Below are 72,089 nucleotides of genomic sequence, written 5' to 3' on the forward strand. Positions count from 1 at the left end.
GTCTGGAGAGCTGTTGTCATCCTATTATATAGATAAGAATAATGTATGTATTGTAGAAATGTCCCCTATCATGTTCCCTATTTTGTTTTTTTTGTCCACATTATGGTCCCCATCTTGTACATTATAACAAAGGTGCACTTTTTTTTAATATACACATTGGGACCATACGAATAATGACACTACAGCTACAGAGGTGACCGTCTGATAGTCCAGCTCGACTACCCATCTCTACTGAAGACCCTTACAGCTTTTGAAAGTTGGGTGTAGGACATCATCTCTGGTATAGGGTCCCACAGTTGCACCCCATCACCTTGAGCAGGACTCTTATAAGAGACAATGCCTTGAGACCACAGGTTGGCACGAAGTCTCTCACTTCGTCACTAAGGATGATTTCATTCTTCAGGGCTGGAGTGGTCTTTGTGGTGGGATGCAGGTCTGGAGAGCTGTTGTCATCCTATTATATAGATAAGAATAATGTATGTATTGTAGAAATGTCCCCTATCATGTTCCCTATTTTGTTTTTTTTGTCCACATTATGGTCCCCATCTTGTACATTATAACAAAGGTGCACTTTTTTTTAATATACACATTGGGACCAGACGAATAATGACACTTCAGCTACAGAGGTGACCGTCTGATAGCCCAGCTCGACTACCCATCTCTACTGAAGACCCTTACAGCTTTTTGAAAGTTGGGTGGAGGACATCATCTCTGGTATAGGGTCCCACAGTTGCACCCCATCACCTTGAGCAGGACTCTTATAAGAGTCAATGCCTTGAGACCACAGGTTGGCACGAAGTCCCTCACTTCGTTACTAAGGATAATTTCATTCTTCAGGGCTGGGATGGTCTTTGTGGTGGGATGCAGGTCTGGAGAGCTGTTGTCATCCTATTATATAGATAAGAATAATGTATGTATTGTAGAAATGTCCCCTATCATGTTCCCTATTTTGTTTTTTTTGTCCACATTATGGTCCCCATCTTGTACATTATAACAAAGGTGCACTTTTTTTTAATATACACATTGGGACCATACGAATAATGACATTTCAGCTACAGAGGTGACCGTCTGATAGCCCAGCTCGACTACCCATCTCTACTGAAGACCCTTACAGCTTTTTGAAAGTTGGGTGGAGGACATCATCTCTGGTATAGGGTCCCACAGTTGCACCCCATCACCTTGAGCAGGACTCTTATAAGAGTCAATGCCTTGAGACCACAGGTTGGCACGAAGTCCCTCACTTCGTTACTAAGGATAATTTCATTCTTCAGGGCTGGGATGGTCTTTGTGGTGGGATGCAGGTCTGGAGAGCTGTTGTCATCCTATTATATAGATAAGAATAATGTATGTATTGTAGAAATGTCCCCTATCATGTTCCCTATTTTGTTTTTTTTGTCCACATTATGGTCCCCATCTTGTACATTATAACAAAGGTGCACTTTTTTTTAATATACACATTGGGACCATACGAATAATGACACTACAGCTACAGAGGTGACCGTCTGATAGTCCAGCTCGACTACCCATCTCTACTGAAGACCCTTACAGCTTTTGAAAGTTGGGTGTAGGACATCATCTCTGGTATAGGGTCCCACAGTTGCACCCCATCACCTTGAGCAGGACTCTTATAAGAGACAATGCCTTGAGACCACAGGTTGGCACGAAGTCTCTCACTTCGTCACTAAGGATGATTTCATTCTTCAGGGCTGGAGTGGTCTTTGTGGTGGGATGCAGGTCTGGAGAGCTGTTGTCATCCTATTATATAGATAAGAATAATGTATGTATTGTAGAAATGTCCCCTATCATGTTCCCTATTTTGTTTTTTTTGTCCACATTATGGTCCCCATCTTGTACATTATAACAAAGGTGCACTTTTTTTTAATATACACATTGGGACCAGACGAATAATGACACTTCAGCTACAGAGGTGACCGTCTGATAGCCCAGCTCGACTACCCATCTCTACTGAAGACCCTTACAGCTTTTTGAAAGTTGGGTGGAGGACATCATCTCTGGTATAGGGTCCCACAGTTGCACCCCATCACCTTGAGCAGGACTCTTATAAGAGTCAATGCCTTGAGACCACAGGTTGGCACGAAGTCCCTCACTTCGTTACTAAGGATAATTTCATTCTTCAGGGCTGGGATGGTCTTTGTGGTGGGATGCAGGTCTGGAGAGCTGTTGTCATCCTATTATATAGATAAGAATAATGTATGTATTGTAGAAATGTCCCCTATCATGTTCCCTATTTTGTTTTTTTTGTCCACATTATGGTCCCCATCTTGTACATTATAACAAAGGTGCACTTTTTTTTAATATACACATTGGGACCATACGAATAATGACACTACAGCTACAGAGGTGACCGTCTGATAGCCCAGCTCGACTACCCATCTCTACTGAAGACCCTTACAGCTTTTGAAAGTTGGGTGTAGGACATCATCTCTGGTATAGGGTCCCACAGTTGCACCCCATCACCTTGAGCAGGACTCTTATAAGAGACAATGCCTTGAGACCACAGGTTGGCACGAAGTCTCTCACTTCGTCACTAAGGATGATTTCATTCTTCAGGGCTGGAGTGGTCTTTGTGGTGGGATGCAGGTCTGGAGAGCTGTTGTCATCCTATTATATAGATAAGAATAATGTATGTATTGTAGAAATGTCCCCTATCATGTTCCCTATTTTGTTTTTTTTGTCCACATTATGGTCCCCATCTTGTACATTATAACAAAGGTGCACCTTTTTTTAATATACACATTGTGACCATACGAATAATGACACTACAGCTACAGAGGTGACCGTCTGATAGCCCAGCTCGACTACCCATCTCTACTGAAGACCCTTACAGCTTTTTGAAAGTTAGGTGGAGGACATCATCTCTGGTATAGGGTCCCACAGTTGCACACCATCACCTTGAGCAGGACTCTTATAAGAGTCAATGCCTTGAGACCACAGGTTGGCACGAAGTCCCTCACTTCGTTACTAAGGATAATTTCATTCTTCAGGGCTGGGATGGTCTTTGTGGTGGGATGCAGGCCTGGAGAGCTGTTGTCATCCTATTATATAGAGAAGAATAATGTATGTATTGTAGAAATGTCCCCTATCATGTTCCCTATTTTGTTTTTTTTGTCCACATTATGGTCCCCATCTTGTACATTATAACAAAGGTGCACTTTTTTTTAATATACACATTGGGACCATACGAATAATGACACTTCAGCTACAGAGGTGACCGTCTGATAGCCCAGCTCGACTACCCATCTCTACTGAAGACCCTTACAGCTTTTTGAAAGTTGGGTGGAGGACATCATCTCTGGTATAGGGTCCCACAGTTGCACCCCATCACCTTGAGCAGAACTCTTATAAGAGTCAATGCCTTGAGACCACAGGTTGGCACGAAGTCCCTCACTTCGTTACTAAGGATAATTTCATTCTTCAGGGCTGGGATGGTCTTTGTGGTGGGATGCAGGTCTGGAGAGCTGTTGTCATCCTATTATATAAATAAGAATAATGTATGTATTGTAGAAATGTCCCCTATCATGTTCCCTATTTTGTTTTTTTTGTCCACATTATGGTCCCCATCTTGTACATTATAACAAAGGTGCACTTTTTTTAATATACACATTGGGACCATACGAATAATGACACTTCAGCTACAGAGGTGACCGTCTGATAGCCCAGCTCGACTACCCATCTCTACTGAAGACCCTTACAGCTTTTTGAAAGTTGGGTGGAGGACATCATCTCTGGTATAGGGTCCCACAGTTGCACCCCATCACCTTGAGCAGGACTCTTATAAGAGTCAATGCCTTGAGACCACAGGTTGGCACGAAGTCCCTCACTTCGTTACTAAGGATAATTTCATTCTTCAGGGCTGGGATGGTCTTTGTGGTGGGATGCAGGTCTGGAGAGCTGTTGTCATCCTATTATATAGATAAGAATAATGTATGTATTGTAGAAATGTCCCCTATCATGTTCCCTATTTTGTTTTTTTTGTCCACATTATGGTCCCCATCTTGTACATTATAACAAAGGTGCACTTTTTTTTAATATACACATTGGGACCATACGAATAATGACACTTCAGCTACAGAGGTGACCGTCTGATAGCCCAGCTCGACTACCCATCTCTACTGAAGACCCTTACAGCTTTTTGAAAGTTGGGTGGAGGACATCATCTCTGGTATAGGGTCCCACAGTTGCACCCCATCACCTTGAGCAGGACTCTTATAAGAGTCAATGCCTTGAGACCACAGGTTGGCACGAAGTCCCTCACTTCGTTACTAAGGATAATTTGATTCTTCAGGGCTGGGATGGTCTTTGTGGTGGGATGCAGGTCTGGAGAGCTGTTGTCATCCTATTATATAGAAAAGAATAATGTATGTATTGTAGAAATGTCCCCTATCATGTTCCCTATTTTGTTATTTTGTCCACATTATGGTCCCCATTATGTACATTATAACAAAGGTGCACTTTTTTTAATATACACATTAAGACCATACAAATAATGACACTACAGCTGCAGAGGTGACCGTCTGATAGCCCAGCTCGACTACCCATCTCTACTGAAGACCCTTACAGCTTTTGAAAGTTGGGTGTAGGACATCATCTCTGGTATAGGGTCCCACAGTTGCACCCCATCACCTTGAGCAGGACTCTTATAAGAGACAATGCCTTGAGACCACAGGTTGGCACGAAGTCTCTCACTTCGTCACTAAGGATGATTTCATTCTTCAGGGCTGGAGTGGTCTTTGTGGTGGGATGCAGGTCTGGAGAGCTGTTGTCATCCTATTATATAGATAAGAATAATGTATGTATTGTAGAAATGTCCCCTATCATGTTCCCTATTTTGTTTTTTTTGTCCACATTATGGTCCCCATCTTGTACATTATAACAAAGGTGCACCTTTTTTTAATATACACATTGGAACCATACGAATAATGACACTACAGCTACAGAGGTGACCGTCTGATAGCCCAGCTCGACTACCCATCTCTACTGAAGACCCTTACAGCTTTTTGAAAGTTAGGTGGAGGACATCATCTCTGGTATAGGGTCCCACAGTTGCACCCCATCACCTTGAGCAGGACTCTTATAAGAGTCAATGCCTTGAGACCACAGGTTGGCACGAAGTCCCTCACTTCGTTACTAAGGATAATTTCATTCTTCAGGGCTGGGATGGTCTTTGTGGTGGGATGCAGGTCTGGAGAGCTGTTGTCATCCTATTATATAGATAAGAATAATGTATGTATTGTAGAAATGTCCCCTATCATGTTCCCTATTTTGTTTTTTTTGTCCACATTATGGTCCCCATCTTGTACATTATAACAAAGGTGCACTTTTTTTTAATATACACATTGGGACCATACGAATAATGACACTTCAGCTACAGAGGTGACCGTCTGATAGCCCAGCTCGACTACCCATCTCTACTGAAGACCCTTACAGCTTTTTGAAAGTTGGGTGGAGGACATCATCTCTGGTATAGGGTCCCACAGTTGCACCCCATCACCTTGAGCAGGACTCTTATAAGAGTCAATGCCTTGAGACCACAGGTTGGCAAGAAGTCCCTCACTTCGTTACTAAGGATAATTTCATTCTTCAGGGCTGGGATGGTCTTTGTGGTGGGATGCAGGTCTGGAGAGCTGTTGTCATCCTATTATATAGATAAGAATAATGTATGTATTGTAGAAATGTCCCCTATCATGTTCCCTATTTTGTTTTTTTTGTCAACATTATGGTCCCCATCTTGTACATTATAACAAAGGTGCACTTTTTTTTAATATACACATTGGGACCATACGAATAATGACACTACAGCTACAGAGGTGACCGTCTGATAGCCCAGCTCGACTACCCATCTCTACTGAAGACCCTTACAGCTTTTTGAAAGTTGGGTGGAGGACATCATCTCTGGTATAGGGTCCCACAGTTGCACCCCATCACCTTGAGCAGGACTCTTATAAGAGTCAATGCCTTGAGACCACAGGTTGGCACGAAGTCCCTCACTTCGTTACTAAGGATAATTTCATTCTTCAGGGCTGGGATGGTCTTTGTGGTGGGATGCAGGTCTGGAGAGCTGTTGTCATCCTATTATATAGATAAGAATAATGTATGTATTGTAGAAATGTCCCCTATCATGTTCCCTATTTTGTTATTTTGTCCACATTATGGTCCCCATCATGTACATTATAACAAAGGTGCACTTTTTTTTAATATACACATTAAGACCATACAAATAATGACACTACAGCTGCAGAGGTGACCGTCTGATAGCCCAGCTCGACTACCCATCTCTACTGAAGACCCTTACAGCTTTTGAAAGTTGGGTGTAGGACATCATCTCTGGTATAGGGTCCCACAGTTGCACCCCATCACCTTGAGCAGGACTCTTATAAGAGACAATGCCTTGAGACCACAGGTTGGCACGAAGTCTCTCACTTCGTCACTAAGGATGATTTCATTCTTCAGGGCTGGAGTGGTCTTTGTGGTGGGATGCAGGTCTGGAGAGCTGTTGTCATCCTATTATATAGATAGGAATAATGTATGTATTGTAGAAATGTCCCCTATCATGTTCCCTATTTTGTTTTTTTTGTCCACATTATGGTCCCCATCTTGTACATTATAACAAAGGTGCACCTTTTTTTAATATACACATTGGGACCATACGAATAATGACACTACAGCTACAGAGGTGACCGTCTGATAGCCCAGCTCGACTACCCATCTCTACTGAAGACCCTTACAGCTTTTTGAAAGTTAGGTGGAGGACATCATCTCTGGTATAGGGTCCCACAGTTGCACCCCATCACCTTGAGCAGGACTCTTATAAGAGTCAATGCATTGAGACCACAGGTTGGCACGAAGTCCCTCACTTCGTTACTAAGGATAATTTCATTCTTCAGGGCTGGGATGGTCTTTGTGGTGGGATGCAGGTCTGGAGAGCTGTTGTCATCCTATTATATAGATAAGAATAATGTATGTATTGTAGAAATGTCCCCTATCATGTTCCCTATTTTGTTTTTTTTGTCCACATTATGGTCCCCATCTTGTACATTATAACAAAGGTGCACTTTTTTTTAATATACACATTGGGACCATACGAATAATGACACTACAGCTACAGAGGTGACCGTCTGATAGCCCAGCTCGACTACCCATCTCTACTGAAGACCCTTACAGCTTTTTGAAAGTTGGGTGGAGGACATCATCTCTGGTATAGGGTCCCACAGTTGCACCCCATCACCTTGAGCAGGACTCTTATAAGAGTCAATGCCTTGAGACCACAGGTTGGCAAGAAGTCCCTCACTTCGTTACTAAGGATAATTTCATTCTTCAGGGCTGGGATGGTCTTTGTGGTGGGATGCAGGTCTGGAGAGCTGTTGTCATCCTATTATATAGATAAGAATAATGTATGTATTGTAGAAATGTCCCCTATCATGTTCCCTATTTTGTTTTTTTTGTCCACATTATGGTCCCCATCTTGTACATTATAACAAAGGTGCACTTTTTTTTAATATACACATTGGGACCATACGAATAATGACACTACAGCTACAGAGGTGACCGTCTGATAGCCCAGCTCGACTACCCATCTCTACTGAAGACCCTTACAGCTTTTTGAAAGTTGGGTGGAGGACATCATCTCTGGTATAGGGTCCCACAGTTGCACCCCATCACCTTGAGCAGGACTCTTATAAGAGTCAATGCCTTGAGACCACAGGTTGGCACGAAGTCCCTCACTTCGTTACTAAGGATAATTTCATTCTTCAGGGCTGGGATGGTCTTTGTGGTGGGATGCAGGTCTGGAGAGCTGTTGTCATCCTATTATATAGATAAGAATAATGTATGTATTGTAGAAATGTCCCCTATCGTGTTCCCTATTTTGTTATTTTGTCCACATTATGGTCCCCATCATGTACATTATAACAAAGGTGCACTTTTTTTTAATATACACATTAAGACCATACAAATAATGACACTACAGCTGCAGAGGTGACCGTCTGATAGCCCAGCTCGACTACCCATCTCTACTGAAGACCCTTACAGCTTTTGAAAGTTGGGTGTAGGACATCATCTCTGGTATAGGGTCCCACAGTTGCACCCCATCACCTTGAGCAGGACTCTTATAAGAGACAATGCCTTGAGACCACAGGTTGGCACGAAGTCTCTCACTTCGTCACTAAGGATGATTTCATTCTTCAGGGCTGGAGTGGTCTTTGTGGTGGGATGCAGGTCTGGAGAGCTGTTGTCATCCTATTATATAGATAGGAATAATGTATGTATTGTAGAAATGTCCCCTATCATGTTCCCTATTTTGTTTTTTTTGTCCACATTATGGTCCCCATCTTGTACATTATAACAAAGGTGCACCTTTTTTTAATATACACATTGGGACCATACGAATAATGACACTACAGCTACAGAGGTGACCGTCTGATAGCCCAGCTCGACTACCCATCTCTACTGAAGACCCTTACAGCTTTTTGAAAGTTAGGTGGAGGACATCATCTCTGGTATAGGGTCCCACAGTTGCACCCCATCACCTTGAGCAGGACTCTTATAAGAGTCAATGCATTGAGACCACAGGTTGGCACGAAGTCCCTCACTTCGTTACTAAGGATAATTTCATTCTTCAGGGCTGGGATGGTCTTTGTGGTGGGATGCAGGTCTGGAGAGCTGTTGTCATCCTATTATATAGATAAGAATAATGTATGTATTGTAGAAATGTCCCCTATCATGTTCCCTATTTTGTTTTTTTTGTCCACATTATGGTCCCCATCTTGTACATTATAACAAAGGTGCACTTTTTTTTAATATACACATTGGGACCATACGAATAATGACACTACAGCTACAGAGGTGACCGTCTGATAGCCCAGCTCGACTACCCATCTCTACTGAAGACCCTTACAGCTTTTTGAAAGTTGGGTGGAGGACATCATCTCTGGTATAGGGTCCCACAGTTGCACCCCATCACCTTGAGCAGGACTCTTATAAGAGTCAGTGCCTTGAGACCACAGGTTGGCACGAAGTCCCTCACTTCGTTACTAAGGATAATTTCATTCTTCAGGGCTGGGATGGTCTTTGTGGTGGGATGCAGGTCTGGAGAGCTGTTGTCATCCTATTATATAAATAAGAATAATGTATGTATTGTAGAAATGTCCCCTATCATGTTCCCTATTTTGTTTTTTTTGTCCACATTATGGTCCCCATCTTGTACATTATAACAAAGGTGCACTTTTTTTAATATACACATTGGGACCATACGAATAATGACACTTCAGCTACAGAGGTGACCGTCTGATAGCCCAGCTCGACTACCCATCTCTACTGAAGACCCTTACAGCTTTTTGAAAGTTGGGTGGAGGACATCATCTCTGGTATAGGGTCCCACAGTTGCACCCCATCACCTTGAGCAGGACTCTTATAAGAGTCAATGCCTTGAGACCACAGGTTGGGAAGAAGTCCCTCACTTCGTTACTAAGGATAATTTCATTCTTCAGGGCTGGGATGGTCTTTGTGGTGGGATGCAGGTCTGGAGAGCTGTTGTCATCCTATTATATAGATAAGAATAATGTATGTATTGTAGAAATGTCCCCTATCATGTTCCCTATTTTGTTTTTTTTGTCCACATTATGGTCCCCATCTTGTACATTATAACAAAGGTGCACCTTTTTTTAATATACACATTGGGACCATACGAATAATGACACTACAGCTACAGAGGTGACCGTCTGATAGCCCAGCTCGACTACCCATCTCTACTGAAGACCCTTACAGCTTTTTGAAAGTTAGGTGGAGGACATCATCTCTGGTATAGGGTCCCACAGTTGCACCCCATCACCTTGAGCAGGACTCTTATAAGAGTCAATGCCTTGAGACCACAGGTTGGCACGAAGTCCCTCACTTCGTTACTAAGGATAATTTCATTCTTCAGGGCTGGGATGGTCTTTGTGGTGGGATGCAGGTCTGGAGAGCTGTTGTCATCCTATTATATAGATAAGAATAATGTATGTATTGTAGAAATGTCCCCTATCATGTTCCCTATTTTGTTTTTTTTGTCCACATTATGGTCCCCATCTTGTACATTATAACAAAGGTGCACTTTTTTTTAATATACACATTGGGACCATACGAATAATTACACTACAGCTACAGAGGTGACCGTCTGATAGCCCAGCTCGACTACCCATCTCTACTGAAGACCCTTACAGCTTTTTGAAAGTTGGGTGGAGGACATCATCTCTGGTATAGGGTCCCACAGTTGCACCCCATCACCTTGAGCAGGACTCTTATAAGAGTCAATGCCTTGAGACCACAGGTTGGCACGAAGTCCCTCACTTCGTTACTAAGGATAATTTCATTCTTCAGGGCTGGGATGGTCTTTGTGGTGGGATGCAGGTCTGGAGAGCTGTTGTCATCCTATTATATAAATAAGAATAATGTATGTATTGTAGAAATGTCCCCTATCATGTTCCCTATTTTGTTTTTTTTGTCCACATTATGGTCCCCATCTTGTACATTATAACAAAGGTGCACTTTTTTTTAATATACACATTGGGACCATACGAATAATGACACTTCAGCTACAGAGGTGACCGTCTGATAGCCCAGCTCGACTACCCATCTCTACTGAAGACCCTTACAGCTTTTTGAAAGTTGGGTGGAGGACATCATCTCTGGTATAGGGTCCCACAGTTGCACCCCATCACCTTGAGCAGGACTCTTATAAGAGTCAATGCCTTGAGACCACAGGTTGGCAAGAAGTCCCTCACTTCGTTACTAAGGATAATTTCATTCTTCAGGGCTGGGATGGTCTTTGTGGTGGGATGCAGGTCTGGAGAGCTGTTGTCATCCTATTATATAGATAAGAATAATGTATGTATTGTAGAAATGTCCTCTATCATGTTCCCTATTTTGTTTTTTTTGTCCACATTATGGTCCCCATCTTGTACATTATAACAAAGGTGCACTTTTTTTTAATATACACATTGGGACCATACGAATAATGACACTACAGCTACAGAGGTGACCGTCTGATAGCCCAGCTCGACTACCCATCTCTACTGAAGACCCTTACAGCTTTTTGAAAGTTGGGTGGAGGACATCATCTCTGGTATAGGGTCCCACAGTTGCACCCCATCACCTTGAGCAGGACTCTTATAAGAGTCAATGCCTTGAGACCACAGGTTGGCACGAAGTCCCTCACTTCGTTACTAAGGATAATTTCATTCTTCAGGGCTGGGATGGTCTTTGTGGTGGGATGCAGGTCTGGAGAGCTGTTGTCATCCTATTATATAGATAAGAATAATGTATGTATTGTAGAAATGTCCCCTATCATGTTCCCTATTTTGTTATTTTGTCCACATTATGGTCCCCATCATGTACATTATAACAAAGGTGCACTTTTTTTAATATACACATTAAGACCATACAAATAATGACACTACAGCTGCAGTGGTGACCGTCTGATAGCCCAGCTCGACTACCCATCTCTACTGAAGACCCTTACAGCTTTTGAAAGTTGGGTGTAGGACATCATCTCTGGTATAGGGTCCCACAGTTGCACCCCATCACCTTGAGCAGGACTCTTATAAGAGACAATGCCTTGAGACCACAGGTTGGCACGAAGTCTCTCACTTCGTCACTAAGGATGATTTCATTCTTCAGGGCTGGAGTGGTCTTTGTGGTGGGATGCAGGTCTGGAGAGCTGTTGTCATCCTATTATATAGATAAGAATAATGTATGTATTGTAGAAATGTCCCCTATCATGTTCCCTATTTTGGTTTTTTTGTCCACATTATGGTCCCCATCTTGTACATTATAACAAAGGTGCACCTTTTTTTAATATACACATTGGGACCATACGAATAATGACACTACAGCTACAGAGGTGACCGTCTGATAGCCCAGCTCGACTACCCATCTCTACTGAAGACCCTTACAGCTTTTTGAAAGTTAGGTGGAGGACATCATCTCTGGTATAGGGTCCCACAGTTGCACACCATCACCTTGAGCAGGACTCTTATAAGAGTCAATGCCTTGAGACCACAGGTTGGCACGAAGTCCCTCACTTCGTTACTAAGGATAATTTCATTCTTCAGGGCTGGGATGGTCTTTGTGGTGGGATGCAGGTCTGGAGAGCTGTTGTCATCCTATTATATAGATAAGAATAATGTATGTATTGTAGAAATGTCCCCTATCATGTTCCCTATTTTGTTTTTTTTGTCCACATTATGGTCCCCATCTTGTACATTATAACAAAGGTGCACTTTTTTTTAATATACACATTGGGACCATACGAATAATGACACTACAGCTACAGAGGTGACCGTCTGATAGCCCAGCTCGACTACCCATCTCTACTGAAGACCCTTACAGCTTTTTGAAAGTTGGGTGGAGGACATCATCTCTGGTATAGGGTCCCACAGTTGCACCCCATCACCTTGAGCAGGACTCTTATAAGAGTCAATGCCTTGAGACCACAGGTTGGCACGAAGTCCCTCACTTCGTTACTAAGGATAATTTCATTCTTCAGGGCTGGGATGGTCTTTGTGGTGAGATGCAGGTCTGGAGAGCTGTTGTCATCCTATTATATAAATAAGAATAATGTATGTATTGTAGAAATGTCCCCTATCATGTTCCCTATTTTGTTTTTTTTGTCCACATTATGGTCCCCATCTTGTACATTATAACAAAGGTGCACTTTTTTTTAATATACACATTGGGACCATACGAATAATGACACTACAGCTACAGAGGTGACCGTCTGATAGCCCAGCTCGACTACCCATCTCTACTGAAGACCCTTACAGCTTTTTGAAAGTTGGGTGGAGGACATCATCTCTGGTATAGGGTCCCACAGTTGCACCCCATCACCTTGAGCAGGACTCTTATAAGAGACAATGCCTTGAGACCACAGGTTGGCACGAAGTCCCTCACTTCGTCACTAAGGATGATTTCATTCTTCAGGGCTGGAGTGGTCTTTGTGGTGGGATGCAGGTCTGGAGAGCTGTTGTCATCCTATTATATAAATAAGAATAATGTATGTATTGTAGAAATGTCCCCTATCATGTTCCCTATTTTGTTTTTTTTGTCCACATTATGGTCCCCATCTTGTACATTATAACAAAGGTGCACTTTTTTTTAATATACACATTGGGACTATACGAATAATGACACTACAGCTACAGAGGTGACCGTCTGATAGCCCAGCTCGACTACCCATCTCTACTGAAGACCCTTACATCTTTTTGAAAGTTGGGTGGAGGACATCATCTCTGGTATAGGGTCCCACAGTTGCACCCCATCACCTTGAGCAGGACTCTTATAAGAGACAATGCCTTGACACCACAGGTTGGCACGAAGTCCCTCACTTCGTCACTAAGGATGATTTCATTCTTCAGGGCTGGAGTGGTCTTTGTGGTGGGATGCAGGTCTGGAGAGCTGTTGTCATCCTATTATATAGATAAGAATAATGTATGTATTGTAGAAATGTCCCCTATCATGTTCCCTATTTTGTTTTTTTTGTCCACATTATGGTCCCCATCTTGTACATTATAACAAAGGTGCACTTTTTTTTAATATACACATTGGGACCATACGAATAATGACACTACAGCTACAGAGGTGACCGTCTGATAGCCCAGCTCGACTACCCATCTCTACTGAAGACCCTTACAGCTTTTTGAAAGTTGGGTGGAGGACATCATCTCTGGTATAGGGTCCCACAGTTGCACCCCATCACCTTGAGCAGGACTCTTATAAGAGACAATGCCTTGAGACCACAGGTTGGCACGAAGTCCCTCACTTCGTCACTAAGGATGATTTCATTCTTCAGGGCTGGAGTGGTCTTTGTGGTGGGATGCAGGTCTGGAGAGCTGTTGTCATCCTATTATATAAATAAGAATAATGGATGTATTGTAGAAATGTCCCCTATCATGTTCCCTATTTTGTTTTTTTTGTCCACATTATGGTCCCCATCTTGTACATTATAACAAAGGTGCACTTTTTTTTAATATACACATTGGGACTATACGAATAATGACACTACAGCTACAGAGGTGACCGTCTGATAGCCCAGCTCGACTACCCATCTCTACTGAAGACCCTTACATCTTTTTGAAAGTTGGGTGGAGGACATCATCTCTGGTATAGGGTCCCACAGTTGCACCCCATCACCTTGAGCAGGACTCTTATAAGAGACAATGCCTTGAGACCACAGGTTGGCACGAAGTCCCTCACTTCGTCACTAAGGATGATTTCATTCTTCAGGGCTGGAGTGGTCTTTGTGGTGGGATGCAGGTCTGGAGAGCTGTTGTCATCCTATTATATAGATAAGAATAATGTATGTATTGTAGAAATGTCCCCTATCATGTTCCCTATTTTGTTTTTTTTGTCCACATTATGGTCCCCATCTTGTACATTATAACAAAGGTGCACTTTTTTTTAATATACACATTGGGACCATACGAATAATGACACTACAGCTACAGAGGTGACCGTCTGATAGCCCAGCTCGACTACCCATCTCTACTGAAGACCCTTACAGCTTTTTGAAAGTTGGGTGGAGGACATCATCTCTGGTATAGGGTCCCACAGTTGCACCCCATCACCTTGAGCAGGACTCTTATAAGAGTCAATGCCTTGAGACCACAGGTTGGCACGAAGTCCCTCACTTCGTTACTAAGGATAATTTCATTCTTCAGGGCTGGGATGGTCTTTGTGGTGGGATGCAGGTCTGGAGAGCTGTTGTCATCCTATTATATAAATAAGAATAATGTATGTATTGTAGAAATGTCCCCTATCATGTTCCCTATTTTGTTTTTTTTGTCCACATTATGGTCCCCATCTTGTACATTATAACAAAGGTGCACTTTTTTTTAATATACACATTGGGACCATACGAATAATGACACTACAGCTACAGAGGTGACCGTCTGATAGCCCAGCTCGACTACCCATCTCTACTGAAGACCCTTACAGCTTTTTGAAAGTTGGGTGGAGGACATCATCTCTGATATAGGGTCCCACAGTTGCACCCCATCACCTTGAGCAGGACTCTTATAAGAGACAATGCCTTGAGACCACAGGTTGGCACGAAGTCCCTCACTTCGTCACTAAGGATGATTTCATTCTTCAGGGCTGGAGTGGTCTTTGTGGTGGGATGCAGGTCTGGAGAGCTGTTGTCATCCTATTATATAAATAAGAATAATGTATGTATTGTAGAAATGTCCCCTATCATGTTCCCTATTTTGTTTTTTTTGTCCACATTATGGTCCCCATCTTGTACATTATAACAAAGGTGCACTTTTTTTTAATATACACATTGGGACTATACGAATAATGACACTACAGCTACAGAGGTGACCGTCTGATAGCCCAGCTCGACTACCCATCTCTACTGAAGACCCTTACATCTTTTTGAAAGTTGGGTGGAGGACATCATCTCTGGTATAGGGTCCCACAGTTGCACCCCATCACCTTGAGCAGGACTCTTATAAGAGACAATGACTTGACACCACAGGTTGGCACGAAGTCCCTCACTTCGTCACTAAGGATGATTTCATTCTTCAGGGCTGGAGTGGTCTTTGTGGTGGGATGCAGGTCTGGAGAGCTGTTGTCATCCTATTATATAGATAAGAATAATGTATGTATTGTAGAAATGTCCCCTATCATGTTCCCTATTTTGTTTTTTTTGTCCACATTATGGTCCCCATCTTGTACATTATAACAAAGGTGCACTTTTTTTTAATATACACATTGGGACCATACGAATAATGACACTACAGCTACAGAGGTGACCGTCTGATAGCCCAGCTCGACTACCCATCTCTACTGAAGACCCTTACAGCTTTTTGAAAGTTGGGTGGAGGACATCATCTCTGGTATAGGGTCCCACAGTTGCACCCCATCACCTTGAGCAGGACTCTTATAAGAGACAATGCCTTGAGACCACAGGTTGGCACGAAGTCCCTCACTTCGTCACTAAGGATGATTTCATTCTTCAGGGCTGGAGTGGTCTTTGTGGTGGGATGCAGGTCTGGAGAGCTGTTGTCATCCTATTATATAAATAAGAATAATGTATGTATTGTAGAAATGTCCCCTATCATGTTCCCTATTTTGTTTTTTTTGTCCACATTATGGTCCCCATCTTGTACATTATAACAAAGGTGCACTTTTTTTTAATATACACATTGGGACTATACGAATAATGACACTACAGCTACAGAGGTGACCGTCTGATAGCCCAGCTCGACTACCCATCTCTACTGAAGACCCTTACATCTTTTTGAAAGTTGGGTGGAGGACATCATCTCTGGTATAGGGTCCCACAGTTGCACCCCATCACCTTGAGCAGGACTCTTATAAGAGACAATGCCTTGAGACCACAGGTTGGCACGAAGTCCCTCACTTCGTCACTAAGGATGATTTCATTCTTCAGGGCTGGAGTGGTCTTTGTGGTGGGATGCAGGTCTGGAGAGCTGTTGTCATCCTATTATATAGATAAGAATAATGTATGTATTGTAGAAATGTCCCCTATCATGTTCCCTATTTTGTTTTTTTTGTCCACATTATGGTCCCCATCTTGTACATTATAACAAAGGTGCACTTTTTTTTAATATACACATTGGGACCATACGAATAATGACACTACAGCTACAGAGGTGACCGTCTGATAGCCCAGCTCGACAACCCATCTCTACTGAAGACCCTTACAGCTTTTTGAAAGTTGGGTGGAGGACATCATCTCTGGTATAGGGTCCCACAGTTGCACCCCATCACCTTTAGCAGGACTCTTATAAGAGACAATGCCCTGAGACCACAGGTTGGCACGAAGTCCCTCACTTCGTCACTAAGGATGATTTCATTCTTCAGGGCTGGAGTGGTCTTTGTGGTGGGATGCAGGTCTGGAGAGCTGTTGTCATCCTATTATATAGATAAGAATAATGTATGTATTGTAGAAATGTCCCCTATCATGTTCCCTATTTTGTTTTTTTTGTCCACATTATGGTCCCCATCTTGTACATTATAACAAAGGTGCACCTTTTTTTAAAATACACATTGGGACCATACGAATAATGACACTACAGCTACAGAGGTGACCGTCTGATAGCCCAGCTCGACTACCCATCTCTACTGAAGACCCTTACAGCTTTTTGAAAGTTAGGTGGAGGACATCATCTCTGGTATAGGGTCCCACAGTTGCACCCCATCACCTTGAGCAGGACTCTTATAAGAGTCAATGCCTTGAGACCACAGGTTGGCACGAAGTCCCTCACTTCGTTACTAAGGATAATTTCATTCTTCAGGGCTGGGATGGTCTTTGTGGTGGGATGCAGGTCTGGAGAGCTGTTGTCATCCTATTATATAGATAAGAATAATGTATGTATTGTAGAAATGTCCCCTATCATGTTCCCTATTTTGTTATTTTGTCCACATTATGGTCCCCATCATGTACATTATAGCAAAGGTGCACTTTTTTTTAATATACACATTAAGACCATACAAATAATGACACTACAGCTGCAGAGGTGACCGTCTGATAGCCCAGCTCGACTACCCATCTCTACTGAAGACCCTTACAGCTTTTGAAAGTTGGGTGGAGGACATCATCTCTGGTATAGGGTCCCACAGTTGCACCCCATCACCTTGAGCAGGTCTCTTATAAGAGACAATGCCTTGAGACCACAGGTTGGCACGAAGTCTCTCACTTCGTTACTAAGGATGATTTCATTCTTCAGGGCTGGAGTGGTCTTTGTGGTGGGATGCAGGTCTGGAGAGCTGTTGTCATCCTATTAAATAGATAAGAATAATGTATGTATTGTAGAAATGTCCCCTATCATGTTCCCTATTTTGTTTTTTTTGTCCACATTATGGTCCCCATCTTGTACATTATAACAAAGGTGCACCTTTTTTTAATATACACATTGGGACCATACGAATAATGACACTACAGCTACAGAGGTGACCGTCTGATAGCCCAGCTCGACTACCCATCTCTACTGAAGACCCTTACAGCTTTTTGAAAGTTAGGTGGAGGACATCATCTCTGGTATAGGGTCCCACAGTTGCACCCCATCACCTTGAGCAGGACTCTTATAAGAGTCAATGCCTTGAGACCACAGGTTGGCACGAAGTCCCTCACTTCGTTACTAAGGATAATTTCATTCTTCAGGGCTGGGATGGTCTTTGGGGTGGGATGCAGGTCTGGAGAGCTGTTGTCATCCTATTATATAGATAAGAATAATGTATGTATTGTAGAAATGTCCCCTATCATGTTCCCTATTTTGTTTTTTTGTCCACATTATGGTCCCCATCATGTACATTATAGCAAAGGTGCACTTTTTTTTAATATACACATTAAGACCATACAAATAATGACACTACAGCTGCAGAGGTGACCGTCTGATAGCCCAGCTCGACTACCCATCTCTACTGAAGACCCTTACAGCTTTTGAAAGTTGGGTGTAGGACATCATCTCTGGTATAGGGTCCCACAGTTGCACCCCATCACCTTGAGCAGGTCTCTTATAAGAGACAATGCCTTGAGACCACAGGTTGGCACGAAATCTCTCACTTCGTCACTAAGGATGATTTCATTCTTCAGGGCTGGAGTGGTCTTTGTGGTGGGATGCAGGTCTGGAGAGCTGTTGTCATCCTATTATATAGATAAGAATAATGTATGTATTGTAGAAATGTCCCCTATCATGTTCCCTATTTTGTTTTTTTTGTCCACATTATGGTCCCCATCTTGTACATTATAACAAAGGTGCACCTTTTTTTAATATACACATTGGGACCATACGAATAATGACACTACAGCTACAGAGGTGACCGTCTGATAGCCCAGCTCGACTACCCATCTCTACTGAAGACCCTTACAGCTTTTTGAAAGTTAGGTGGAGGACATCATCTCTGGTATAGGGTCCCACAGTTGCACCCCATCACCTTGAGCAGGACTCTTATAAGAGTCAATGCCTTGAGACCACAGGTTGGCACGAAGTCCCTCACTTCGTTACTAAGGATAATTTCATTCTTCAGGGCTGGGATGGTCTTTGGGGTGGGATGCAGGTCTGGAGAGCTGTTGTCATCCTATTATATAGATAAGAATAATGTATGTATTGTAGAAATGTCCCCTATCATGTTCCCTATTTTGTTTTTTTTGTCCACATTATGGTCCCCATCTTGTACATTATAACAAAGGTGCACTTTTTTTTAATATACACATTGGGACCATACGAATAATGACACTACAGCTACAGAGGTGACCGTCTGATAGCCCAGCTCGACTACCCATCTCTACTGAAGACCCTTACAGCTTTTTGAAAGTTGGGTGGAGGACATCATCTCTGGTATAGGGTCCCACAGTTGCACCCCATCACCTTTAGCAGGACTCTTATAAGAGACAATGCCCTGAGACCACAGGTTGGCACGAAGTCCCTCACTTCGTCACTAAGGATGATTTCATTCTTCAGTGCTGGAGTGGTCTTTGTGGTGGGATGCAGGTCTGGAGAGCTGTTGTCATCCTATTATATAGATAAGAATAATGTATGTATTGTAGAAATGTCCTCTATCATGTTCCCTATTTTGTTTTTTTTGTCCACATTATGGTCCCCATCTTGTACATTATAACAAAGGTGCACTTTTTTTTAATATACACATTGGGACCATACGAATAATGACACTACAGCTACAGAGGTGACCGTCTGATAGCCCAGCTCGACTACCCATCTCTACTGAAGACCCTTACAGCTTTTTGAAAGTTGGGTGGAGGACATCATCTCTGGTATAGGGTCCCACAGTTGCACCCCATCACCTTGAGCAGGACTCTTATAAGAGTCAATGCCTTGAGACCACAGGTTGGCACGAAGTCCCTCACTTCGTTACTAAGGATAATTTCATTCTTCAGGGCTGGGATGGTCTTTGTGGTGGGATGCAGGTCTGGAGAGCTGTTCTCATCCTATTATATAGATAAGAATAATGTATGTATTGTAGAAATGTCCCCTATCATGTTCCCTATTTTGTTATTTTGTCCACATTATGGTCCCCATCTTGTACATTATAACAAAGGTGCACTTTTTTTTAATATACACATTAAGACCATACGAATAATGACACTACAGCTACAGAGGTGACCGTCTGATAGCCCAGCTCAACTACCCATCTCTACTGAAGACCCTTACAGCTTTTGAAAGTTGGGTGTAGGACATCATCTCTGGTATAGGGTCCCACAGTTGCACCCCATCACCTTGAGCAGGACTCTTATAAGAGACAATGCCTTGAGACCACAGGTTGGCACGAAGTCTCTCACTTCGTCACTAAGGATGATTTCATTCTTCAGGGCTGGAGTGGTCTTTGTGGTGGGATGCAGGTCTGGAGAGCTGTTGTCATCCTATTATATAGATAAGAATAATGTATGTATTGTAGAAATGTCCCCTATCATGTTCCCTATTTTGTTTTTTTTGTCCACATTATGGTCCCCATCTTGTACATTATAACAAAGGTGCACTTTTTTTTAATATACACATTGGACCATACGAATAATGACACTACAGCTACAGAGGTGACCGTCTGATAGCCCAGCTCGACTACCCATCTCTACTGAAGACTCTTACAGCTTTTTGAAAGTTAGGTGGAGGACATCATCTCTGGTATAGGGTCCCACAGTTGCACCCCATCACCTTAAGCAGGACTCTTATAAGAGACAATGCCTTGAGACCACAGGTTGGCACGAAGTCCCTCACTTCGTCACTAAGGATGATTTCATTCTTCAGGGCTGGAGTGGTCTTTGTGGTGGGATGCAGGTCTGGAGAGCTGTTGTCATCCTATTATATAGATAAGAATAATGTATGTATTGTAGCAATGTCCCCTATCATGTTCCCTATTTTGTTTTTTTTGTCCACATTATGGTCCCCATCTTGTACATTATAACAAAGGTGCACTTTTTTTTAATATACACATTGGGACCATACGAATAATGACACTACAGCTACAGAGGTGATCGTCTGATAGCCCAGCTCGACTACCCATCTCTACTGAAGACCCTTACAGCTTTTTGAAAGTTGAGTGGAGGACATCATCTCTGGTATAGGGTCCCACAGTTGCACCCCATCACCTTGAGCAGGACTCTTATAAGAGACAATGCCTTGAGACCACAGGTTGGCACGAAGTCCCTCACTTCGTCACTAAGGATGATTTCATTCTTCAGGGCTGGAGTGGTCTTTGTGGTGGGATGCAGGTCTGGAGAGCTGTTGTCATCCAATTATATAGATAAGAATAATGTATGTATTGTAGAAATGTCCCCTATCATGTTCCCTATTTTGTTTTTTTTTCCACATTATGGTCCCCATCTTGAACATTATAACAAAGGTGCACTTTTTTTTAATGTACACATTGGGACCATACGAATAATGACACTACAGCTACAGAGGTGACCGTCTGATAGCCCAGCTCGACTACCCATCTCTACTGAAGACCCTTACAGCTTTTTGAAAGTTGGGTGGAGGACATCATCTCTGGTATAGGGTCCCACAGTTGCACCCCATCACCTTTAGCAGGACTCTTATAAGAGACAATGCCCTGAGACCACAGGTTGGCACGAAGTCCCTCACTTCGTCACTAAGGATGATTTCATTCTTCAGGGCTGGAGTGGTCTTTGTGGTGGGATGCAGGTCTGGAGAGCTGTTGTCATCCTATTATATAGATAAGAATAATGTATGTATTGTAGAAATGTCCCCTATCATGTTCCCTATTTTGTTATTTTGTCCACATTATGGTCCCCATCTTGTACATTATAACAAAGGTGCACTTTTTTTTAATATACACATTGGACCATACGAATAATGACACTACAGCTACAGAGGTGACCGTCTGATAGCCCAGCTCGACTACCCATCTCTACTGAAGACTCTTACAGCTTTTTGAAAGTTAGGTGGAGGACATCATCTCTGGTATAGGGTCCCACAGTTGCACCCCATCACCTTAAGCAGGACTCTTATAAGAGACAATGCCTTGAGACCACAGGTTGGCACGAAGTCCCTCACTTCGTCACTAAGGATGATTTCATTCTTCAGGGCTGGAGTGGTCTTTGTGGTGGGATGCAGGTCTGGAGAGCTGTTGTCATCCTATTATATAGATAAGAATAATGTATGTATTGTAGAAATGTCCCCTATCATGTTCCCTATTTTGTTTTTTTTGTCCACATTATGGTCCCCATCTTGTACATTATAACAAAGGTGCACTTTTTTTTAATATACACATTGGGACCATACGAATAATGACACTACAGCTACAGAGGTGACCGTCTGATAGCCCAGCTCGACTACCCATCTCTACTGAAGACCCTTACAGCTTTTTGAAAGTTGGGTGGAGGACATCATCTCTGGTATAGGGTCCCACAGTTGCACCCCATCACCTTGAGCAGGACTCTTATAAGAGACAATGCCTTGAGACCACAGGTTGGCACGAAGTCCCTCACTTCGTCACTAAGGATGATTTCATTCTTCAGGGCTGGAGTGGTCTTTGTGGTGGGATGCAGGTCTGGAGAGCTGTTGTCATCCTATTATATAGATAAGAATAATGTATGTATTGTAGAAATGTCCCCTATCATGTTCCCTATTTTGTTTTTTTTTCCACATTATGGTCCCCATCTTGAACATTATAACAAAGGTGCACTTTTTTTTAATGTACACATTGGGACCATACGAATAATGACACTACAGCTACAGAGGTGACCGTCTGATAGCCCAGCTCGACTACCCATCTCTACTGAAGACCCTTACAGCTTTTTGAAAGTTGGGTGGAGGACATCATCTCTGGTATAGGGTCCCACAGTTGCACCCCATCACCTTTAGCAGGACTCTTATAAGAGACAATGCCCTGAGACCACAGGTTGGCACGAAGTCCCTCACTTCGTCACTAAGGATGATTTCATTCTTCAGGGCTGGAGTGGTCTTTGTGGTGGGATGCAGGTCTGGAGAGCTGTTGTCATCCTATTATATAGATAAGAATAATGTATGTATTGTAGAAATGTCCCCTATCATGTTCCCTATTTTGTTATTTTGTCCACATTATGGTCCCCATCTTGTACATTATAACAAAGGTGCACTTTTTTTTAATATACACATTGGACCATACGAATAATGACACTACAGCTACAGAGGTGACCGTCTGATAGCCCAGCTCGACTACCCATCTCTACTGAAGACTCTTACAGCTTTTTGAAAGTTAGGTGGAGGACATCATCTCTGGTATAGGGTCCCACAGTTGCACCCCATCACCTTAAGCAGGACTCTTATAAGAGACAATGCCTTGAGACCACAGGTTGGCACGAAGTCCCTCACTTCGTCACTAAGGATGATTTCATTCTTCAGGGCTGGAGTGGTCTTTGTGGTGGGATGCAGGTCTGGAGAGCTGTTGTCATCCTATTATATAGATAAGAATAATGTATGTATTGTAGAAATGTCCCCTATCATGTTCCCTATTTTGTTTTTTTTGTCCACATTATGGTCCCCATCTTGTACATTATAACAAAGGTGCACTTTTTTTTAATATACACATTGGGACCATACGAATAATGACACTACAGCTACAGAGGTGACCGTCTGATAGCCCAGCTCGACTACCCATCTCTACTGAAGACCCTTACAGCTTTTTGAAAGTTGGGTGGAGGACATCATCTCTGGTATAGGGTCCCACAGTTGCACCCCATCACCTTGAGCAGGACTCTTATAAGAGACAATGCCTTGAGACCACAGGTTGGCACGAAGTCCCTCACTTCGTCACTAAGGATGATTTCATTCTTCAGGGCTGGAGTGGTCTTTGTGGTGGGATGCAGGTCTGGAGAGCTGTTGTCATCCTATTATATAGATAAGAATAATGTATGTATTGTAGAAATGTCCCCTATCATGTTCCCTATTTTGTTTTTTTTTCCACATTATGGTCCCCATCTTGAACATTATAACAAAGGTGCACTTTTTTTTAATGTACACATTGGGACCATACGAATAATGACACTACAGCTACAGAGGTGACCGTCTGATAGCCCAGCTCGACTACCCATCTCTACTGAAGACCCTTACAGCTTTTTGAAAGTTGGGTGGAGGACATCATCTCTGGTATAGGGTCCCACAGTTGCACCCCATCACCTTTAGCAGGACTCTTATAAGAGACAATGCCCTGAGACCACAGGTTGGCACGAAGTCCCTCACTTCGTCACTAAGGATGATTTCATTCTTCAGGGCTGGAGTGGTCTTTGTGGTGGGATGCAGGTCTGGAGAGCTGTTGTCATCCTATTATATAGATAAGAATAATGTATGTATTGTAGAAATGTCCCCTATCATGTTCCCTATTTTGTTATTTTGTCCACATTATGGTCCCCATCTTGTACATTATAACAAAGGTGCACTTTTTTTTAATATACACATTGGACCATACGAATAATGACACTACAGCTACAGAGGTGACCGTCTGATAGCCCAGCTCGACTACCCATCTCTACTGAAGACTCTTACAGCTTTTTGAAAGTTAGGTGGAGGACATCATCTCTGGTATAGGGTCCCACAGTTGCACCCCATCACCTTAAGCAGGACTCTTATAAGAGACAATGCCTTGAGACCACAGGTTGGCACGAAGTCCCTCACTTCGTCACTAAGGATGATTTCATTCTTCAGGGCTGGAGTGGTCTTTGTGGTGGGATGCAGGTCTGGAGAGCTGTTGTCATCCTATTATATAGATAAGAATAATGTATGTATTGTAGAAATGTCCCCTATCATGTTCCCTATTTTGTTTTTTTTGTCCACATTATGGTCCCCATCTTGTACATTATAACAAAGGTGCACTTTTTTTTAATATACACATTGGGACCATACGAATAATGACACTACAGCTACAGAGGTGACCGTCTGATAGCCCAGCTCGACTACCCATCTCTACTGAAGACCCTTACAGCTTTTTGAAAGTTGGGTGGAGGACATCATCTCTGGTATAGGGTCCCACAGTTGCACCCCATCACCTTGAGCAGGACTCTTATAAGAGACAATGCCTTGAGACCACAGGTTGGCACGAAGTCCCTCACTTCGTCACTAAGGATGATTTCATTCTTCAGGGCTGGAGTGGTCTTTGTGGTGGGATGCAGGTCTGGAGAGCTGTTGTCATCCTATTATATAGATAAGAATAATGTATGTATTGTAGAAATGTCCCCTATCATGTTCCCTATTTTGTTTTTTTTTCCACATTATGGTCCCCATCTTGAACATTATAACAAAGGTGCACTTTTTTTTAATGTACACATTGGGACCATACGAATAATGACACTACAGCTACAGAGGTGACCGTCTGATAGCCCAGCTCGACTACCCATCTCTACTGAAGACCCTTACAGCTTTTTGAAAGTTGGGTGGAGGACATCATCTCTGGTATAGGGTCCCACAGTTGCACCCCATCACCTTTAGCAGGACTCTTATAAGAGACAATGCCCTGAGACCACAGGTTGGCACGAAGTCCCTCACTTCGTCACTAAGGATGATTTCATTCTTCAGGGCTGGAGTGGTCTTTGTGGTGGGATGCAGGTCTGGAGAGCTGTTGTCATCCTATTATATAGATAAGAATAATGTATGTATTGTAGAAATGTCCCCTATCATGTTCCCTATTTTGTTATTTTGTCCACATTATGGTCCCCATCTTGTACATTATAACAAACGTGTACTTTTTTTAATTTACACATCGGGACCATACGAAAAATGACACTACAGCTACAGAGGTGACCGTCTGATAGCCCAGCTCGACTACCCATCTCTACTGACGACCCTTACAGCTTTTTGAAAGTTGGGTGGAGGACATCATCTCTGGTATAGGGTCCCACATCTGCACCCCAACAGTTTGAGCAGCACTCTTTCCCGGGAGTCTATACTCTGAGATCAAAGGAGGCGCTTAGCCCCCTCACATTGTTACTGAGGATGATTTCATTCTTCAGGGATTAGACAGGAGTGGTCCTTGTGGTGGGTTGCGGGTCTGGAGAGCTGTTGTCATCATATTAGATAGATAAGAATAATGTATGTATTGTAGATATGTCTCCTATCATGTTCCTTATTTTATTATTAGTCCACATTCTGGTCCCCATCTTGAGCATCATAACAAACGTGCACTTTTTTCGTTTAATTTACTCACTTAGTCACTAAGGATGATTTCTAGGGATGATCAAATACCACAAATATCTGACTTTGCGAAAATTCGCAAACAGGTTGCCGCTATTTGACTATTTGCGAATATTTGATATGCAATGTAAGTCTATGGATAACCCGAATAACAATTGTTTGGGCTTCCCATAGACTTACATTGCGCATCGAATATTCACATAGCAGTGACCTATTGGTCGGATATTCGCGAAGTCGGATATTTGTGGTATTCGATCATCCCTAATGATTTCATTCTTCAGGGATGCAATGCTCTGAAAGGTAATAAAATACAAAATCTGTCCTAGTCTGGGGCAATAGCGAAGGCTATTTCTGGTCTTCAAACAACAGGCCTAAACAAGTACCATACTACCACCGGCCTAATTCCAGTTCTTCTGTTGGCCAGTTTATGAATTCCACATAAGGGTTCTTATATGATATAACCGTCCTATAGCTCAGTTAGCTGTAGTATAGCCTTGGTCCAGGGTTCTTGAACTGATCGCCTTTTCTTGGGGTCGAGAAGGAATTTTTTCCCTGTGGCACAAATTGGCTGAATGTGTCCAGGTTTTTTGCCTTCTTCTGGATCAATGGCTTTAGGTATAGGTAGAGACTGTATTTAATAAAGAGTTCAAAACTGAATGATTTGTCTTCTCATTTTTTTATAATATGTAATACTTAATTATTTGTATAAATTAGTTATTAATTTTAGGACTAATGGCTTCTGCAATAAATCAAACCGAAATACAAGGGTAGTAATTATGTCTGATCATAGATGGTCATGTAGGTTAGCAGCAAATAGATAGTAAATTGGCCACTTATTATCTACCTGATGGGTTTGGTGTGGATCCTAAATATGGGAACTTCCATTGCTTACACATTTAATTCTTACTAGTAGATAGCCCATGCCAATACTGTGACTGTGGTATAAAATGCATCCAATTGAGGGCAGAGTGCTTGTTCCAGGGCAACAAACGCAATCTATATATAAATATCCATGTTCATGAACATTACTTAGTGGAATTAGAAATTATAGTTGTAATGCAGAGATGTCATGGGAGTACCATGACGGAGAGTGATCTCTTTTTCAAATGTCAGGAGATTGCAGCGCATGGCTGAAGCAATGGTGCCCGGGGCAGTAGCCATGGGGGAGAGTGTAAAGTTCAGCCTCCCGACACACGGGTTTTAAATGAGAGTTCTGGGTCTGTGTGGGCAAGAGTGTAAAGTTCAGCACCCCGAGACACGGGTTTTAAATGAGAGTTCTGGGTCTGTGTGTGCTGATAGTGTTACTTGGAGCAATGCTGTTACACTCTTCATCAGGTCAATAGGACTTCCAGATAAGGACGACAAACAAATTCATAACAACAAAGTAGTCTTTACTTGGCACAACACTTGGTCACATAATACAGCAGGCAGCACACTTCATGGTATCTTCTGTATAACTCAGACACACAATCATTGCAGTTTCCAATGACGGCATATTACTTGTGAACATTCTTTTAGCCAGGAAAGTTAAATAAGCCCTTCATCTCTATGGCCCTGGAGTCCAAGGGTCAATATGTTTCGCTGAGTATCCTGCACCCACAGCCATAGGCAGTGATCCCTTACGAGAACTGTTCTTAGAGCCGCTTCCTGTTCCTTGTCTTCTTAGTGGGGCAGTGTCGTGGGCGGGGAGGACGCCGCCGCGCGCTCGCTAACGCTCGGGTCCGGCGCTGCTGTTGCTCGGTGGCTTGAGCAGTGGGCCCAGATCCGGGGACTCGAGCGGCGCTCCTCGCCCGTGAGTGAAAGGGGGTAGTTTGGTTTGGGGATTTGGTCCGTGATGCCACCCACGGGTTGTGGTGAGGTTGGGCACCACCGCTGCTGGTGGCGGGGTTCCCGGGAGCGATGGTAGGGAGCAGCTGGGATGTTGTTCCCTCCCTCCATGGGTAGGGGTGGTCCCGGGGCCCGGTGAGGTGACGGGGAGGCAGGGTTGGCAAAGTGCAGGGTCGTCTGGACTGCGCAGCGTGGTGCTGGACGGCATGGTTGTACTTACTCAGCCACAAATGTACACAAAGTCTCTGGAAAACCAAACGGCTGGATGGACGGGTCCCGCAGCTGGCTGCTGTGACTTCTCCCGGACGGTTGGTGGTGGCTGCCTTTCCCTGCATCTTTGTGTATGTTCAGTCCTGATGGATTCCCACCGGTAACCCGCTCCCCAGCGTGTATATGTGCCGGAGGAGCCCTTTTGCCCGCAGGCTCGGGACCTTGGAACTCTAGCTGTGGTGGTAGCTGTATTTCCTTTTGCTGGTCGGACGGTTGCCTTCAATCGGGTCTTGGCTGTTAGGAAACCCCTGGGGTTCTGGTCACTGACGGATTTGACTTCTAACGGCGACTCCAAGCCTGGTCGGGGTCCGCAGGCCCTACCTGTGTGTGCTGGCTTCACTTCGCTCCCCGGTTCGGTACCAGCGGGCCACCATCCGTCCCCGGTCTTACGGTTCCGCGTTGATTCGCCTCTCCTGCAGACGGCCACCACCGTCTGCCAACCTTGCGCTTAGTGCCCGGGCCACACACCCGGACACGGTCAGTTTGCTCCTTCTCACTCCTCACTTCCACTTCCCTAACTGAACTCTCTTCCTTTCCCGCCTCTAAGACTGTGAACTCCTCAGTGGGTGGGGGCAACCGCCTGGCTCCACCCCACCTGGTGTGGACATCAGCCCCTGGAGGGAGGCAACAAGGATTTTGCGTCTGGCTGATGTGCCTGTCTCAGGGTGGGGGTGTGTGTTGTAGTACCTGTGACGACCTGGCTAGTCCAGGGCGCCACATTCCCCCTTATTTAAATGCAGACCGTCTGCGGGCTGCCCGTCCATCACCGGTTTTATTTTTCTTTTTTTTTTTTAACTGTAAAAAATATAAAAACCATCAACAGTTTAAGCATTTTAAATCTTCCCTTACGGGAGGCAGGTCACTTAAATGTTACAAACCACATATACACACACTTTTAATAATAACGGACGGACAGCTTCCGCTCTCCCACCCAAGCAACCTAGCCCTGATGCTGCCCCTAAGAAGTGGGCAGCACCCCTTGACCCCAGTCCAGATCCAGGCTGCCCGAGCGGGAACGGGTACGGTGACTCGCACCCGGCTGTCACTTCAGGGGACCCCACGTCCATGGGGGACCCCTGACCCCCGGAGGATCGCCACCGGTTGTGGTAGTGGCGGGCCTGGGCCATCACTTTCCTCCAGGCCCATCCTCCAAATCTGCCTCTCCGGAGGCGGCAACGGAAAACATGCCCCAACTTATTTACAATCCCACCAGTTCGTGGGTGCCCTGCAAGTTCTCAGGCATGTCCATGAAGAGTTCCTCATGCCAACGGTACAAAGGGTCCATGCGGGGACAACTTGCCGGCAACGGCCGGGTCAATCACGGTGTCAATCAGGTTATTTGCTCGGTTGATTCATTCATTTACTTATTTACACACTCAACGTGTAACACCCCTAAATGGTAGTTTCCCTGTACCTAAGCGGGGGTCGGCCTAGGTTGGGGCGTGTGGACCTTCGGGGCCCAATGTTAGTGGTGACAGGCAGTGGGGCGGAGGAAACAACTGGTTCCCCTTCCCGTCTATTATGTGGGGCAGGCGGAGACGCAGGGGGGCTGGGTATAGGTGCATCCCTGGGCACTGGTTCATTGGCGGCGACTTCCATCTCTTTCTCCTCCACAGGTTGTGGGAACAGTATCACAGGAAGAATCACTGCGCCATTCTGCAAAGGCCAATCTGCCGGAAAATCGCCCATCATGGTGTGGATTACCTCTTTTTCTTTCTCCCCAGCCGGTCTGGGGGCCGGAACTTCAGTTGCCACCCTCAACGGTGGTGGACACCTCTTCAGGTGGTCTCTGGAAACCATGGCCGAAGTCTTCCCCTGGTCACGACTGATCTGGTAGGCCTTCACATTCTCCCACTCAGTGGGTTGTATAACATACGGGGTCTTCTCCTATTGGTCATCCAGCTTATGGGTTCTTCTCTTTCGCTTCAGTACTACATCCCCAGGCTGAAAGGGACCTGCAGGAGCCTTCCTGTTGAGGCACTGTTCTTGCTGTCCCCGACTCCGACACAAGTTCTTTTCTACGTATTGTTGGACCTGTCGGTACTGCGCCCTCCACCGGGCGTCCCAGTCAGCAGTGGAAGGAAGGGCCTCTGGAGCCTCCAAATCCATTTCTAGGTCCACCGGCAACCGGCCTGGTCGGGCTCTCATTAGGTACGTGGGCGTGCACTTTTTGGAGCTGCTAGGAATGTTATTGTCCATGTCTACCAGATCGGACAGCTTTTCCGGCCATAAGTTCCGCTCTTCCAACGGCAGGGTCTTAAGGAGGTCCAAGACCAGATGGTTCATCTTTTAACACATGCCGTTAGTCTGTGCATGGTACTGGGTGGTCCGGATCTTTTTACAGCCGTATAACTGGCAGAATTCCTGAAACACTTCTGCTTCAAAAGCTGGACCCTGGTCGGTCAGCACCCTCTCCGGGTACCCATGTTGTCGACAAAAGTAGGCCTGGAAGGCTCTGGCTGCAGTACGCCCGGTCAGATCTTTAACTGGGACAACCACCATGAATCTCGAATAGTGGTCTACAATGGTCAGAGCATAGGTGTACCCACTTCAGCTAGGGGTGAGCTTCACGTGGTCGAGGGCGACCAGCTCCAGCGGCTGATGCGTAATGATTGGGCGCAAAGGGGCCTTTTGGCTGGCCGCATCCCTTCTTCTCAGTGCACAGGGACCACATTCTCGGCACCAGGCCTCCACAGACTCCCGCATCCCACTCCAATAGAATCGCTCCCTCAACAGCATCTCCAGCTTCTTCCACCCAAAGTGCCCGGCACCGTCATGGTATGCCTGCAGAACAGTGGGCACGTTAGTCTGGCGAACCTTCTCATGGGTCTTCGGGTTGATAAATTCCCGATACAGCTTCCCCTGGTGCAGGTACAGCCGGGCTCGTTCCCTCCACAGTCGTTGGGCCTCGGCGGGGGCAGCAGGGTCTATTCCAGCAGAGCCTTGTTTCACCAGGGACTTGACTAGAGATGAGCGAACCGGTCGCGGTTCGGCTCGAGTTCGGTTTGCCGAACGGAGGTCTCGTTCGAGTTCGGTTCGGCGAACCAGTTCGGCGAACCACTCGAACCCCATAGAAAACAATGGCAGGCAATCACAAACACATAAAAACACCTAGAAAACACCCTCAAAGGTGTCCAAAAGGTGACAAACAACTCACAACACAACACAAACACATGGGAAAGTTACAAGGACATATACTCATGCGAAAACAAAAGAGCTGGACAAGGAAAAAGAGGAGGAGACACAGATATATGAGTATATGCAAGGAAACATCGATGCCATTACTGTGCAACATGAGCCCTGCTCATTTTAGGCTTCCAATCTGGATAAATTGCCTGAGCTTGCCACATACGCCTTGGGGATCTTGTCGTGTCCTGCAGCCAGCGTTCTCTCATAACCTGTCTTCAGTGCTGCTGGGGGTCTGCTGGCAGATAAGCACACGCGTCTGTCCACTGACATTGTGGACATGGCTCTCAGAGGACTTTTCTTCCCCTGGGTCATCCAGGGGAGGCGAAAGGCACACGTATTTTTGAGAGTGCTTCATGCAAAGCATCTTTTTCATTTTGAAAAGGGGGATCAACTGATGCCAGTCAAGTGGGGTGTGTGTGGCCCAATTAGTGGAAACGAGGGAGACTGTGGTTGGAGTCCCCTCGCTGTGTTTCTAAAAGAACCAAGATGAACAAGTCATGGCTCTCAGAGGACTTTTCTTCCCCTGGGTCAGCCAGGGGACACGAAAGGCACACGTATTTTTGAGAGTGCTTCATGCAAAGCATCTTTTTCATTTTGAAAAGGGGGATCAACTGATGACAGTCAAGTGGGGTGTGTGTGGCCCAATTAGTGGAAACGAGGGAGACTGTGGTTGGAGTCCCCTCGCTGTGTTTCTAAAAGAACCAAGATGAACAAGTCATGGCTCTCAGAGGACTTTTCTTCCCCTGGGTCAGCCAGTGGAGGCGAAAGGCACGCGTATTTTTGAGAGTGCTTCATGCAAAGCATCTTTTTCATTTTGAAAAGGGGGATCAACTGATGCCAGTCAAGTGGGGTGTGTGTGGCCCAATTAGTGGCAACGATGGAGACTGTGGTTGGAGTCCCCTCGCTGTGTTTCTAAAAGAACCAAGATGAACAAGTCATGGCTCTCAGAGGACTTTTCTTCCCCTGGGTCAGCCAGGGGACGCGAAAGGCACACGTATTTTTGAGAGTGCTTCATGTAAAGCATCTTTTTCATTTTGAAAAGGGGGATCAACTGATGACAGTCAAGTGGGGTGTGTGTGGCCCAATTAGTGGCAACGAGGGAGACTGTGGTTGGAGTCCCCTCGCTGTTTTTTACATGATTTTCGAAGTGCATGACATGCCTAAGAGGTTTAGTTTCGGCATCTCCAACTTGTTGGCTACAGATAGGCTGCCTTTACACCCTTTTGTCACTGAGGATTTTCAAGACCTTATGCCCATTGCAGTGCCCCAAGAGCCGATGGCCATTTTCACTCCTTTTCCAAGAAAGGGGTGCCCGCGCTAACACAGCAGGTCGCACACAACATCACCGCTTCCTTGAGAAACTCTGTGTGTGAATTGTAAAGCGCTGCGGAATATGTTGGCGCTATAGAAATAAAGATTATTATTAATATTATTATTAGTGTGTGACAGGGTGCATTTCACCACAGATACTTGGAACAGTAAGCATGGACAGGGGAGTTACATGTCACTGACTGGGCACTGGGTAACTATGGTGATAGATGGAGAAGTGTCTGCTGTACAAGTCTTTCCGTCCCCACGAGTTGTGTGTTTCAATCCTTCCTCTGTATGTACAAGTTCCTCCACTGCTTCTGCCTCATCAACCTCGTGTTATTCCTGCACCTCAGCCCAAACCTTGTGTGGTCAGGCTTGCCTTCCTTGTAACTGCGCCCAAGGAATCCCACACACCTCCTTACTATGCTGGCAGCAGAGCTCAAGGCCATCAGGCGGTCAAATGTTTACTTTGAAATGTAGGGGAAATGTGAGACACCGCTGAGGAATTGTGGACGGTAAGCTCTGTAGAGTGAGACCGAGTTTCATCAATGGTTGTCTCCACTCAACCAGCAGCCAGGGAATGCCGGGTGCGACAATGATGCTAAACAGTCTGCGGACCTTCTTCAGGGCAATGTGACACACGTACCTTGTATGGCTCACGTGTTGAATCTGAATCTCCAGCAATTTTTAAATACTATCCCGGCCTACATGTCCTTCTGTCGAGGGCACGGTGTAACGCCTGCCTAGATCAACACACTCAGACAAGCTGTAAAGGATAGGCTAGAGGGAACCCACTCACCAAGCTGGACCCCCAGAACCCTGAAACCCTTTAATCCCTATACAGTGATGTTGAATGACACAGGGCCCAAGTTGATCAATACCTGTGGAAAGCAGCAGTTCCAGAGAATAGTAGTCATGCAGGGTCAAAACATTAAGTGAGGAAGAGGAACAGAATGGGAGGGACAGGACTTAATCAGAAAACAAGCAGAGGTGAAATGCAAATCGGCCAACGAGGTACCTAAACAGCAAGCAGGAAAAGTAGTCAGGTAAGAAGCACACAAACTCATAAAGCTAAACTGGGGGTAACAGTAACCAGAGGTTCATAGCTATGTCTGGCAGTGGTCTTCAGACAGGAGGGGCCTAAAAAAGGGTGTTGTGTCTTCCCATTGGTTGTAGCTGAATGATGCTACTTCATCTGTGAGATACCCACCACCTGCATTCAGCCTGTGGTTCTGCATCTGTCAAGGTAACGCATCCCAGTGGGTGAGCATAACCTGCGTCCACCTGCGCCGCTGGCGTCGACTCCTCTCCCATCATCAGCACTATGCATGAAAGGAACACGTTGTCACCTTGCGACCGGAGTACAAATTGACGTAGCGGACTACGGTGGTGACTTAACAGCCATGTGCACAATGATGCAAACATGGCAGCGTGCCTTCCTCAGGCCCATGTGACACACGTGACTTGTATGGCTCACGTGTTTAATCTGATTCTCCAGCAATTTTTAAAACAACATCCCGGCCTACATGGCCTTGTACAGCAGGCACGCTCACTATGTGCTCACTTCCATCGTTCGCACCCAGTAGCTCAACAACTTTCATCGCTCATGAAGTCTTAAGGTCTGGCGGTGAAACGTCAGAAATGCGATGTTCCGACACGCAGGAATTTTAATCTGCACATGTTGCAGCGTCTGTGTCAGCACCGCAGAGCCCAGCTGAAATACGTTATGACGTATACCCTGGGCTAACTTGATCCAGAGGTGGTGCAGATCACGCTGCTGGAGTGGTGTCAGATCAATGACATATGCACCGTTCTACACAGTTTACAAATGTCGACGCAGATGTTTAACACTGGCGATGACATTCTCAGCGTACAATTTTGGTCATCTACATGATGGAACACACTGTAAGTATTATTCGGAGTCAGGTGTTGGTCCAAGAGGAAGGGAGGAAGTACTGGAGGAGTCATATGCGGAAGGGATAACAAGATCTACAAGGTCCAGATGGTCAGCGGCATCTTGGCGGCAGTCATGGTACGGTGGGGGAGAGGGATTATCAAGGGAGCATAGTATCAGCAAACAGTTGAGGAAGGTGCAGGAGCCCAGGAAGAAATGGAGGACGAACTGGCGATGGGCATGGAAGACTCAGCAGATTAGTGAGAGCTTGCTCCCATTTTGGTTGTGCGAGGTTGTGGGGAGAGGGCAGAGGAAGGAGGCACGATTCTCACCTCTCCGCCACCAACACACCAAGGACTTGGTCCTCCTGGATGCTCAAGACACATGAGCGCCTTCTTGCTGCACTACCTACAACATGACCCTCGGATTGTACGAATTCCAAGTCATGCTGACTACTGGGTTGCCACACTGTTAGATCCCCGGTACAACACAAAATTTTGCGAAATAACTCCTGACATAGAAAGGGATGCACGTATGCAGGAGTATCAGCAGAAGTTGGTACACAATCTTACATCTGCTTTTCCACTAAACACCAGTGGTGCACAGAGGGAATCTCAACGCTTTTTCATCGATAGGAGGAAATGGTCTTACTTGTCCACATCTGAGGGACCGAGGGCTGGCTGCTGTGCTGAGACGGCGTTGAGTACGGTGTCTCTGCAGAGTTGCATTTTTTTCATATACAAACTGAGTTGAAAAAGGACAGATGCTGGTGGAAAGGGGAACAGGTGTGTTGGAAAGGGTAAAAAAGTTTGTGTCCGTGGGTTTGGTGGTTAAGCAACATTAACATTTGCTGAAGAAACAACATCTGGTATGGTGGGACTGGCAGATTTGGATAAGGTGGTATATATGTTACCGCTATATCAAAAATATTAAGAAGGAAAGAAAGAGAAAGGTAGATATCCCAATCGCCATTCGGTGTCCACCGTGCTCACAGATGGAAAAGGAGAGGTTGGCAACTGGAAGGTTAGGTGGAGGATACAGAGCAGGTTGACTCTCAAACAAATAGTAGCCTGAACCGAGTTAGACGCAACTCGGATCTGGAGACTTGGAGCCCTGTTAGCGTGACAGGGTCCACACGACCACCCAGCCCAGGAATTCCCTGTTAACAACACAGGGGCCATTGGTTACGCAGTCCGTGTGCTTAGGGGACACACCTGTGGACAGCAGGTGCATCAGCAGCAGCAGGCCTGTTTATGCCACTGGGCTGCACTAGCAGGACTGGTAGGACAGGAGCTGTTCTTAAACGTTCTGCGTTACCAACTGTGGTGGCGGCCTGCATCGATGACCTATCCCTGCCTACCTCTGGCCTAAAGCCGCAATGGGTTCAACACATGGAGGTGTGCTCTTTCGGAGCATAATAGAAGACTTGGCACCTTATTCTTGGCTCCAGCCCCTTTTATAACCTGGGTCCGCCCGAAGCCAGGGTGGACCACAATGCACCTCCTGGACACAAAAGCAGAGTGACACGTCATGAGTGGCATAACTAGCGTCCTATTTTGAATGGCCACTTGAATGATGACCTCATGGCTGCCACAACCAAAACACCTCAACAGTCATCGTCTGACCAACAACAATGAGGTGACAAGTCATAGGGGCGGCCCTCTGCAAGCCTGTTGGGAGTGGCCTGGCCAAATTGTCAGGGCACCTGATGCCCTGTGGTCTATATGGGCTCCCCACATCAGGGGCAGGGCCAAAGAGTTCATTACCCGACCTAGCCTCTGATGCAGTAAGTGCCTGAGCATGCTCAGTAGCATGAAATACAGTTTCTGAAAAAAAGACTTTCCGCTTCAGCATGCTGTCTAGGCACAACACAGGACTTAGACCCGGCACGTAGTGCAAGTACCTGTGCAAAGAGGCTTTCCTCAGTCAGTGTGAAGTCCCACGGGTGTTGTGTTGGTGCATTACCTTCAGGGACTCCACGTGGAGGAAGAGTCTGGTCACACTTAGGTTGCTTCTTTATATGTATTTTTGTGACGCCACTCTCGGTATTGCGGTCAGTGGGGACCGCCACTGCAGTGTAAGGGGACACCTGGGCCTGATGTTGGGTGCAGTTAGTTTTAGTGGCCTCCCGAGAGTGAGTCAAGCACCAGGGCCCTGTGTAAGTGTGTTGAGCCGCAGGTCGCAGAATGACTCAGGCACAGTCCAAACGAGCATGCGCTGTAGCCCAAAATTAAGACTTTGCCTCAGGAATGACACAGTCAGGCAGAGCATACTCAGTTGGCGAAACACTGGAGTTAGGCTGCGGCTGGGGTAAATCGGCACACAGGAAGGAGCAACCGCGGAAATACTTCGTTCAATTGTGAGGGGAGTCATTTTGGAGTTTTGTGAGGAGTACCGTAACACCAGTGAGCAGCATCCTGTGCCACAGACCAACATTCTTCCGGTGCTGTCTATACTGTTAACCATTATAGGAGCGTAAAGTCTGTATTTATGGCAACTGGACATCACATTACCCGGGTACGGTAGGCTGTGCCCAGACAGTAATGCGTTCACGCAACACTTTGTTTTATTATGAAAACACATATCTGTTCTGGGTAGGACGACTATATAGACAATCATACTTGCTGCCTCTGCACTGTCAAATTGTCACGTACAGTTTAAATCATAGAGGGACAGCGACACATGTTTGCATTGAATGTTGCTTTTCAAAATTTACATGACTGTGTTGCAGAGCTGTGTGGTTTGCATTCACACTGTTATCATCTGCCTTATCTGTGAGGCTTCAGCTAACAAGGGTATTCAGGGTGGGTGATGTGTTTTGTCTATGTATAGGTAGATAACTGGGAAGCTCTTGTGATGCGCCACTAGTTAGTTGTCTTCGCACACACACACACACACACACACGCACAAACACACAATTACTGCTGCTACCCAGAGGGCTTAGCAAGCAGTAGGCCACTGATTAGATTGTTCTATTATTTCAATTTAATGTATGGTTCTTATTGTTTGTTTTGGGAAAGTGAAAGAATCATTTGTGAACCCAACTGCAAACAGTGCTTTTCATGTTGCGTGGTTTTGCTGCATACTGTCGATCCCACCAAATACAAGACTTAAAATGAAGCATAAGTCGCAAAGGGAATTTCACTGTGCTACAATGCGGCCTAGCGGGGCTGTGCAACCACCGCCTGCCCCATCAAGTGCATCTGCGTGCTCTTCATCTTCTGTGACTGTGGGGACAGCAGTCACACATGCTTTTTCACGATGAACTTCCACCCCTTTACCCGTAAGCGGGAGTGTGATTGCCAGGTCGTCACTTGTTTTGGAAGTGGAAACAGATGGTATTGTTGAGCTGTCAGACATCGAGAGAACCACCATTGGATGAAGGCAACATTATATCCACGCCTGCACCTTCGTGAAACATTGGCTGGACTACCTGCAGTTAATTATTGTGTTCCACAAATGGAAAGGAGTGTAGAACGCACATGTGTTGTACCTTGCTTGGCAGCAAAGGAACACTAACTTAGTATTCCAGACAATTTTAGGATGGCAGAAAAAGTGTCAGCTCTTTGGGCAAATTAAATATCGTGGCAAAAGTGGGCAGGTGGGTACAGTGGCCGTGTTCTGTGTGTACCAGGACAGTAAAGGAAGCCTCACTTTCTATCCCTCCTAATGGTGAAATGCAGCAAGGAATTCCATGAGTTTGCTATAAAAATAGCGTTGCAAAATGTGCAGGAGGGTGTCATGCAGAGGTGTTAGAAATAGCTTGGCACCATTGGGGCACAAATGGAGTACAACAGCCACTTTTTGGATGCCACTAACTATCAGCATTTTTTGCTATTATTATAGCTTATTAAAAACAGAGCAGGAGGGTGTCATGCAGAGGTACTAGAAATAGCTTGGCACCAGTGGGGCACAAATGGAGTACAACAGCCACTTTTTGGATGCCACTAACTATTAGCATTTTTTGCTATTATTATAGCTTATTAAAAACAGAGCAGGAGGGTGTCATGCAGAGGGGTTAGAAATAGTTTGGCACCATTGGGGCACAAATGGAGTACAACAGCCACTTTTTGGATGCCACTAACTGGCAGCATTTTTTGCTATTATTATAGCTTATTAAAAACAGAGCAGGAGTGTGCAATGCAGTGGTGCTGCAAATAGCTTTGCACCAGTGGGACACTAATGGAAGTCCAACAGCTACTTTTAGGATGCCACTAAGTTTACTCAGTGTTTGCTGGTATAATGGCTTAGTAACAATGAGTTTGAGTGTGCAATGCAGAGGTTCTGCAAATAGATTTGCACTAGTGGGACACTAATGGAAGTCCAACAGCTACTTTTAGGATGCCACTAAGTTTACTCAGTGTTTGCTAGTATAATGGCTTAGTAACAATGAGTTTGAGTGTGCAAAGGGCAGGAGGGTACAGTGGCAGGGTTGTGGGTCTGGGTAGAGGAAAGGAAGCCTCACTTTCTATCCCTCCTAATGGGGAAATGCAGCGAGGAAATCCCTGACCTTAGCTACACAGACGCTGTTATCTTGTGTAGCTGTTAAAATCTGTTTTCATGGACCTGACTGTCACCTATGGCTCTGTGCCTGCTGGTATTAGCCCTTACAAGGGCTAATAGAAACTTCTATCCCTATTCTGTATAGCACTGTGTGTAGAGCGTACACAGCAGTATCGGAGACAGGAGCTACGCCAGCGGTGACTGACACCCAGATGCAGAAGGCAGATAATGGCGTCCAGACGGGCAGATGCCTGTATTTATAATGCAGGGACATGTGACAAGGACATCCTATCACACATGCCGTTGCTTCTCTGGCTAAAAGTCTACTTATCTGTGTGTGTAAAAAAAAAAAACAAAAAGCCAGCACCAAATGTGTACTTCAGCACTAAACATTCCAAACTGTATTATAAAAATTTTTGAGATTTTTGGCAAAAAATTGCAATTTCTTGAGCTGCCTCGCCACGTCACGGCAAATCTCATTTGAGGCAGTCCTACACTAAAATATTTTTATAAAATGTGCCATACGGCCTCACATATGAATAGTAGAACTGCTCTCAGCAGCACTCACCTGGTCTATTTCAATCCCGTACCCATGACTGAGTCATGGTTGTGGGCGGCACAGGTCCAAGCAAATGCTGCATGAAGTATATAGCCTGTGGACAAAGCCTGATGACTTAATGGGAACAGTCACCAACCGCCAAAATCTAGACAGATGGAATACATCCCAAATTGGGGTGCATAGCAAGGTGGAGGTCAACCACCGACCAATTCAATGAAGAAAAAACAAAAAGCCAGCACCAAATGTGCACTTCAGCACTAAACATTCCAAACTGTATTATAAAAATTTTTGAGATTTTTGGCAAAAAATTGCAATTTCTTGAGCTGCCTCGCCACGTCACGGCAAATCTCATTTGAGGCAGTCCTACACTAAAATATTTTTATAAAATGTGCCATACGGCCTCACATATGAATAGTAGAACTGCTCTCAGCAGCACTCACCTGGTCTATTACAATCCCGTACCCATGACTGAGTCATGGTTGTGGGCGGGACAGGTCCAAGCAAATGCTGCATGAAGTATATAGCATGTGGACAAAGCCTGATGACTTAATGTGAACAGTCACCAACCGCCAAAATCTAGACAGATGGAATACATCCCAAATTGGGGTGCATAGCAAGGTGGAGGTCAACCACCGACCAATTCAATGAAGAAAAAACAAAAAGCCAGCACCAAATGTGCACTTCAGCACTAAACATTCAAAACTGTATTATAAAAATTTTTGAGATTTTTGGCAAAAAATTGCAATTTCTTGAGCTGCCTCGCCACGTCACGGCAAATCTCATTTGAGGCAGTCCTACACTAAAATATTTTTATAAAATGTGACATACGGCCTCACATATGAATAGTAGAACTGCTCTCAGCAGCACTCACCTGGTCAATTTCAATCCCGTACCCATGACTGAGTCATGGTTGTGGGCGGGACAGGTCCAAGCAAATGCTGCATGAAGTATATAGCCTGTGGACAAAGCCTGATGACTTAATGTGAGCAGTCACCAACCGACAAAATCTAGACAGATGGAATACATCCCAGATTGGGGTGCATAGCAAGGTGGAGGTCAACCACCGACCAATTCAATGAAGAAAAAACAAAAAGCCAGCACCAAATGTGCACTTAAGCACTAAACATTCCAAACTGTATTATAAAAATTTTTGAGATTTTTGGCAAAAAAATTGCAATTTCTTGAGCTGCCTCGCCACGTCACGGCAAATCTCATTTGAGGCAGTCCTACACTAAAATATTTTTATAAAATGTGCCATACGGCCTCACATATGAATAGTAGAACTGCTCTCAGCAGCACTCACCTGGTCTATTTCAATCCCGTATCCATGACTGAGTCATGGTTGTGGGCGGGACAGGTCCAAGCAAATGCTGCATGAAGTATATAGCCTGTGGACAAAGCCTGATGACTTAATGTGAACAGTCACCAACCGCCAAAATCTAGACAGATGGAATACATCCCAAATTGGGGTGCATAGCAAGGTGGAGGTCAACCACCGACCAATTCAATGAAGAAAAAACAAAAAGCCAGCACCAAATGTGCACTTCAGCACTAAACATTCCAAACTGTATTATAAAAATTTTTGAGATTTTTGGCAAAAAATTGCAATTTCTTGAGCTGCCTTGCCACGTCACGGCAAATCTCATTTGAGGCAGTCCTACACTAAAATATTTTTATAAAATGTGCCATACGGCCTCACATATGAATAGTAGAACTGCTCTCAGCAGCACTCACCTGGTCTATTTCAATCCCGTACCCATGACTGACACCAAGGACGCAGAAGAGATAATGGCGTCCAGACGGGCAGATACTCGTTTTTATAATGCAGGGACATGTGACATGGACATCCTATCACACATGCCGTTGCTTCTCTGGCTAAAAGTCCACTTAGCTGTGTGTGTGTCTGGGATTGGCTGACATGCTCGCCCGCCCCACTACACGCGCGCGCTTAGGGAAGGAAGACAAGGAAAAAAAAAAAAAATGGCGATCGCCATTATCACAGCAGCAGTGATCTGAATGCGCTGTTCCCGCACACTATACGCTGAAATTTCATAATAGTGTGAGTCACAGAGTCCCTAGCACTACCTTCGGGTTATGGTCGCTGGGTTCATTCATTATCACAATCATTCCCTGGTGCTGCAGTTCAGCCCATCCCACGGTCATGGCCACTTGCTTGTATCCCCCTTGTGTCAAGGGGAGTCCATTAGCTGCGATCAGTGTCATGCTACCGTCTGGAGGGGCAAGTTCATCATCCCCCCAATACCGCTGATACTGTGTGTATGGTATCGTGGTTACCTGGGATCCAGTGTCCAGGAGTACCATCAGCGGGATGCCATCTACTGCCAGAGGGATGATGGGACGGGCTCATATGTACCGGTCCCGCCAGTCTGGGGGGCCACTGGGTTCTACTCCTGAGGATTGGCCCTTGGCCCCAGGGGTTGCTCGTTTAACGGACACCGTCGGGAGTAGTGGCCGGGCTTGCTGCACCTGTAACAAATTGGAGGTCCATACCATGAGTCATTGGCCCTTCTTCGCTGCATCCAGGGGACGTCCTCCGGGCTGTCAGTGAGCTGCATCCTCCCCGGGGGCTTGGATCTCGTCGGAGGCTGGAGTGCGGCGAGGATCTTGGTGAGGTCTCCATCCATGCGACGGACCTGGGCAGCCAGCTCCTCCATCATTCCGCCAGGGGCTGCAGGGGCCGAGGGAGCTGGGAGAGGAGGGGCTACCAAGATGGGAGCCGTCTCAGCTGGCCATGGGGCCGCTTCAGGGACGTCGGACGCTGGGGGCTGAAGAGCTTTGATGGCCCGTTCTTTCAGCATGGCAAAGTCCACGTTAAGATGTTCTAGGGCCCACAGCCGGAGCTGCTTGCGGTCCTCTGGGGATCCCAGCCCCTGCATGAACTGCTTGACTAACATTTTGTTGCTGTCCGCATCATTAATGGTATCCACCCGCTTCAGCGTACGGAGGGAAGTTTGCAGGCGCAAGGCATAGTCTCTAATACTATATGCAGGCCGCTGTCGCCATTGATAAAACTGCATCCGCAGCTTGGCTTCGGTGCGGGTCTTGAAGGCAATCTGAAGCTTTTCAAAGATAGTGGCCACGGTGGACCGGTCCCCCTCGGTCCAGGTCTCCGTCTCCTGCTCAGCCGCGCCGGTTAGCTGCCCCAGCACTACCGCTGCATGTTGCTTATCGGTCAGAGGATACAGTTCAAGGACCGGGTTAAGCTTCTTCCGGAAGACCTGTAAAGCATCAGGTTTTCCGTCGTACTGCGGCAGCCAAGTAGCTCCGGGCACATAGGGCAAGGAGAACGGCATCACCTGAGCAATGGCGGGGGCCACGGCAGACATCTTGTTACCGCCCCCCCTTGTTCTTTTCTCGGCACCTACTCTTCAGGGGCGGGGCTTCGGCTTTCGCGCCTCCACTGCTCGAGAAGACGCTTGAGCGGGAAAATCTTCGCGCCCAAGATGTCGGATTCTGAAATTTTTCGGCCGGACACCATCGGCGGGGCACAAGGCGCACTTCAACCAGCCGGCAGAACGGTAAGATCCTGTTCGTGACGCCAAGTTGTCGCGGGCGGGGAGGACGCCGCTGCCGCGCGCTCGCTAACGCTCGGGTCCGGCGCTGCTGCTGCTCGGTGGCTCGAGCGGTGGGCCCGGATCCGGGGACTCGAGCGGCGCTCCTCACCCGTGAGTGAAAGGGGGTAGTTTGGTTTGGGGATTTGGTCCGTGACGCCATCCACGGGTTGTGGTGAGGTTGGGCACCACCGCTGCTGGTGACGGGGATCCCGGGAGCGATGGTAGGGAGCAGCTGGGATGTTGTTTCCCCCCTCTATGGGTAGGGGTTGGTGGTCCCGGGGCCCGGTGAGGTGACGGGGAGGCAGGGTTGGCAAGGTGCAGGGTCGCCTGGACTGCGCAGCGCAGTGCCGGACGGCACGGTTGTACTCACTCAGCCACAAATATACACAAAGTCTCTGGTAAACCAAACGGCTGGATGGACGGGTTCCGCAGCCGGCTGCTGTGACTTCTTCTGGACGGTTGGTGGTGGCTGCCTTTCCCTGCATCTTTGTGTATGTTCGGTCCCGATGGATTCCCACCGGTAACCCACTCCCCAGCGTGTATATGTGCCGGAGGAGCCCTTTTGCCCGCAGGCTCTGGCCCTTGGAACTCTAGCTGTGGCGGTAGCTGTATTTCCTTTTGTTAGTCGGACGGTTGCCTTCAATCGGGTCTTGGCTGTTAGGAAACCCCTGGGGTTCCGGTCACTGACGGATTTGACCTCTAATGCCGACTCCAAGCCTGGTCGGGGTCCGCAGGCCCTGCCTGTGTGTGCTGGCTTCACTTCGCTCCCCGGTTCGGTACCGGCGGGCCACCATCCGTCCCCGGTCCTGCGGTTACGCGTTGATTCGCCTCTCCTGCAGACGGCCACCACCGTCTGCCAACCTTGCTTTTTGTGCCTGTGCCACACACCCGGACACGGTCAGTTTGCTCCTTCTCACTATTTACTTCCACTTCCCTAACTGAACTCTCTTCCTTTCCCGCCTCCAGGACTGTGAACTCCTCAGTGGGTGGGGCCAACCGCCTGGCTCCACCCCACCTGGTGTGGACATCAGCCCCTCGAGAGAGGCAACAAGGATTTTGTGTCTGGCTGATGTGCCTGTGTCAGGGTGGGGGTGTGTGTTGTAGTACCTGTGACGACCTGGCAAGTCCAGGGCGCCACAGCAGCACCCTCACTTCACCAGTGCGCCCCCACTGGTATACAATGGACTCACTACATTCTTGGTTTCTTACATTTCTTTGCTCTCTTCCAGCTTGTCTGCTAATGTGACCAGTGTTGCTGCAACAGGTTCCTTTTAACGGTTTCTTGCTGTTTCTGTGCAATGTGTCTCACACCACACCAGCTTCACCAGAACAACTCCTTCCTTCACCAGTACTCTACACACTGACCCCTACACCAGGAGCTTCCTCTCCTCCTGACTCAAATGCTCCTTCCTCTCCTCCTGCCTCTAATGCTCCTTTCTCTCCTCCTGACTCTGTGACGCCCTGGGCAAGCCAGGGGTCACAGGTCACAACAACACACGCACCCCACATTCCCTGCAGGTACAACAGCTAACCTAAAATCCTTGTTGCCTTCCTCCAGGGGCTGATGTCCACACCAGGGGGTGGGCCAGGCGGTTGGCTCCGCCCACCGAGGAGTACACAGCCCTGGAGGCGGGAAGAACCAGGCAGATAAGAAAAGGGAGAGGAAGTGAGAGGAAGCAAGATAGAGTTTGGAGGAGAAAGTGGAAGGAGTAAAGTCAAGTGAAGGAAGTGAAGTGTTAGAGGAGCTTGTAGGAGAAGCTGAAGTGAAAAGGAAAGAAACAGTAGTAAAGCCTGAAGTTGGTCCGTGGCTGGGTGCCTGGACAGTGACAGCAAGGTCAGCAGACGGCGGTGATAGTCTGCAGTGGGACTATCTGGAGGTTGCTGGAAGGACCGCGGACGGGTAGTGGCCTGGCGGTCTGGAGCAGTATACAAAGGACAGTCAGCACCAGGGCAGGGGCCTTTTGGATCCCGGCAAGGCTAGGAGTCGCCATAATTTGCCAAATCTGTCAGTGAAGGGGATGTCTGTCTCCTAACAACTAAGTCCCGATTGAAGGCAACAGTCCGACCATTGAGGGGAGACACCGCCACCGCCAAGGCACCAGTTTCCCAGGGCCAGCGCCTGCGGGCAAGAGAGAGGCTCCTCCGGCCCAGATTGAAGCCGGGGAGCGGGTAACCGGTGGGGACCCATCGCTACCAAAGAGACATTTCAGAGGTGCAGGGAAGAGACCGTCACAGCTAACTGCAGGGAACCGCAGCACCGTGAACCGTCCGAGGGACCCGTCCAACCAGCCGTTTGTTTACCGAGAACTGTGTCGTGGTTACTGGCTGAGTGAGTACCTCCGTGCCGTGCGGCACAGCGCTGCCCCTGCGCCCCTGTACCTCCACAGGCCCCATACCTGCCTGTCCACCATTCCAATCCCATCATCGGGCCCCGGGAGCACCACAACCCCTACCCACGGAGGGGCACATCAACAACTGGCTGCTCCACACCATCACTCCCGGGCTCCCCATACAGAGCAGCGGTGGTGTTAACAAATCACCACAACCGTGGGTGGCGTCACGGACAATACACTATCCCAACAACCCAATCCCCTTTTCACTCACGGACGAGGAGCGCCGCTCGAGTCCCCGGGATCCGGCCCATCGCTCGAGCCACCAAGCAGCGGCAGGCCGCAGCAGCCGCGGCAGCCGGACCCGAGCAGTAGGGAAGGCGCGGCGTCCCCTCCTCCGCCCGCGACAACTCTAATGCTCCTTCCTCTCTTCCTGCCTTTAATGCTCCTTTCTCTTCTCCTGACTCTAATGCTCCTTCCTCTCCCTAGCTAGCTAGGTGTTAATGTGTCGCCCGGGGACCAGGGGTACTCAGATCCGGGCCACAGGGTCACTCCTGCGGGTATCACGGTAGCGTGACCCGGTCTGTGATCCCAGGCTCCACAGTAAAAGGGGATTTGGGTAAGGGAGATTGTCCGTGACGCCACCCACAGTTGTGGTGAAGTTGGAACACCACCGCTGCTTTGGACGGGGATCCCGGGAGCAATGGTATGGAGCAGCTAGATGTTATTTCTCCCCTCCGTGGGTAGGGGGTTGGTAGTCCCGGGGCCCGGTGATGGGGTATGCAGGGAGCAGGGCGCAGTGCTGCGGTGCGGTGCCCGAGGGCACGGGTGTACTCACAAGAAAGTCACACGGAGTCACTGGTAAACTAGGAATTGCCGGTGTCCGCAGCCTTCGGTACGGGGGTGTTATTGTCCCACACACGGTGCAGCAGCTCCTTGTTGTTCTTCCCTGCAGCCAAGTGCCTTTCTCTCCTCTCTCTTCCACTGCTCCTCAGCCGGGAACGGGGAATCCACTCCCCTGTAGTGATCCGGGTACCCAGGCACCGAGGGGCCACCGCCCTGCTCCGGCTACCTGTTCTGGCCCCTTCCTCACTATGGCCTGTCCCGGCCCTCTCAGAGCACCCTTCACTCCCAGCCGGGAGCTACAACTTCAGACCTCTGTCCTGTCTGCTCTCCACACACTCTCTGCCCCAGCCCCTCCCCTCTGCCCTGCTTTTCTCCTACACTGGGGCTGTGGCTTGTCTGGCTGCACCGGTGTGAGATCAAATTACCAAGGAGGATTAACCCTTTCTGTGACAACCTGGCTGTGCCAGGGGGTCACACTCCCCCTTGGTAAAACACGGCCCGTCCTCGGGCCGTCGAGACACCAACATTTATTAAACTGGGAAAAAGGGTAAAACATTTTAAACATTTTCACACATGCATTTTCAATAATGGCAACGTAACAGGTCCTTTAGTCACCCACCCCAAACAACCTAGCCTTGGTGCTGCCCCTAAAACCCAGGCAGCACCCCTTGACCCCAGTCCAGAAACGGCTCCAGATCGGTCAACGGGACCGGTACTTCGCTGCCGTTGCGGCCGGGCGGACTGCCGGAGCCGTCGTCATCTCCGTCGCGGCCGGGCGGACTGCCGGGGCCGGTGGCAGGGTGGTGACAAAGGTGAGGCCTGGGGACCCCAGGCCTGGGTCCTCCCCAACAAGCGCTGCGGGCTCCGCTACCGGTAACAGGGGTAACGGGTCGGTGCATCGCTGCGGCGGCCTCTTCCAGGAACCAAATGCTGGCAGAGTCCTGGCGTCCCTGCTTCCACAGTTTTAGTCACATAAACTGCGGTTCCGTCTTCTTGCTCCCCCTTGGTACTCGGGAGCAGTCCTTCCAGCAGCTTTTAAAATTTCCCTTTCGCTTCCGGTCCTCCGGAGCTTCACTTCCGCCCGCGTTCTCGGGGGCGGAGCCTCTTTTTCGCGCCCAACGCTTGGGGAAGAAGGTGCTGGGCGGGAGATTTTCGCGCCCAAAATGGCGGCTTTGCAAACTTTTGGCCGGACACCTCCGGCGGTAACAAGGCGCACCTCTACCAAACGGCAGAGCGGTCGGATCCTGTTCGTGACGCCAAATGTGTCGCCCGGGGACCAGGGGTACTCAGATCCGGGCCACAGGGTCACTCCTGCGGGTATCACGGTAGCGTGACCCGGTCTGTGATCCCAGGCTCCACAGTAAAAGGGGATTTGGGTAAGGGAGATTGTCCGTGACGCCACCCACAGTTGTGGTGAAGTTGGAACACCACCGCTGCTTTGGACGGGGATCCCGGGAGCAATGGTATGGAGCAGCTAGATGTTATTTCTCCCCTCCGTGGGTAGGGGGTTGGTAGTCCCGGGGCCCGGTGATGGGGTATGCAGGGAGCAGGGCGCAGTGCTGCGGTGCGGTGCCCGAGGGCACGGGTGTACTCACAAGAAAGTCACACGGAGTCACTGGTAAACTAGGAATTGCCGGTGTCCGCAGCCTTCGGTACGGGGGTGTTATTGTCCCACACACGGTGCAGCAGCTCCTTGTTGTTCTTCCCTGCAGCCAAGTGCCTTTCTCTCCTCTCTCTTCCACTGCTCCTCAGCCGGGAACGGGGAATCCACTCCCCTGTAGTGATCCGGGTACCCAGGCACCGAGGGGCCACCGCCCTGCTCCGGCTACCTGTTCTGGCCCCTTCCTCACTACGGCCTGTCCCGGCCCTCTCAGAGCACCCTTCACTCCCAGCCGGGAGCTACAACTTCAGACCTCTGTCCTGTCTGCTCTCCACACACTCTCTGCCCCAGCCCCTCCCCTCTGCCCTGCTTTTCTCCTACACTGGGGCTGTGGCTTGTCTGGCTGCACCGGTGTGAGATCAAATTACCAAGGAGGATTAACCCTTTCTGTGACAACCTGACTGTGCCAGGGGGTCACATTAACCCTCACATCCCTGAACACAGGATCCTGCAGCCCACAGGAAAATATAACATACTAGCTGTAGTACCTGGCGTTGCCTGGGATAGTAACTAAGTGTCTCTCAGTCTCTCTCACTCTATCTCTCTGTCAGTCTATCTGTGTGTCTGTGTGTTTCTATCTCTGTGTGTTTCTGTCTCTGTTTGTCTATGACTCTGTGTGTGTCTGTCTCTGTATGTGTCTCTGTGTGTGTCTTTGTGTGTGTGTCCCTGTGTGTCTCTCTCTCTCTGTGCCTCTGTTTCTATGTGTATGTGTGTCTCTGTCTGTGTGTCTCTGTCTGTGTCTCTGTCACTGTGTGTCTCTGTTTGTGTGTGTGTGTCTCTGTGTGTGTCTCTGTGTGTGTCTCTCTGTCTCTGTGTGTGTGTCTCTGTGTGTGTCTCTGTGTCTGTCTCTGTGTCTGTCTGTGTGTCCCTGTGTGTGTCTCTGTCTGTGTGTGTCTCTGTTTGTGTGTGGGTCTCTGTCTCTGTGTGTGTCTCTCTGTCTCTGTATCTCTGTCTCTGTGTCTGTCTGTGTGTCCCTGTGTGTGTCTCTGTGTGTGTCTCTTTCTCTGTGTGTACGTCTCTGTCTCTATATCTCTGTCTCTGTATGTCTCTTTGTCTGTCTGTGTGTTCCTGTGTGAGAATACCTTCGAGATAAAGGACAGCGCAGGAGCCCCAGTCTTAGGGTCAGCTCAAGAGCCCCGCTTCCATTGCTACATACCCCATGACATCCTGGCAGCATTCCGGTTTCAGTAATGGGGGTGGCGTTGACGTCAGTCACCGCTCTGATATGGAAAGAGGCGGCTGTAATATGACCCACCGCACTGACTGACAGTGACAATGCGGCTGGTGTGGTTTCAGTTGCCACTTTCCATACACAGTCCGGTGACTGAACCCGCACCAGTGCTGTCCCCGTGACTGATATAAGAATGCTGCTGGGAGGATTAAAGCTAATTTCCTCCCGGCAGCGGGGTTTAATGTTCAGGCGCCGGACAGGTTCAGAATACTATTAACCTGCAGATTAACCCCAATGGGAGATATTCAGAGTTTACACTACGTAGGATCATGGCCTGGTCCTTTTTCTCTGGTGGGTGTAGGATAATATACAGTATAATAGTCTTTATATAACTTTATAGAAAGGTTTTTTTCCCATGTTATTTAAGACATTTGAATGTTTAATTTGAATGTCTAAAACTGAAGAAAATCCATGTATTAATAAAAGGAGATATCTGCATCATACTCTAAGTTTGAAAAAGTAAATACAAAGAGCAAAAATAAAAAATCTCTTCTGAACAGACAATAAGAAAGCTGTAATTTCAGATAAACGTTAGGAAATATTTATCTTACACAGCAGAGACGAGCCCGACAATAACTAACATATATCTTTCTGGAGCAGGTGTTACATAAATGCAGATATCTATCGGAAGAATTCAATTCTTATTATCGGAAAGGGGAAATATTTCCTCTTTTAATGACTTTAAAGGGAATATGCCAGTAGATTGATGCATCATGAATTAGAGACCGGCAATCCTGTACAACCTATATGAAATAACATCCAGACACGATGCCAAGCCGGGGTCAGGCGGCTTGTTTTTATATAGGGTCAGCCAGGGGACGGGAAAGGCACGCGTATTTTTGAGAGTGCTTCATGCAAAGCATCTTTTTCATCTTGAAAATGTGGGTCAACTGATGCCAGTCAAGTGGGGTGTGTGTGGCCCAATTAGTGGCGACGAGGGAGACTGTGGTTGGAGTCCCCTCGCTGTGTTTCTAAAAGAACCAAGATGAACAAGTCATGGCTCTGAGAGGACTTTTCTTCCCCTGGGTCAGCCAGGGGACGGGAAAGGCACGCGTATTTTTGAGAGTGCTTCATGCAAAGCATCTTTTTCTTTTTCAAAAGTGGGGTCAACCGATGCCAGTCAAGTGGGGTGTGTGTGGCCCAATTAGTAGCAACGAGGGAGACTGTGGTTGGAGTCCCCTCGCTGTGTTTCTAAAAGAACCAAGATGAACAAGTCATGGCTCTCAGAGGACTTTTCTTCCCCTGGGTCAGCCAGGGGACGGGAAAGGCACGCGTATTTTTGAGAGTGCTTCATGCAAAGCATCTTTTTCATCTTGAAAATGTGGGTCAACTGATGCCAGTCAAGTGGGGTGTGTGTGGCCCAATTAGTGGCAACGAGGGAGACTGTGGTTGGAGTCCCCTCGCTGTGTTTCTAAAAGAACCAAGATGAACAAGTCATGGCTCTCAGAGGACTTTTCTTCCCCTGGGTCAGCCAGGGGACGGGAAAGGCACGCGTATTTTTGAGAGTGCTTCATGCAAAGCATCTTTTTCTTTTTCAAAAGTGGGGTCAACCGATGCCAGTCAAGTGGGGTGTGTGTGGCCCAATTAGTAGCAACGAGGGAGACTGTGGTTGGAGTCCCCTCGCTGTGTTTCTAAAAGAACCAAGATGAACAAGTCATGGCTCTCAGAGGACTTTTCTTCCCCTGGGTCAGCCAGGGGACGGGAAAGGCACGCGTATTTTTGAGAGTGCTTTATGCAAAGCATCTTTTTCTTTTTCAAAAGTGGGGTCAACCGATGCCAGTCAAGTGGGGTGTGTGTGGCCCAATTAGTAGCAACGAGGGAGACTGTGGTTGGAGTCCCCTCGCTGTGTTTCTAAAAGAACCAAGATGAACAAGTCATGGCTCTCAGAGGACTTTTCTTCCCCTGGGTCAGCCAGGGGACGGGAAAGGCACGCGTATTTTTGAGAGTGCTTCATGCAAAGCATCTTTTTCTTTTTCAAAAGTGGGGTCAACCGATGCCAGTCAAGTGGGGTGTGTGTGGCCCAATTAGTAGCAACGAGGGAGACTGTGGTTGGAGTCCCCTCGCTGTGTTTCTAAAAGAACCAAGATGAACAAGTCATGGCTCTCAGAGGACTTTTCTTCCCCTGGGTCAGCCAGGGGACGGGAAAGGCACGCGTATTTTTGAGAGTGCTTCATGCAAAGCATCTTTTTCATCTTGAAAATGTGGGTCAACTGATGCCAGTCAAGTGGGGTGTGTGTGGCCCAATTAGTGGCAACGAGGGAGACTGTGGTTGGAGTCCCCTCGCTGTGTTTCTAAAAGAACCAAGATGAACAAGTCATGGCTCTCAGAGGACTTTTCTTCCCCTGGGTCAGCCAGGGGACGGGAAAGGCACGCGTATTTTTGAGAGTGCTTCATGCAAAGCATCTTTTTCTTTTTCAAAAGGGGGCTCAACCGATGCCAGTCAAGTGGGGTGTGTGTGGCCCAGTTAGTGGCAACGAGGGAGACTGTGGTTGGAGTCCCCTCGCTGTGTTTCGAAAAGAACCAAGATGAACAAGTCATGGCTCTCAGAGGACTTTTCTTCCCCTGGGTCAGCCAGGGGACGGGAAAGGCACGCGTATTTTTGAGAGTGCTTCATGCAAAGCATCTTTTTCTTTTTCAAAAGGGGGCTCAACCGATGCCAGTCAAGTGGGGTGTGTGTGGCCCAGTTAGTGGCAACGAGGGAGACTGTGGTTGGAGTCCCCTCGCTGTGTTTTACATGCATTTAGAAGGGCATGACATGGCTTGGAGGTTGACTTTCATCATATGCAAACTGTTGGCTACCAAAATGCTGCCTTTCCAACAACTGTGGTTATAGGCAATGAGGAACATACTGATGAAGATGAGACGCAGATACCCGATTGGGATGACAACTTAAATATTCGGTCAGGGCAAGAAGAAACTCGGTCTGAGGGGGAGGGGAGTGCAAACACAACAATTGATGATGAAGTTCTAGATCCCACCTACTGTCAACCCACAGTCAGACACTCGAGGAGGTCAACAGAGGCGGTGGAGGAGGATGTAACCGACGTCTAAGTAACCTGGCGCCTTCCTGGACACAGTCGGAGCACTGGTAGCACGTCTACAACTGCATCCTCAGCCACCACTCTGCCTCTGAGCATTATTCGGGGTGGATCAACAGGTCGCATGGCCTCTAAGCCTTGCCTAGCCTGGTCCTTTTTTGACATAAAAAAAGATCGGCCAAATTATGTGATCTGTAACATTTGGCATGGTTATCTTAGTAGAGGTCAAAACCTCAGCAGTTTGACAACTTCTTCCATGAATCGTCACATGAATAAATATCATATGGCCTGGTGGGAAGCTCACCGTGCTGCAATGCGGCCTAGTGGAGCCAACCATCCACCGCCTGCCCCTTCCAGGGCATCCGCGCGCTCGTCATCTTCTAGGACTGTGGGGACAGCTGTCACACCTGTTTTTCCACCCACAACTTCCACCACTGTAACCGCAACAGGCAGTTTGCTTGGTAGGTCGTCAGTTGGTTTGGAAGGGGAAACAAGTGAGTGTGTACAGCTCTCTCAGACATCGATAGCACCAACTTTGGATGAAGGCAACATCATGTCTCCGCCTGCACTTTCCTCACAAAGCTGCATTTTTCCAGGGACACCCTACTCAACACCGTCTACACACAGCAGCCAGATCTCTGTCCCTCAGATGTGGTCAAATAAAAGGCCACTTCCTGCGACCCATGACAAAGCGAAGAGGTTGACTCTATCCCTCTGTAAGCTGTTGGCTACAGAAATGCTGCCTTTCCGCCTAGTGGACACACAGGATTTTAGAGACCTTATATCTGTCGCTGTGCCCCAGTACCAGATGCCTAGTCGCCACTACTTCTCTAAGAAAGGTGTGCCCGCGCTACACCAGCATGTCGCACACAACATCTCCGCTTCCTTGAGAAACTCTGTGTGTGAACGGGTGCATTTCACCACCGATACTTGGACCAGTAAGCATGGACAGGGACGTTACATGTCGCTGACTGGCCACTGGGTAACTATGGTGATAGATGGTGAAGGGTCTGCTGCACAAGTCTTGCCGTCCCCACGACTTGTGTGTCAATCCTCTGTCTGTCCAAGTTCCGCCACTGCTTCTGCATCCTCCACCTCATCTGGGTCCTCCACCTCCGCCCCAAGCCTGCCTGGTCAGGCCACCAGCGTTCTCACTGCGCAGAAGGAATCACGCACCCCTCATTACTATGCTGGCAGCAGAGCGCAACGGCATCAGGCGGTCTTTAGCTTGACATGTCTTTGAAATAGGAGTCACACAGCGACTGAGTTGTGGGCAGCTCTGGAGACTGATTTTGATAAATGGTTGTCTCCACTCAACCTGCAGCCTGGTAAGGCCGTGTGCGACAATGCTGCAAACCTGGGTGCGGCCCTTCGCCTGGGCAAGGTGACACACGTGCCTTGTATGGCTCACGTGTTGAACCTTGTTGTCCAGCAATTTTTAACACACTATCCCGGCCTAGATGGCCTTCTGACCAGGGCACGGAAACTGTCTGCAGTGCTCACTTCCGCCGTTCAACCGCCGCAGCTGAGCGACTTGCATCGCTCCAGAAGTCTTTCGGCCTGCCGGTTCATCGCCTGAAATGCGATGTGGCGACACGCTGGAATTCAACTCTCCACATGTTACAGCGACTGTGGCAGCACCGGCGAGCCCTGGTGCAATACGTCATGATGTATAGCCTGGGCCAACGAAATGCAGAAGTGGGGCAGATCACCCTGATGGAGTGATCTCAGATCAAGGACCTATGCACCCTTCTGCACAGTTTCGACATGGCGACGAATATGTTTAGCGCTGACAATGCCATTATCAGCATGACGATTACAGTCATTTACATGCTGGAGCACACGCTAAACACTATTCGTAGTCAGGGGGTGGGACAACAGGAAGGGGAGGAACTACAGGAGGATTCATATGCGCAAGACACAACAACATCACCAAGGTCCAGACGTTCATCATCACCAACGCGGCAGGCATGGGACCATGGGGGACAGGGATCAACAAGGGCGCATGGTAGCAGGCGAGATGTTGAGGAAGGTGCAGAAGGACATGAAGATATGGAGGACGAACTGTCCATGGACATGGAAGACTCAGCAGATGAGGGGGACCTTGGTCAAATTTCAGTTGAAAGAGGTTGGGGGGAGATGACAGAGGAAGAAAGAACGGTTAGCACCTCTATGCCACAAACACAGCGTGGACTTGGTCTGCATGGCTGCGCAAGACACATGAGTGCCTTCTTGTTGCACTACCTCCAACATGACCCTCGTATTGTCAAAATTAGAAGTGATGATGACTACTGGCTTGCCACACTATTAGATCCCCGGGACAAGTCCAAATTTTGTGACATAATTCCAGCCATAGAAAGGGACGCACGTATGCAGGAGTATCAGCAGAAGCTGTTACTCGATCTTAGCTCGGCTTTTCCACCAAACAACCGTGCAGGTGAAGGGAGTGATTCTCCCAGTTGTAACTTGACAAACATGGGACGGCCTCGTCATCTTTAACAGTCTACCCGTACCAGTAGGACCGTATCTGGAGCTGGTAACAGCAATTTTATGGAATCTTTTCATAATTTTTTTAGACCCTCCTTTGCAAGGCCACCAGAGACAACAAGTCTGACACATAGTCAACGGATGGAGAGGATGATACAGGAGTATCTCCAAATGAACATCGATGCAATGACTTTGCAAATGGAGCCTTGCTCCTTTTGTGCTTCAAATCTAGAAAAATGTCAAGAGCTCTCCAGTTACGCCTTGAAGATTTTGTCGTGTCCAGCTGCCAGCGTTGTCTCTGAACGTGTCTTCAGTGCTGCTGGGTGTGTGCTGACAGATAAGCGCACGCGTCTGTCCAGTGACAATGTGGACAGACTGACGTTCATCAAAATGAACAAGTCATGGATCCAGAAGGAATTTACTACCCCTGTGTCATACTGGGGAGAGTAAATGCTTGTGGATTTGGAATGTGCTTGATGCAAATCAAAACATCCTGTTTGCAACTAGGGCACAAGTGCTGCCACTGATGGGGTGTCTGTGTGCCCAATTTTGGGAAAAAAGGTAGACTCCGCTTGGAGTAACCCTTGCTTGCTGTGTTTTTTAAAAATGATACAAGATGAACAGATCTGAAGGCAAGATGAAGGCAACATCATGTCTCCGCCTGCACTTTTCTCACAAACCTGCATTTTTCCAGGGACACCCTACTCAACACCGTCTACAGACAGCAGCCAGATCTCTGTCCCTCAGATGTGGTCAAATAAAAGGCCACTTACTGCGACCCATGACAAAGCGAAGAGGTTGACTCTATCCCTCTGTAAGCTGTTGGCTACAGAAATGCTGCCTTTCCGCCTAGTGGACACACAGGATTTTAGAGACCTTATATCTGTCGCTGTGCCCCAGTACCAGATGCCTAGTCGCCACTACTTCTCTAAGAAAGGTGTGCCCGCGCTACACCAGCATGTCGCACACAACATCACCACTTCCTTGATAAAATCTGTGTGCGACAGGGTGCATTTCAACACAGATACTTGGACCAGTAAGCATAGACAGGGTCATTACATGTCACTGACTGGGCACTGGCAAACTATGGTGAGAGATGGAGAAGGGTCTGCTGTACAAGTCTTGCCGTCCCCACGAGTTGTTTCAATCCTTGTTCTGTATGTAGAAGTTAATACACTGCTTCTGCCTCTTCAACCTCGTGTGGGTCCTCTACCTTGGCGCAAACCCTGTGTGGTCAGGCCACCCTTCCTTGCAACTGTGCACAAGGACTACCACACACCTCCTTACTATGCTGGCAGCAGAGCTCAGTGCCATCAGGCGGTCAAAGTTTTACTTTGAAATGTATGGGAAATGTGAGTCACACCGCTATTACAGAGAATAGTAGTAAGGCAGGGTCAAAACATTAATTGAGGAACAGGAACAGAATGGGACGGCCAGGACTTAATCAGAAAACAAGCAGAGGTGAAATGCGGATCGGCCAACAAGGTACATAAACAGCAAGCAGGAAAAGTAGTCAGGTAACAAGCACACAAAATCATAAAACTGAACTGGGGGTAAAATTAACCAGAGGTTCATAGCTATGTCTGGCAGTGGTCTGCAGACAGGATGGGCATAAAAAAGGGTGTGGTGTCTTCCCATTGGTTGTAGCTGAATGATGGTATTTCATCTGTGAGATACCCACCAGCTACATTCAGCCAGAGATTCTGCATCTGTCAAGGTAATGCAGCCCAGTGGGTGAGCATAACCTGCGTCCACCTGCGCCGCTGGCATCGACTACTCTCCCATCATCAGCACTATTCATGAAAGGAACACGTTGTCACCTGGCGACCGGAGTACAAATTGACGGAGCGGACTCCGTTGGTGACTTAACAGCCGTGTGCGGCAATGATGCAAACCTGGCTGCGGGCCATCCTCAGGGCAATGTGACACACGTGCCTTTTATGGCTCACGTGTTGAACCGAATTCTCCAGCAATTTTTAAAACACCATCACGGCCTACATGGCCTTGTGCAGCGGGCACGCTCGCTATGTGCTCACTTCCATCGTGCGCACACAGCAGCTCAACAACTTTCATCACTCCGGAAGTCTTAGGGTCTGGCAGTTAAACGCCGGAAATGCGATGTTCCTGTGGCGCCCCTGACCTGGTCAGGCACCACTGAGTACTACACCCACACTGGGAGCAGTGCAACACAGGTAATCCAGAAGGCTGACCGAGGTGTGACTACACAGGCGCATAGTGATCAGGTCTCACACGTGTACCTTTGGGAGGACCCCTGGGGATCCCAGGAGGGGGCGAAGCATGGGCACGGCCTCCATCTCCACTCAAGGGGTGTGGTAGAGAGCCTGGTTGCTAGGTGACGTAGGCAAGAACAGGAGAGGAGGAAACAGTGAGCCAGTTAGTGAGTGCAGCTCAGGGTGAGCAGACGTCTGCAGCAGACCCTGGAGTCTGGCACAAGCTGACAGCGTACGCGCAGTGACTACCGACGGGGGAGAACGGTCAACTGAGAGTGCTGCCCGGAATCTGCACATAGCTAAGAGAAAGCAACGTGTGGAGAGTAAGGAGACTGTCAGAGAGAACCAGGCCCGAACGGGTAGCAGGTCCCAGTGCAGGGATAGATCTACCTTTCTCTGCCAAACCTGCATGAGGGGGCATTTTATACCTCCAAGATAACACCACAGAGTCTGCAGCCACGTAGCCACAGCTAGGGCCCATAGTTTGCAGGAGGCAAGCAGCTGGAGTGAGCTGGTCCAGGCTACAAGCAAAACGGACCTAAAACTAACGAGGGGAGTAGTTACTTCCCTGGGTGACCCCCCTAGGGACTCAAAGTCGGGGTTGCCACAAACCACTGAAGGGCTAAGGAAGGCGAGTCGGTAGTCACCCTCATCAGGCAGCCTGAAGGACACCTGGTTCCAGCCTGGTTCATCCCAGCTACGCCCGGGTTACTCACCCTGCCATCAACTGTGAGTAAAGCCTTGAAAGACATTCTGCTTGTGCTGAGTTATTCTGCGCCTTGTGGTTCCACACACCTACACAGGGCCCTGGGGCTTGCCTCACTCTCAGGAGGCTATTACAACCGACTGCACCCACCATCAGCCCCAGGCATCCCTCAATCTGCAGTGGCGGTTCCCATTAACCGCAATTCTGAGAGTGGCGTCACGACTATCCTAAAGAAGATTTCCTACCTGTGACCGGACAAGATCCAGCCGAGTGGAGTCCCTGAAGGTAATGCACCGACACTGCACTAGTGGGGCTTCACATCTGGCGTCACGAACAGGATAAGGACTAGACCTGTTCAGACAGGTGACCATGTGCCTAGGCGGTCCGCTTGAAAAATTGGAAGCGCCGCCATATTGCCACCATGAAAAGCGCGCTGAAAAACAACAGCAGCCCGCGCTGGGCGAAGTTACCGCCCACGAAGAGGTGTGGCTACCCAGAGATCCCCTGCAGGGTTCTGACCTCGCAAGTGAAGAAGGCGGAAGCGTTCAGAGACGGCGGGAAGGAGAGGAAGCCACATTAGGACCCCTGGGGATCCCAGGAGGGGGCGAAGCATGGGCACGGCCTCCATCTCCACTCAAGGGGTGTGGTAGAGAGCCTGGTTGCTAGGTGACGTAGGCAAGAACAGGAGAGGAGGAAACAGTGAGCCAGTTAGTGAGTGCAGCTCAGGGTGAGCAGACGTCTGCAGCAGACCCTGGAGTCTGGCACAAGCTGACAGCGTACGCGCAGTGACTACCGACGGGGGAGAACGGTCAACTGAGAGTGCTGCCCGGAATCTGCACATAGCTAAGAGAAAGCAACGTGTGGAGAGTAAGGAGACTGTCAGAGAGAACCAGGCCCGAACGGGTAGCAGGTCCCAGTGCAGGGATAGATCTACCTTTCTCTGCCAAACCTGCATGAGGGGGCATTTTATACCTCCAAGATAACACCACAGAGTCTGCAGCCACGTAGCCACAGCTAGGGCCCATAGTTCGCAGGAGGCAAGCAGCTGGAGTGAGCTGGTCCAGGCTACAAGCAAAACGGACCTAAAACTAACGAGGGGAGTAGTTACTTCCCTGGGTGACCCCCCTAGGGACTCAAAGTCGGGGTTGCCACAAACCACTGAAGGGCTAAGGAAGGCGAGTCGGTAGTCACCCTCATCAGGCAGCCTGAAGGACACCTGGTTCCAGCCTGGTTCATCCCAGCTACGCCCGGGTTACTCACCCTGCCATCAACTGTGAGTAAAGCCTTGAAAGACATTCTGCTTGTGCTGAGTTATTCTGCGCCTTGTGGTTCCACACACCTACACAGGGCCCTGGGGCTTGCCTCACTCTCAGGAGGCTATTACAACCGACTGCACCCACCATCAGCCCCAGGCATCCCTCAACCTGCAGTGGCGGTTCCCATTAACCGCAATTCTGAGAGTGGCGTCACGACTATCCTAAAGAAGATTTCCTACCTGTGACCGGACAAGATCCAGCCGAGTGGAGTCCCTGAAGGTAATGCACCGACACTGCACTAGTGGGGCTTCACATTCCGACACGCAGGAATTGGAATCTGCACATGTTGCAGCGTGTGTGGCAGCACCGCAGAGCCCTGCTGAAATACGGTAAGACATATAGCCTGGGATAACTTGATCCAGAGGTGGTGCAGATCACGCTGCTGGAGTGGTGTCAGATCAAGGACCTATGCACCCTGCTACACAGTTTTGAAATGTCGACGAAGATGTTTAGCACTGGCAATGTCATTCTCAGCGTGACAATTCTGGTCATCTACATGATGGAGCACACTGTAATTATTATTCGGAGTCAGGTGTTGGGACAAGAGGAAGGGGAGGAAGTACAGGAGGAGTCATATGCGGAAGGGATAACAAGATCTACGAGGTCCAGATGGTCAGCGGCACCTATGCGGCAGTCATGGTGAGGGAGAGGGATTAACAAGGGCGCATAGTATCAGCAAAAAGTGTTGATGAAAGTGCAGGAGCCCATGAAGAAATGGAGGACGAACTGGCGATGGGCATGGAAGACTCAGCAGATGAGTGAGAGCTTGCTCACATTTCGGTTGTGCGAGGTTGTGGGTAGAGGGCAGAGGAAAGATGCACGATTCTCACCTCTCTGCCACCAACACACCAAGGACTTGGTCCTCCTGGATGCACAAGACACATGAGCGCCTTCTTGCTGCACTACCTACATGACCCTCGGATTGTATGAATTTGAAGTAATCCTGAATACTGGGTTGCCACACTGTTAGATCCCCGGTACAAGACAAAATTTGGCGAACTAATTCCTGCCATAGAAATAGACGCACGTATACAGGAGTATCTGCAGAATGTGGTACGCAATCTTAGATCTACTTTTCCACTAAACACCAGTGCTGCACAGAGTGAATCTCAACGCTTTGTCATGGATAGGAGGAAATGGTCTTTTACTTGTCCACATCGGAGGGACCGAGGGATGGCTGCTGTGCTGAGATGGCGTTGAGTACGGTGTCCCTGCACAGTTGCACTTTTGGTCATATCCCAAAATGAGTTGAAAAAGGACAGATGCTGGTGGAAAGGGGAACAGGTGTGTTGGAAAGGGGAAAAAAATTTTGGTCCGTGGATTTGGTGGTTAAGCAACTGTAACATTTGCTGAAGAAACAACATCTGTTACAGTGGGACTGGCAGATTTGGATAAAGTGGTATATAATCTGTGACCGCTATATAACGAATATTAATAAGAAAAGAAAGAGAAAGGTATATATCCCCATCAGCAGTCAGTGTCCACCGTGCTCCCAGTTGGAAAAGGAGAGGTTGGCAACTTGAAGGTTTGGTGGAGGATACAGAGCTGTGTGGCTATGAAACTAATAGTAGCCTGAACCGAGTTAGACGCCATTCGGATCTGGAGACTGTGAGCCCTGTTAGCGTCACAGGGTCCACATGCCCACCCAGCCCAGGAACTCCCTGTTAACAACACAGGGGCCATTGAGTACGCTGACCGTGTGCGTAGGGGCCACACCTGTGGACAGCAGGCGCATCAGCAGCAGCAGGCCTGTTAATGCCACTGGGCTGCACAAGCAGGACTGTTAGGAGAGGAGCTGGTCTTAACCGTTCTGCGTTACCAACTGTGGTGGTGGCCTGCATCCACCACCCTATCCCTGCCTACCTCTGGCCTAAAGCCGCAATGGGTTCAACACATGGAGGTGTGCTCTTTCGGAGCATAATAGAAGACTGCGCACCTCCTTGTTGGCTCCAGCCCCTTTTATAACCTGGGTCCGCCCCAAACCAGGGTGAACCACAATGCACCTCCTGGAGACAAAAGTAGAGTGACACGTCATGAGTGGCATAACTAGCGTCCTATTTGGAAACGCAACTTCAATGATGACCTCATGGCTGCCATGACCCAAACACCTCACCAGTCATCGTCTGAGCATCAATAATGCGGTGACAAGTCATAGGTGTGGGCCTCTGCAAGCCATTTGGGAGGACACCTGATGCCCTGTGGTCTATATGGGACCCCCACATCAGGGCCAGGGCCAAAGAGTTCATTACCGGACCTAGTCTCTGATGCAGGAAGTGCCTGAGCATGCTCAGTAGCATGAAATACAGTCTCTGAAAAAAGACTATCAGCTTTAGCATGGTGTCTAGGCACAAAACAGGACTTAGACCCGGCACGGAATGCAAGCACCTGTGCAAAGAGGCTTTTCACACTTAGTGTGGGAGCATGCGCTGTATCCCGAAATGAAGACTTAGCGTCAGGAATGGCACAGTCAGGCTGAGCATACTCACTAGGCGAAACACTGTAATTATGCTGCAGCTGGGGTACATCGGCACACGCATGCGCACTAGCTGCCTCTCCACACTTAGACGTGGAGGGGAAATTTGTCTTGGAGATGCTGTCTATGAACAGAAGGAAAAGCTAAAGGAAGCCTGACTTTCTATCCCTCCGAATTATGAAATGCAGCAATGAATTCCATGAGTTTGCTATAACATTAGCGTAGCAAAATGTGCATGAGGGTGTGATGTAGAGGTGCTAGAAATAGCTTGTCACCAGTGGGGCACTAATGGAATACAACAGCCAGTTCTATGATGCCACAAAATGGCAGTATTGTGTGCTATCATTATAGCTTATTAAAAACAGAGCACGAGGTTGTCATGCAGAGGTGCTGCACATAGATTTGCAGTAGTGTGAATAGACAAAAGTACAATAGCCACGTTTAGGATACAACTAGGTACAGTGAGTGTTTGCTAGTATAATGGCTGAGTTTAAAAAAGTTAGAGTGTGCAATGCAGGCAGACGTGCTGCAAATATCGTTCCAATACTGTGAATAGACAAAAGTACAAGAGCCACGTTTAGGATACAACTAGGTACAGTGAGTGTTTGCTAGTATAATGGCTGAGTTTAAAAAAGTTAGAGTGTGCAATGCAGGCAGATGTGCTGCAAATAACGTTCCAATACTGTGAATAGACAAAAGTACAAGAGCCACGTTTAGGATACAACTAGGTACAGTGAGTGTTTGCTAGTATAATGGCTGAGTTTAAAAAAGTTTGAGTGTGCAATGCAGGCAGACGTGCTGCAAATAACGTTCCAATACTGTGAATTGACAAAAGTACAATAGCCACGTTTAGGATACAACTAGGTACAGTGAGTGTTTGCTAGTATAATGGCTGAGTTTAAAAAAGTTTGAGTGTGCAATGCAGGCAGACGTCCTGCAAATAATGTTCCAATACTGTGAATTGACAAAAGTACAATAGCCACGTATAGGATGCCACTAGGTACACTGAGTGTTTGCTAGTATAATGGCTTAGTAACAATGAGTTGTAGTGTGCAATGCAGGCAGACGTGCTCTGCAAATGTCTTTGCACTAGTGGGACTATAGCAAAGTCCAATAGCCACGTTTAGGATGCCACTAGGTACACTGAGTGTTTGCTAGTATAATGGCTTAGTTTAAAAAAGTTGGAGTGTGCAATGCAGGCAGACGTGCTGCAAATATCGTTCCAATACTGTGAATAGACAAAAGTCCAATAGCCACGTTTAGGATGCCACTAGGTACACTGAGTGTTTGCTAGTATAATGGCTTAGTTTAAAAAAGTTGGAGTGTGCAATGCAGGCAGACGTGCTCTGCAAATGTCTTTGCACTAGTGGGACTATAGCAAAGTCCAATAGCCACAGATAGGATGCCACTAGGTACACTGAGTGTTTGCTAGTATAATGGCTTAGTTATAATGAGTTGGAGTGTGCAGAGGACAAGAGGGTACAGTGGCAGGATTGTGGTGCTCTGGGTAGAGGAATGGAAGCCTGCCTTTCTATTCCCTCCTAATGGTGAAATGCAGGGAGGAAATCCCTGACCTTGGCTACACAGACGCTGTTGCTGTTTGCAGGACCTGTCACCTACGGCTCTCTGACCCTGCCGGTTTGAGCCCTTAAAAGGACTGCTATAAAGTGCTCTCCCTAAGCTGTCTAACGCTGTGTATGCAGCGCATACAGCTGTATCGGCTATAGGACTCAGTCAGGAGGACGGAGCTGCGACAGTGATGTCTGACACCAAAGACGCAGAAGGCAGATAATGGCGTCCTGGAGGAAAATGTCCGGTTTTATAATGCAGGGACATGTGACATGCAGATCCTATCACACATGCCGTTGCTTCTCTGGCTCAAAGTCCACTTAGCTGTGTGTGTGTCTGTGATTGGCTGACATGCTGGACCGCCCCACAAGACGCGCGCGCTTAGGGAAGGAAGACAAGAAAAAAAAAAAAAAAAATGGCGATCGCCATTATAGAAACAGCAGTGATCTGAAGGCGCTGTTCACGCACACTATACACTGAAATGTGATAATAGTTTGATTCACAGAGTGACTTACACTATTACAGCAGAAACCAAGCTATGATTTAGCTGTTTTTTGGCTGCTAGAACCGTTCTCGAACGTTTCTAGAACTATCGAGCTTTTGCAAAAAGCTCGAGTTCTAGTTCGATCTAGAACATGCCCCAAAATCACTCGAGCCTAGAACTGGAGAACCACGAACCACGAACCGCGCTCAACTCTACCCTTTACCCAGGGGCAATATTCCGTTTTTCCAGTGTTATTTTTTTTTCCTCCCCTTCTTCAAAGAGTCGTAACTTTTTAATTTTTCCGTCAATCTTGCCATATAAGGGCTTATTTTTTGCGGGACGAGTTGTACTTTTAAATGAAATTATAAATTTTACCATGTACTGGAAAACAGCAAAAAAATTCCAAATGTGGAAAAATTGCAAAATAAAAAAGTGCGATTGCACAATTGTTTTTTGAATATTTTATTCACAGTGTTCACTATATGGTAAAACTGATGAGTGGGTGTGATGCCTCAGGTTAGTACAAGTTCGTACATAGCAAACATGTATAGGTTTATTATTATCTAAGGGGTTAAAAAATAATTCTCAAGTATTTCCCAAAAAAAGTGGCACAATTTTTGCACCATTTTCCAAAACCCTAAGCGTTCTAATTTTTTGGGCTCTATGGCGCAGTGATGGGGGATTTTTTTGCGTCTCGAGCTGACATTTTTAACGCTACCATATTTGCGCAGATGCTACATTTGATCGCCTGTTATTGCATTTTGCGCAAAATTTGCAGCAACCAAAAACCGTAATTTTGGCATTTAGAATTTTTATGCCGCTACACCGTTTACCGATTAGATTGATTTTGTATTTTGACAGATTGGGCATTTCTGAACTCGGCAATACCGAATATGGGTATATTTATTTTTTTAACCTTTTAATCTTTAATGGGGCGAATGGGGGGTGATTTGAACTATTATGGGTTTTTTTGTTTTTTTAATTTTTAAAACTTTTTTTAACTTTTTTTTATTTTACTAGTTCCCATAGAGGGCTATAAGGATCAGCAGTCTGATTGCTGGTTCATTTTTGTAGATCGCAGATGCACAGTTTTAATCTGCTGCTCTCCTCTCACACATGGTGCTCTGCTGGCAGTAAGAGGAAATGACTCATGATTAGAGTTGAGCGCGGTTCGTGGTTCGTGGTTCTCCAGTTCTAGGCTCGAGTGATTTTGGGGCATGTTCTAGATCGAACTAGAACTCGAGCTTTTTGCAAAAGCTCGGTAGTTCTAGAAACGTTCGAGAACGGTTCTAGCAGCCAAAAAACAGCTAAATCCTAGCTTGGTTTCTGCTGTAATAGTGTAAGTCACTCTGTGAATCAAACTATTATCACATTTCAGTGTATAGTGTGCGTGAACAGCGCCTTCAGATCACTGCTGTTTCTATAGCCATTTTTTTTTTTTTTTTTCTTGTCTTCCTTCCCTAAGCGCGCGCGTCTTGTGGGGCGGTCCAGCATGTCAGCCAATCCCAGACACACACACAGCTAAGTGGACTTTTAGCCAGAGAAGCAACGGCATGTGTGATAGGATCTGCATGTCACATGTCCCTGCATTATAAAACCGGACATTTTCTTCACGGACGCCATTATCTGCCTTCTGCGTCTTTGGTGTCAGACATCACTGTCGCAGCTCCGTCCTCCTGAGTCCTATAGCCGATACAGCTGTATGCGCTGCATACACAGCGTTAGACAGCATAGGGAGAGCACTTTATAGCAGTCCTTTTAAGGGCTCAAACCGGCAGGGTCAGAGAGCCATAGGTGACAGGTCCTGCAAACAGCAACAGCGTCTGTGTAGCCAAGGTCAGGGATTTCCTCCCTGCATTTCACCATTAGGAGGGAATAGAAAGGCAGGCTTCCATTCCTCTACCCAGAGCACCACAATCCTGCCACTGTACCCTCCTGTCCTCTGCACACTCCAACTCATTATAACTAAGCCATTATACTAGCAAACACTCAGTGTACCTAGTGGCATCCTATCTGTGGCTATTGGACTTTGCTATAGTCCCACTAGTGCCAAGACATTTGCAGAGCGCATCTGCCTGCGTTGCACACTCCAACTAATTATAACTAAGCCATTATACTAGCAAACACTCAGTGTACCTAGTGGCATCCTATACGTGGCTATTGGACTTTGCTATAGTCCCACTAGTGCCAAGACATTTGCAGAGCGCATCTGCCTGCGTTGCACACTCCAACTAATTATAACTAAGCCATTATACTAGCAAACACTCAGTGTACCTAGTGGCATCCTATACGTGGCTATTGGACTTTGCTATAGTCCCACTAGTGCCAAGACATTTGCAGAGCGCATCTGCCTGCGTTGCACACTCCAACTAATTATAACTAAGCCATTATACTACCACACACTCAGTGTACCTAGTGGCATCCTATACGTGGCTATTGGACTTTGCTATAGTCCCACTAGTGCCAAGACATTTGCAGAGCGCATCTGCCTGCGTTGCACACTCCAACTAATTATAACTAAGCCATTATACTAGCAAACACTCAGTGTACCTAGTGGCATCCTATACGTGGCTATTGGACTTTGCTATAGTCCCACTAGTGCCAAGACATTTGCAGCACGTCTGCCTGCGTTGCACACTCCAACTAATTATAACTAAGCCATTATACTAGCAAACACTCAGTGTACCTAGTGGCATCCTATACGTGGCTATTGGACTTTGCTATAGTCCCACTAGTGCCAAGACATTTGCAGAGCGCATCTGCCTGCGTTGCACACTCCAACTAATTATAACTAAGCCATTATACTAGCAAACACTCAGTGTACCTAGTGGCATCCTATACGTGGCTATTGGACTTTGCTTTAGTCCCACTAGTGCCAAGACATTTGCAGAACGCATCTGCCTGCGTTGCACACTCCAACTAATTATAACTAAGCCATTATACTAGCACACACTCAGTGTACCTAGTGGCATCCTATACGTGGCTATTGGACTTTGCTATAGTCCCACTAGTGCCAAGACATTTGCAGCACGTCTGCCTGCGTTGCACACTCCAACTAATTATAACTAAGCCATTATACTAGCAAACACTCAGTGTACCTAGTGGCATCCTATACGTGGCTATTGGACTTTGCTATAGTCCCACTAGTGCCAAGACATTTGCAGAGCGCATCTGCCTGCGTTGCACACTCCAACTAATTATAACTAAGCCATTATACTAGCAAACACTCAGTGTACCTAGTGGCATCCTATACGTGGCTATTGGACTTTGCTATAGTCCCACTAGTGCCAAGACATTTGCAGAACGCATCTGCCTGCGTTGCACACTCCAACTAATTATAACTAAGTTGCATTGTCAGGGATATTTATTCTTTATTATTCTGCTGTTAATAAAGCTAGACCACCACTGCAATCTTCACCACCTCTCAATTTTTACTACCACATTTTCAGTCCACAATCTTGTCGCAATCAACATGAGTGGCAAAATGACAGATGCTGGTGGAAAGGGGAAGAGGCGTGGTGGAAAAGTCAAAAAAGGTTTTGTCAGTGGGGAAGGTGTCAAAGCTCCATTATCATCTGCTGAAGATAGACCATCTACCAGCAAAAGTAAGATGTCTACAACTTATTGTGGACAATCCGATGTGCTCCCTTTTTTACGGACACGAAAAAGAGGAACAAAGGTAGATGATGGGCAAAAAAGGAAAATGCTTGAATGGATCTCAAGTGGTCCAACAAGTGCCCTCTCAGCCACTTCAAGTACCGCATCAAAAAAACACCAGTCCTCTGAGTTGTCATCCCAATCACACTTGATTTCTCCCAGCTCTGAAGTCTCCATCAGCCCTGCACAGTATGGTGGAACTGAGATGGCTGAGTCTGCAGAGCTGTTCAGTCACACTATAGCCTGGGAATCAGAGGTCTGCTCCCAAGCTACAGTGAGTACAGAACAGGAAATGGTCTGCAGTGATGCCCAGAACCTTTGTGACTCAGATTCAGGCCGTGAGGACCAAGTTTCTGAGCATAATGTTGACCCTTTGTCACAAACTGTAACACCTGTGGTTATAGACAATGAGGAACATACTGATGAAGATGAGACGCAGATACCCGATTGGGATGACAACTTAAATATTCGGTCAGGGCAAGAAGAGGCTCGGTCTGAGGGGGAGGGGAGTGCAAACACAACAATTGATGATGACGTTCTAGATCCCACCTACTGTCAACCCCCAGTCAGGCACTCGAGGAGGTCAACAGAGGCGGTGGAGGAGGATGCAACCGACGACGAAGTTACCTTGCGCCTTCCTGGACAGAGTCGGAGCACTGGTAGCACGTCTACAACTGCATCCTCAGCCACCACTCTGCCTATGAGCATTATTCGGGGTGGATCAACAGGTCGCATGGCCTCTAAGCCTTGCCTAGCCTGGTTCTTTTTTCACATCGAAAAAGATCGCCCAACTCATGTGATATGTAACATTTGTCATGATTCTGTTAGTAGAGGTCAAAACCTCAGCAGTTTGACAACTTCTTCCATGAATCGTCACATGACTAAATATCATAAGTCCCGGTGGGAAGCTCACCGTGCTGCAATGCGGCCTAGCGGAGCGAACCATCCACCGCCCGCCCCTTCCAGTGCATCCGCGCGCTCTTCATCTTCTAGGACTGTGGGGACAGCTGTCAAACCTGTTTTTCCACGCAAAACTTCCACCACTGTAACCGCAACAGGCAGTTTGCTTGTAAGCTCGTCAGTTGGTTTGGAAGGGGAAACAAGTGAGTGTGTACAGCTCTCTCAGACATCGATAGCACCAACGTTGGATGAAGGCAACATCATGTCTCCGCCTGCACTTTCATCACAAACCTGCATTTTTCCAGGGACACCCTACTCAACACCGTCTACACACAGCGGCCAGATCTCTGTCCCTCAGATGTGGTCAAATAAAAGGCCACTTCCTCCGACCCATGACAAAGCTAAGAGGTTGACTCTATCCCTCTGTAAGCTGTTGGCTACCGAAATGCTGCCTTTCCGCCTAGTGGACACACAGGATTTTAGAGACCTTATGTCTGTCGCTGTGCCCCAGTACCAGATGCCTAGTCGCCACTACTTCTCTAAGAAAGGTGTGCCCGCGCTACACCAGCATGTCGCACACAACATCACCGCTTCCTTGAGAAACTCTGTGTGTCAACGGGTGCATTTCACCACCGATACTTGGACCAGTAAGCATGGACAGGGACGTTACATGTCGCTGACTGGGCACTGGGTAACTATGGTGATAGATGGTGAAGGGTCTGCTGCACAAGTCTTGCCGTCCCCACGACTTGTGTGTCAATCCTCTGTCTGTCCAAGTTCCGCCACTGCTTCTGCATCCTCCACCTCATCTGGGTCCTCCACCTCCGCCCCAAGCCTGCCTGGTCAGGCCACCAGCGTTCTCACTGCGCAGAAGGAATCACGCACCCCTCATTACTATGCTGGCAGCAGAGCGCAACGGCATCAGGCGGTCTTTAGCTTGACATGTCTTGGTAATAAGAGTCACACAGCTGAGGAGTTGTGGTCAGCTCTGCGGTCCGAGTTTAATAAATGGTTGTCTCCACTCAACCTGCAGCCTGGTAAGGCCGTGTGCGACAATGCTGCAAACCTGGGTGCGGCCCTTCGCCTGGGCAAGGTGACACACGTACCTTGTATGGCTCACGTGTTGAACCTTGTCGTGCAGCAATTTTTGTTTCGGATGATGGGAGAAAGCAGGTTAAATACCGCGCCAAACCACAGGAAACAAGATGAAAAAGTAATTCTCTTTTCTTTATTTTCACAGGTCTACGCGTTTCAAGGACATATCCGTCCTCTTCCTCAGGACAAATGCAGAGAACACTATAGCAAGCAGGAAGCTGCAAGCTCCCATATATGCATGGAAAAAAAGAGCCACGTATGCAATGATTACGTCATCAACCTCCTCGTGACTCACAGGCACGTGGAGGAGTGAATAAAGTTCGGATTGTAATCAAGGAAAAGAAAAAAAAGGGAAAAAAAAAAAAAAGGAGGAAAAAAAAAAAAAAAAAAAAGAAGACGAAGAAAAAGAAGAGAGAGTAAAAGAAAAAGGAAGAGAAGGAAGAAGGAGGAAGAAAAAATAGAAAAAGAAAACTGAAGATGTGAATATCCATTGGTGTGGATATGTAAACTGAGTTAAATAAAATGAATATAAACGTAAAAAAATGTGCAGATGTTTGTTAACATCCGTATGATTAGTGAATATGTAGCTGGATATGTATAAAAGAATTTATAAATATATGAGGAAAAATTATATACATGAAAAGGTTTATAAAAATGGGGAACAGTGTGAAAAACCAGAGGGTAGTAAAAAAAGGGGGGGGGCAGTGAGGGGCACTAACTGTGCAACAGAAAGGGGGTAAGCTGCTCTACGAAGGGAGCATTAAAAAACCGGGGCGGGAGCGATGACACCCGCTGCGAGGACATAAGGGATTTGACAGCGTGGGAAAATATGATGTGCGCCTGCGCGAGGGGTGAAGTGAGGTGAAAGCGTGTAAGAGGATTTGACAGCGTGGGAAAATATGATATGCGCCTGCGCGAGGGGTGAAATGAGGTGAAAGCGTGTAAGCCAGAAAGAACATTGAGCGTTTGCGCAAAGGGGTGACTACAGGTTAATATCGTGGAAAAAAAGGGAATGCATTTGTGTGAAAAGGAAAAAGGAAAAAAAGGGGCCGTGTAAATAATAATCCGCGGGATTATATATTCGCAAGGGGAAAGAGATATTTCTTAAATGGGAACAAAACTATCGATCGGGGAAAAAGAATGTATATATTAACCTGATGGTGTCTCTTTCAACAATATATGCATATATGAAAAAATATTAATTTGGGGTGGCAGCTAAGAGGCCAGAAACACGTAGAAAAAAAGGGGTTGAGGATATATATATATAAATGCACATACATAAATGCGCACAAATATATCTACACAAACACATAATGCTATATTTATTACAAAAACTTATTAAAAAGGGGGTTTACTGAAAAAAAGGGAATAAAAAAGTATAAAAGTATAAGAATTAATAATAAAAAAAAAAAAAAAAAAAAAAAAAAAAAATAAAAATTGTGAAGGTGTACATGAGTGCATGTAATGCGGTTGCAGAGGTGCTCAACATAATCGCATATAGATCATGGGGGATTCCCGAGCAAGGGTAAAATTGTGGGCAAGAAAAAAGGGGGGCGGATAGATTAATGGTTGTGGGAGAATAAAAGCGGGGATGTAAATATGTAAATATATATGAAAATACCTGTGTGGGTGTGGAGAACCACGCAAAAAAAAAAATGTGTATCTATATAAAAATAAGTTGATACAAAAGAATAAAAGCGGGAATGTAATTATGTAAATATATATGAAAATACCTGTGTGGGTGTGGAGAACCACGCAAAAAAATGTGTATCTATATATAAATAAGTTGATACAAAAGTGAACAGAAATAGAAAAAGAAAAATAAGTACATAAAATGGTGTAAAATACTTGGACCAAAAATACATACATAAAGGATATTAAATATATATATATAAAAAAATGTATATAAGAGAATTACTTTAAAAACAGAGAATGTATAGAAAAATTAAAATCACATGATAAAAACATAGGGTGTTAAAAATTAATAGAGATGTGTATGATTAAATAAATATATAAAAAAATACACAAAATATAATGAAAACTAAAACGACAAGTCAGTAATCAGGTTCAAGCCCATTGGCTTCAAAGTGTCCAGTTTGTGTATCCAGAAGGATTCTTTTTTGCTCAGAACGTCCATTCTGTTGGGGTTATTAGAAGGAATTTGTTCGATGGGCGTGATGGTAAAAGCAAGGGTCTTGTTATGGGACAAAGTACAGTGTCTGGAAAGTCCATGAAGCATATAGCCGATCCTGATGTTGTATCTGTGTGAATTTAGGCGATTGTGGAGAGCTTGACAAGTCCTACCTATGTATTGTTTGCCACAATTACAATCAATAAGGTATATCACGAAGTTGGATTGGCAGGTAAGGTGAGCTTTGATGGGGAACTCTTCTGTGCCATTTGAAGATCTGAAGCTCATGCGCTTATGGCAAATTGTTTTACAACATAGGCAATTTTTTAAACCGCATCGGTAAGACCCTGAAGGGACAATGGGGTTGACCACTCTCGGGAAGGTAGTTCTGAGGCGGCTGGGAGCTAAAACATTCTTTATGCTAGGGGCTCTCCTAAATGTAATACCTGGGATGGGGGGAAGAATGTTTTTTAAGAAAGGATCATTCAATAAAATATTCCAGTGTTTGGAGAAAATATTCCTGATTTTTAAATTATCACTGCTGTAAGTGGTCAGAAAATTGAGATGGAAAGAACTCTCATTATTTCCAGAGAGAGAGGTGATGGAGGTTTTAGGGGTGATCAAGTCTTTTTGCTCCAAAGAGACAGC

This window comes from Anomaloglossus baeobatrachus, chromosome 7 (assembly GCF_048569485.1).
Source record: "Anomaloglossus baeobatrachus isolate aAnoBae1 chromosome 7, aAnoBae1.hap1, whole genome shotgun sequence".
Classification (NCBI taxonomy): Eukaryota; Metazoa; Chordata; class Amphibia; order Anura; family Aromobatidae; genus Anomaloglossus; species Anomaloglossus baeobatrachus.